The sequence below is a fragment of the Pinus tabuliformis genome, chromosome 5_1, assembly GCF_031772625.1.
Source record: "Pinus tabuliformis cultivar Carrire ecotype Pingquan chromosome 5_1, CPIR1, whole genome shotgun sequence".
NCBI classification, from domain to species: domain Eukaryota; kingdom Viridiplantae; phylum Streptophyta; class Pinopsida; order Pinales; family Pinaceae; genus Pinus; species Pinus tabuliformis.
Window position 1 is genome coordinate 297,841,269 of NC_142305.1, and position 72,089 is coordinate 297,913,357.

The window sequence follows — 72,089 nt, forward strand, 5'->3', positions numbered from 1 at the left end:
ACCCTAATTCAGTTATGGGCAAGAGATCGAAGTCTTTTGATGGCTAGAACATGAGATAAATGATGCCCTAGGTGACCTATGGAGGCTAGGCCTAGAAAGAGAAAGAGAGGTGAGAGAAATAAGCTTTGAAAGTGACCACCTATGGAAGGATTAGTGCCTTGTCCTTTGGGAGAGATGGAGTCAAGGAGAATTTATTATTTGGAAAGAATTCACCCAATCAAGGAGGCCTTCAAGCAACTTCGCATGGCATTAGGGCATGAGAGCAACTACTTCAAGGACTTTATACTTCGATTTGCAATAATTGATGACTTATCGAGATGTATTTAGCACAAATTATCTCTAGGAACATTCACCCATTCATACATGGCCCATGACATGATGCAATGCTATAAAAGATCAAAATTTCCACCAATTCGTATAGGAAAGCAGTAAATTTCATACTTGTATAGCGAAAATCCCAGCAACATTCATGTGACAAAGTAAATAACAAGAATAAGCATGAAAAAGAGCACTTACATGTACAAAAGAGTATATCCAATCATCAAATTATGCCAATAATGAAGCTCCAAGACAAGAGAGATAGATCCAAACATCAAAATTCATCCATATCATCCAAACTCGTCCTCCAAAAGGGATAGTGAAAATCTCACAAGAGCTAATAACCCAATCCAAGTGATGATGATCAAAATAAATCATCTCACTTCAATTTATACAATCACTAAGGAGTTCTATTTGCCTAATATAGCCTAATTGAACGCCAAATAATATAATAATGTGCAATAATAACATCCCTTGGTGACAAACCCAACGAGATAGCTCAATAATAAAATAATAAGCCTCTCAAGAGGGTTGAATGATCAATAAAGTCGTTGGGCCTTTAAGGAGGTCTAATGAAGTCCAAAGTGTGCCATGATGTGAGAATGGACCTCAAACATAGTGGACAAGGGATTGGCCCCTTGTTATCCAAGCAAATCTCTGTGGTGCCCCCAAATGCGTGTAGAAGGCACAAGGGCATCCTCGAGTCTCCAAGTGGATTGAAATGTGACTGTAAACATCTATAAAGGCTCAGATGATGACATAATCCCTCATTTGGACCCCGAATCATCTGCCAAGTGTGTGGTGCATGTGTTCAGCCAATTGGGCATGGTGAACCAGGTGCATCATCCTCATCCAAAAGGTGGAACACGAGCAATCAATGAGTGATACTGCGGATCCATGAAGTACTCATTGTTATGGTGGAGGCCCATGGCTCTCAATGCTCAATATTGGAAACAAAGTATTTGACCTCTCTGTTATGGCCCTCTGTTATGTAAAAACTTTGTTTCCAATATGAGTCAAGCCTTTGTTCATTGTTAAGGAGATCATCTCTGTAATTGTATTGAATGTGTTTGTAACAGGCGAGAACGTTATGGGGCTCATTGGAGGCAGCAAAGCTCAGGAGGAATTTGCATATGATAGGAATGTGTAAGGTTGCATAGAGATTGTAAAGGTCGGGAAGAATATATTTCTTCCTTGAACGTGACCAGAGTAGCACGAGGGAAGCATAGAGACTACAGAGGGCTGAAAGGAATCCATAGAGAGGAGCGTGGCAGAAGGCTAGATCAATTTCTTTGTAGAAGCAGTGCAACAGTGATCGAGAGTGTAACGAAGGGAGAGAGTGGAAGACCTATTTTTTTTAGGCGTCGACAAAAGTCCAACACTTGACAACGCTAGGAGACAGAACTTGAGTTGTGTCAGGGAAAAGTTGTTACTTGACAGCGCCAAGTCGGAGGTTCTATCTTGAAAGGACAAGAGAAGCGCACAATTGGGCTAACAAGGACCGAGCTGACGTGTGAGGTCAACCAATCAGAGGGGAGCCGGGCTAGTGTGGAGCACAAGTGGGATCGCAATGAAACGCTAACTCGTCCCAAAGGTTAAGCCATTGCACATTATTTGAAAGAGTTTCGCTGACGTAGAAGATCAACCAACGTCTCAAATGTCAAGATGATGCGGAGCACATTTATTGGAGGACGCAATTGACAAGTGGGCCTTGAGAGTGCTAACTTTGCCCGGAGGTTAGTGCAACGCACTTTGAAAATGTGGGGTCGACTTTAGATGAAATTCAAGTGTGGTAATAGACAAAAGAAACTCCATTACCTAGAGTTTGTCTCCCAGACAAATTTCTTGCGCACATCTTTGGACCAGTCGAGATGACGTCAAGCGAGGCTGAAGTGTAAAGGGAAACGACGTGGAGCAAGCACATTGGTTGACAAGATCAACAGTCGCAGTAGCAGCGAATCAACATGTCTCGGGCGATTGGAGCTTGCACATAACATAAAAGAGTTGGGGCCAAGGTCATAACCCTTGGTCGCTAGAGCATTGATAAGAGCTTAGAAAATAGAGGAAAGGCTACAAGCCAGGACTCGGCACTGCGCTATAGTAAGGTAAGAGCTTGCGTTGTAACACCTTTGCACCACAATCGTGATTGTAAGACCATATTTACTATCTTGGCCACCGTGGTTCTGCTTAAGTCTTGGGAATATACGTGTGCGCATATTATAAAAAAGCTTGGATCCGGTGGTTTTATAGAAAGGGATTTAACTATATCCTTGCCATTGCTCCCACTTGGAATTTAAATAAGGAAGGGATTTATTTCCCTTAAATTGGGATTGAAGGAAACGCTGGTTGGGACCAAGTTGGGCCTTGTGGGGATCTAAAGCCGACATAATAGCATAGCCAGTACTAGCCCCGCTTCATGATGGTTCTCTTCACAGGCGGTGGCCATTCTCTCTGAGGAAGCAGGCCACGGCTCAAACTACTTACATCATTTTTTGTATAATATAAATAGATCTCACTAATTTACAAACCAAAATAGAAATGACAAGTGGGATAACAACGAAGGGGAAAATTAGGAATGCCTTGCAGTTTTTATTCCGGTCATGAATCATTGAAACGATGTCTCTCCCTTTTTGAAACATTGAAGGGTGTCACACTTAGGTTTTTCTTTTTGGGTTTTTGTTTCGTTTGGAATCCAAGTCAACTGAAGGGCCCCAAGGCTGAAGCAGTCATCTACAGGACTGCAACATGTATATTCACTATCATAAATATAATGGCTTTTTTTCTCTTGAAAAAAACAATGAAGATGAAAAGATGACTATTTTGTTCAATATGACCTTAGACATTAATAATTTGTTCAAAGCTTTTAAGTCTCACCATATATCATATACATGTTGACAAGCATATGTGATAGTCAGCCACTACTTGAAAATAACCTCTCAAAAATTATCATTTAAAATAATAAAACTCATTTCAACCATAAAAAGCAAATATGCATACACTGACTCTGTTCACTCATTTGAGTGGACTTTATTCAATTCCTTACAAGAGAGCTAACAAGTCATTTCAGCCTCTATAAAATTAACGTATCAAGATACAAAACATCTATATTTGCTTAAACTGGAAAAGCCACGTTTAATAAAGAACAAGAAATAAAGTCTACAACTGCATTGTTTAAGGGAAGACACAAAGAGTTTGTATTACACATGATATCTATAGAAGTACAAAACAAGAATAATCTAAGCAAGGTCTGCTTTCTGGCAAATCCTTCAATCTTCTTCTCTTTCAGGGGGTAAAAACTACAATTACATTATATAAAAAGATACAAAGAGTTTGAATTCCAACTGAATTGTATAGAAGTACATAATAAGAAATATAACTAAGTACATAATCTAAGCAAAGTCTGTTTCTTGGCAAAATCTTCAATCTTCTTCTCTTTCAGGGGGCAGCCCGCAGGGTAGCAACATTTTCTGTGAGGACAATCATTAATATATCAGTTTCATGCAAAAGTTAAAATTAAAGTTTCTAACCTAAAAGATGTACAGAATGATGATAACCACAGAGAATAACTGGATAAAGCTTAGATTTACTCTCTCTACATAAATTCAAACCCTCCAACCAAGCTATTCTTCAATTACTAGGATAAACACAAGGGTTATTTTTAAGATAACAAAAAGGCACCATATGGAGTGACATTAGTGTGTGAAGGGTGGATCAGATTAGATTTAGTCTGAGAAGGAATCCTCATATCATATCTTTCAGAAAACACTATCAGAAGGTACATCATTTTCACCTTCAATGGTGCATAGGAAAGAAATTTTCATTTTTTTAGTTTTATATCACTTCATTATCAGCATGTTGCACAAGTTTTTGGAATTTGCATACATTGGTTACATGGATATTAGTATCCAGTATGGCTAGAAAATTCACCCAAATTTGCAGGAAAAAACACATTGGAAGTGGCCATACTATATATATATATATATATATATATCTGTGTGTGTGTGTGAAGTTCTCAAAAATTGAAACATTGATTAATTTCATAACTAGTTTAGCCTTTTAAGCCTTCTAGTGCTCAAACCCCCATGTCCATGTTCTGATACACGTAGGTTGAGCTTATGTGACATTAAATCAACTGTTTACTAACTATACATGGCTATATTGATTAATTTCATAACTAGTTTAGCCTTTTAAGCCTTCTAGTGCTCAAACCCCCATGTCCATGTTCTGATACACGTAGGTTGAGCTTATATGACATTAAATCAACTGTTTACTAACTATACATGGCTATATATAATATTATTTAGTGCCATGGTATGTTTTATGAATTTGACCTACAGCTTCATTCCACTTTATAAGTTTGTTAAAAACTAATTATTGCAAATAGTGCCAATGTATTATTGCTCTGAAGAGGGGTTAGTACTTTGGCTGCCTCTACCTTTTTTCAGATGATGGCAACAACTACTTATTTTCATGAGAATGAATTGGTTGTTTCAACTAACATCAAACTTTCAGAGTCTTTGTTATTGTGAGGTTGATGTGGGTTTATGATCCTAAATTGTTAGATCAATCAATAGGGAATAATGGGACCTAGCTATAAACATCTAAAACATGAATTAGATTTGTTCAATGTCTTAGTACTAGTGTAGAAAGTTCCATATTCACTGACACGAGCACATTGGTAGCCCATCTTTTGACTCTGAACAGATCTAAATAGCTAAGAGGTGCAAGGCAAGTCCCCTTAAATTCAAATAACCTTGAAAATTTTGAAAATGGCAAGATTGATAAATTAAAGTAATTTTTTAAATTTTTGGCGCCTTTTTTTGCATAACAACAATGGTTCAACTGATTTTTCGCACTGTTTCTTAGGATTTCAGGATCTAAATGGTTAGCCATTTCTCAAAGCTCCTTTGCCTATCAAGAAGATCCATAACAGATAGAAAGCTTCTACAAGGTCCCAAAAAAAGAAAGCACGCAAATCAAACCCCCAAAATGCTACTGACAAGTTCCCAAGCTCCCAACAAAAAGTATGTATTTCCAACAACCTCCAAAGCTCCCAGGAACAGGGATACATTGGGCATGGGCTAACCAATCGCCAACTCTCAAGAGTGGTACTCATACTACAATGATTATCAGGCAGATAATATCTTTGGAAAAACAAGACATTAGCCAAGAAACCATCATTTTTCTTAGATATATGCGCATTGTAACAATATGTTTAATTTTGGTCTCCATTCTTGACTGGTACAAACCAATAGCAACAGTCAGTCTTAAGACTAATTCAAGTGTTATGTTTGTGCCAAGAGGGCCTTGTAATCTACTGTTACATATGCCTAACGTGATGCATATTATTACTATAGAGAATTCCAGAATCAATTTGATATAAACATTTCTACCTTTCTTACGTTGTTAAGAATATAGACCAACTCATATTTTTTGCAACCTAGTCTTTGACACTTTTCTTAAAATGATTACTTACCAGTTAACAGATATCAGAAATTCACTGTGATTTAAGTTTACAAATACAGCGACCAACTCATATTTTTTGCAACCTAGTCTTTGACACTTTGCTTAAAATGATTACTTACCAGTTAACAGATATCAGAAATTCACTGTGATTTAAGTTTACAAATACAGCTCCCCATCTCCATATCCATATTCCAAATCTGAATCATCAATGCATATATCTATAGCACATGAATCATGAAATTCATTTCTATGATTTTACAATTGAGCGTCTTACTAGGAAAAATGAATGCAAATGCTGAGTGAAAAAGCAAGAATGTATATATTTCACACTTTACTATGAGTCTATAACATTAAAAAGGCTACGCCAATATGGCTGATAATATTGTCCCAGATTCCACATATTATCTCTCCTACTTATTAGGAGATTGGCTGACACTTTCTGCAATATGTCAACCACTTCCAAAGTCTGTGTACTCTAGACTTTAATTAGCTAAAGTACTGTAGACTTTAATTAGCTAGATATGGAGACTGGTTACGCCAAGGCACACTGTGTGATTGGGTAATCTGGAAATTATTTCAAATCATCGTATATACTCATTACCCTGTGACTTTCTGTGTATCTCCAACATGCCAACTTGGCTCCAATGTCTTTAAATTTCAGATCCTCATTTCAGTAAGGCTTAGCTCTTTGAGAATATAGAAGACATTAGAGATCACCGCTAATGTGTATGTGCATTATTTGAACCAGCAACTTTCTTGGAAAAACATTATGGGAACATAGGCTATTAGGCACCTTTAATTGTATTGAGAGAATAGACGAATTTTAATAACTACCAATCATAATCTTAAGTTCGTTTTCACAATCTTTGGCTTTGTACTACTAGAATGCCTTCCTAAAACCAATGTCTTCAAGACAACTCCCTCATACAATATGGCACCCAATCTAGGATTGTTCAAGTATTTTATTACCACCAGAGATGTCTCTCTCACTTGCCTAAGTTAATTGCAATGCTGTTGGAATTTTACCTTGACTGCTCGATCACTGTTCATCCTGTAGCAGAGTTTAGACACTGCAGCAAGTTAGAAAATGTAACTAGGTTTGGTCTTATTATTATTATTTTATTATATAAGCATGTTCTTCACGCTTCTAGGATTTGTTGAGTCAAAGAGTCAAATTCCTATTTGGACCAATTGTAAAGAAAAAGGAAAAAGAATTTTAATATATATAATTTGGGTCAAAAACCAGATGCCAAGTCGGCCCAGCCCCAAAAGACATCTCCATTCACACCCCTCTGGACAGTAGAAATAGAGGATGATTTGAGTTCATTTGGACACACACAATTCACTGGATTGGTTCTGAAATTTCACAGAAGAAGGAGGGCCGAAGTCTGAGATGGAAGAAGAGTTTCTCTTGAAGTCTGATTTGAGGAAGATCTGCCTCATCATCTCTATTGTTGAAGATTTGTTGCTGGTCTCTTGCTAATCGATTTTCTGTGCAGAAAGGAGGGTTTGACTTGACATCTAGAGGTTGAAGTCTTTCTGTGGTCATGGGTTTTGGATATCTCACTTTGATCTGATTCTATAAGAAAAGAATTTTTTTGGGTTTTCCCCTTGGAGGTGTTTTGCCTTGGCTTGAAGCCTATATGTTAAATTTGGCAACTAGGGCCAAACTCCACCTTGAGGCTTGGACAGCTCATATGATGGAGCTGATATTTTTATTGGATTCCTCTTTCCAAGAGGTGTAGGATTGATCTAAATATCATCTCATTCTGACATGTACAAATGTTATTATGAATTTATTTTGTTTATGGACAAATTGTCAAGGCGTCGGCTAGCAAACTAATGTAAGCTCAGAAGCCCAACAATCATGTCTATTCATCCTCAACGTTTGCATATAAATAGAGGGTGCCTTTGCCTCATTTGGACATCACTCATTTTCTCATACATCTGTCTCTCCTCACCTGATTGGGCACAGATTTCTGGGATCCTCTCTCTCCACACATACGAAGAAGAAGACAGATTTTCTGTTTCAGCGTTGACCGAATTTCAGGGAAGTTTGACCAGCGTTTGAGCAGCAGCGTTGACCTTGTTTGACTGCAATTTTGGTGGGACAATTTCTGTTTGGGCAGGCAGCATTTCTGGGCACAGAAATTGATGCAATCCGTACTGTTTGACCAGCGTTGACTGCAGAAGGCTTTGACTGCAGCATTGACCTGCGTTGACCAAGTTTGACTGAGTTTTTTCGGGACTATTTTGGGCTGATTCAGATGACTGTTGGAGGCCGAGTTGACTGGGTTTGACCAATCTGTTTTGGAAGTCAAATTCTGCCCTGTTGACTAGTGTTGACTTTCTGGTTAGATCTTTCTGTGGCTGCTGTTTGTTTGGACAGATTTCAGTTTGATTGTACAAGTGAATATTACATATTGTACTCTTTTTCTTTGCATAACTTCTGAAGAATAATAAGAAGAATTGATCAAAGCGTTTCCCCACATTGGGGTTTGTCTCTGGCTGGCGCCATATCTTGTGTCCTCTTGTCTTAGCTTGTCTTCCACTGTTTTATTTATGTTCTATCTGCATTTACTGTAAATTTAATGTGATTATTAATCTGGAAATTCATATTGGGCTAATAAGAAAATTGAAGTAAATTGCTCTTAAGCATAGAACATACCATTGTTATCTAAAATTAACACTATATCTTGAGTTTCTTGTGTACTGTGATTTTCATGTTCTACATTTGATAATTGTTTGATGAAGAAGAACATAATTAAATTTAAAAGAAGCCAACAAATTTCACAAGCAGTTATCACCGAATGACCTCAGCCAAGGGGCCTTCCATATAGTTGCTAGTCTCACTTCTTGAGGTATGAAATGAAGGTAAATTTTAAATTGTATATGATTTCAGATTTAAAATTTGATTTTTTCAAAACTTGTAAACTCTTGAAACTCATTTTGCCTCCCACACTTTAGACATAGATAAGGTTGTGGAGGTCAGAAAATGATTACAAAGGACGGTAATCCACCCTCATTGGGAATAACAGAGGGCTTCCACTTCTAATAGAGGACTGAAAGATCAAGTCTATCATTCAAAATGTTATATGCTAGGACAAGGTGCAATACCTTCTACAGTTTACAAGACAACCCTGACCATGATCAAGACATTTGACACAAATATTCTTTGCTTGGGGAATGTCTACATATATATAGATAGGATGCTAGAGAGGATAAGGGAAATTATGAAGACAAATGATTGTGACCCCTTGAAAATATTTTCAAATCAAGTGAAGGGCATAATACCAAAAAGTGGATCAAAATGATCCCATGATTACACCTTTTATCCTATGCACTGCACCCCAAATATTATCATCCTAGAAACGTGTCATTACCAAGAAGAACAACACCACACCAAACAAGGATTCTAAAGTCATACAAAGATATAAGATAGTGTTAAAGGAAAAATTATATGGATGTGGGAATTGCAATAGAAGTAGATGAGTAATTTGAAGCATTTGTACAATCTATTGGCATATTTTCAAATCCCATAGCCATGGATGATAAGGGGCCTTTTGATCGAGAGGGTTTCCATCATAAGAACAACATTCATCTCTCATCTCTAGCCACCAATTTGTTATAGTAAGTTGTTATTTCTCATATGCTAAGAGAAATTGAATAGATATGTTTCAATGTTTCATCCATTTGGTGAAAGCAAAACAAATTCGAACAACAGAGCCTAAGGATCTCACATACATTCATTTTAGTCTCCACCTTCTATCACACTCTAATCAAAAGTAGCATTAAGGGTCCAACTTGTGTACATTCATTCCAACCTCCACATATAGTTCAAATATAAAAAGGGTTCTAGAAGGATATGTTATGTGAAGCTTGAGATATTTGACTTAAACATGTCATTGAGTGTCATGTCTCACCTCAACCTACTTGAGGATATTACACGACCAATCAAGTTTCTTGTTGAAACTTCCAACATTCATACCCTGCAGCGTCTATTCATGATGTAGAGGTCAATATGCAGATGATGAGGATGTAGAACCTATTAGAATTTCTCGAACCCAACACCCAGTAATCAGTTCCCAACAATTATCAACTCAACAAATACACGACTAACTTCCTAACCAAACATATTTAGGAGATGCAAAATTACTTGATTTGAATCACACATACAAACAGATTTATGCCCAATCAACAATTCTTCACTAATAAATTAATCACAAAACTTACTTGGACTCCTGTCCTGGGATAATGGCCCAACTTAGAAAATATAAATTACAAAACTAATCACCAGCCTCTCTACACTCCCTTGTACCCAGCACACGCTCACTGAGAAACCTCACACACTCACTGAGAAACCTCTCTCAATCTTGTGATGTTGTTGTGTCGTAGCTCCTCACTTTAGGCTCAATATATAACTTTCCTAAGCGAATATTGAGGACCAAAATTAGCTCGTCAAATTAACTGAAGATAAGTGACTTTGCTTTAGTTAGCTATCCTATCTTTAGCTTTCTCTACTTTAATTCAAGTATAAGTCATAATTTTAGCTTGCTTTACATGCACATCTCATGCATGTCACATGTAACACACTTGCATGCGTGCAACTCACTTGCACACTCTGCATATCGCATGGAAGCTCCTAAAGAGGAAGGTACCTTCTGAGCCATAAAACTCAAAACTCCCTCTTAGCAAGGGAGTTACTTGTGGAAGAACCTCCTCCACCTGGGTTTGTCTCCAACACCACCACGTTATTCGTTGTTGCAACTCCTTCATCTGAACTAGAAGACTTCCCTGCTACTTGTTGCAAACTCTCATTCGAAGACCTATTCCTTCCAACCATGCTCCTAGGATCCTAACCCTGGGCATCTAACAATGTCATATCATACCAATTGAGGCTCCTAGCAATACCTGAAGAATCACTCTTCCTTGCCATCTGCTCCCTCTCAGCAACTTACACTGTCTTTGTATCCAAGATCCCCTCAAATATAATCACTCTTCCTTGCCACCTGCTCCCTCTCAGCAACTTACACTGTCTTTGTATCCAAGATCCCCTCAAATATACCCATAGGTTGTCCCAATAACCTGTATGACTGCTCCTGTCTAATGCCAAGCACTACAGCTGCATCCAAGGTCGCTCCCTCTAAATATAGAAGCACCTATCCATCTCAAAAAAAACTCTATATCCAACACCCTCCAAGGTTGTTATTGAGAACACTTGTACCAACAACCCTGGAACAAATAACACACATGTCACCTCCATAAATCTTCCTTCACTGCATGCATGGTACTAGTCCACTAAAAATATTGCAGTCCAAGCCGGTCTCTGAAATACTGCAAAACACTAACCTCATCCCCATCATGTGAGTAGACGCTATATTATCCACTAGCCATAACCCAATGTCCTCATACACAACATTACTATTGTCATAAACAAAAGCAACTAGAGAAATTTCCTTCTCAAAATTCTCCATAAAGTCGTCAATCTTAGTTGATGTTCATGCAACCACCTGATCCTCCTTCTTCTTGTATGGGCACTGGCTCACATAGTAGCCAGTTTTGTGACACGCAAAGCATTTCACTTTGCTCATGTCCTTCACAGAAGCATATCCCCCACTTCCCTTTACTTTACTTTAGCCCTTTTGCAGCAAGAGCAAAATTCTCCTCATCACCCTTACCATCATGTTGACCTGCAATTTTCGAACATCTCCTTGTCTCTTCCTATACAAAATCATCCCACAATCTATACCAACTAGGCAAATTCTCTCGTGTGACGATCATATCAACAAAGACATCCCATTTCGGAGGAAAGCCACTCAAGGCTGATCTTACCAACTCTTCACTATAAATAGTTTCCCCAACTGTTGCCAAGTCACCGTTAATCTGAGCGATCTTGGTTGTGTGCGATGCAACTACGTCAGTTTCAAACATCTTGGCATTTCTTAGTTTCTCCTTCAACAACATCTTTCAATTTTGGTTTGTACTCTCGTATAACTTGGTTAAAGATGCCCACATCTCAAAGGCAACTTCTTCCCTATCACATGATGTATAATATGGTCTTTAATGGAGTCTAGTATTATTCTCTTGGTAAACTCAGTCAACTGAGTAGGATTTGTGGGAATTTGGATGGCCTTCTCCACGATTTCCCACAACTCTTCTTCCTCAAATAATAAAACAATATGCTCATTCCATGGGCTATAATTTCTTGCGCCATCCAACCTATCGACTCAACATAAACCAGTAGTCATCACTGTCAAACTGACCAACAATTAAGTTTTCACCCTCTGCACGTTGCTCTTTATGTTGTCGTAATCCACGCCCAACCATCAATCTGTAGCTTTGTTGGCTCAGGCTTCCTACAGGTTGGCCACAACCTCAATCCCACCCGCAATCCAAACCAGTCAACATTGCTCTACCCCAGCCACTCTGCATTCCCAACTTCACCTGCACAATGTCGTTGCACTGACCCCTCTCGATGTTCAGCCGACTTCCTCACGTCTTCGTAGCCTCGACACATCGTTCACACTACTCTCTGCATCCTCATGACATCACAACCCACGATCTTGACCACACGTCACACGTTGTTCCACCACAGCCACGGGCTTGTCAACACCATGTGATATTGTTCACCACCACCACGACTCAACCAACGGTCCAGCACACCACCACCACGACTCAACCAACGGTCCAGCACACCACCACAAGCCTACCACCCTCTGCTCGATCTCCACAACGTTGGCTTCACCCTCCACAACTCCACAATCTTCGCATAGTCTTCACGGACTCGTCCTGTCTCAGCGTCGACCAAATTTATCGACTATCTTCCACTTTCCTCCATTATAAGTTAGTTATCACCCAACATCCTTTGCGGCCTACTGCCTCCAGCTCCACATCATTTGCTTTGTGTCTTCTTCAGCCATTGCCCGCTCACTATCATGCAAATCCCTCTTGCTAACTTATCACGCCAACCACGCAGTCTCTTTTGCCAGTTGTCGATTGCTTACTGTGATCCAATTGTTGTCAGTCGACCCTGCTATCCAATCCTCAGCTCTGCCTGTTCTCACCCTGTCGAGTGCTGCAATTTGCGATTGTGACAACCAGTCGAAAGCCCTGGCGATGGGTGTTGCAAGCGGCTAGCTGGCCTAGCTTGTCAACCACCACCACAATCAACCAAACTTTTTTCAAACCCTTTTTTTACTTTTTTCTTTAAAAACAATATTGGTCCCCTTTTTTCCTTTTCCACTTTTTATTTGAATAATATTTTTTTCTCTTCTCGACTAAAAAAAATTGCTCGTAAAAAAAATTCCTCTCAGCCCTTGAACAATCTTTAAAAAGGTTTCGTTCATATGATCTATGCCAACTTCCCTTCGACAATATGACACGAACCCAGCATATGTAATTCTGAGATCAGTTCAGAGTCGGGGCTCTCATACCATGTTAGAATTTCCAGAACCCAACACCTGGTAATCGATTCCCAACAATTATTGACTAAGCGAATACACAGCTAAGTTCCCAACAAAAAATATTTAGCAAAAGCAAAATTACTCTATTTGAATCACACAAAAACATATTTATGCCCAATCAACAATTCTTCATTAATAAATTAATCACATTACTTACTTGGGTTGTTGTCCTGTGATAAAGGCCCAAATGAGAAAATACAAATTACAAAACTGATCACCAATCTCTCTGCACTCCTTTGAACCCAGCACATGCTCACTGAGAAGCCTCTCCCAATCTTGTGTCGTTGTTGTGTCCTAACTCCTCACTTTAGGCTCAATTTATAACTTTCCTATTCTAAGATTGACAGCCAAATTAAGCTAACAAAAGATAAGTGATGATACTTTAGTTTACTGTCCTATCTTTAGCTTTCTCTAATTTAACTCAAGTACAAGTCATAAATTTATCTTACTTACATGCACACCTCATGCATGTCACATGTAACACATTTGCATGCATGCAACTCACTTACACAATCTACATGTCATAAGCAATTTCCTAAAGAGGCAAAGCAAGGTCCTTCGAGTCAAGACACAAGACTAGAAGTACCTTCCAAGCTACAAAACTTAATAGAACCATCACCACCAATCAAGCCTCTAGCTTAAACTTTCAACACTCGTATCACCCAATGTCTATTCATGATGTAGAGCTGCAATATGCAAATGATAAGGATGTAGACCCATTTCAAGATATGTAGGTACTAATTACCATATTAATAGAGTGATCATTGATGAAACACTTTTTTTTGTATTATCCTTTTTGTACGAGACATCTTGATTTCAATCTTCAAACTTATAAGTTATCAACTGTGGTTACCAGATTATTACTTATAACTTATAGTTGTAATGTTGTGATTAGTGAATGGTTTTGAATTAAATTTTCTTTTAAATTAACAAAATTATTTTGCTTTTCCCCAAGGTTTCATATAGAACTTGGTAACTTGGCATTCATTCCTATCAAGAAACATGGGGTGTCCTTTGAGAACAAGCCAAAATTCTTAAACATATTTTACGAGACTTCAAGCTCCAACATTCAATGGGCTACTAAGACCAACTGCTATAACCAGGGCTAACACAAGTTACCCAATTGGCTAGAGAATCTTGGATGGATATGAGTCCAAATAGTACAAATCTTCAAATTTCCAAGAAAGGCGCTCAACTTTCTAGGTCTCTATTGCTAACCTTTGGCAACAAGTTGTGCAAAGAGTAGAGAAGGTGGTCATTTGCTAGGTGGCCCAACAAATTTATTTCCTTGGTAGCCCATTCCCAAAAATGTACAAAGGAGTTCACATCCACAAATTTATATTATTCTTCATGTTAGGTCCCTTCAGCTACCACCTTTGTTAGTTGTCATAATTTCATCTTTTTTTGTATCAATATTTGATGCTAAGGAAAAATTCCATTCCAATCCAAGAAGTAGAGGAGGTTTGGACTTTTGTGTCAAGATTTGATGGTAAGAAAGGCTTCCACAAGATTCCCTGAAACATTTGTTGCAGTGCAAGGGATATAAGAAGTCTGGGACTTTGGGAAAGACGGGCATTTATACAAGAAGATGCTCTCTATGTTGAAAAGTAGTGTTGGATTGGATTCCTTGATTTGTGCCTTAATTCAAGGAATTGATTTGGAGATCTTCTTAGTCATGTACAAGTTCCAATGATGAGGACGAGTTCAAGAATCAGTTTGACTAGTGCGAGTTTGTGGAGGATGAGTTATTTGTCCTCTAGTGTGAGTTAAATTGGGAATTGAATGAACAAGTGGAAATAGCCTCCTAAATTTTAGGAGGATCCAGTCAACTAAGTGTGTTGACTTTTGTGAACTACAAAAGCTCCAGTTCAACTCCTAATTTAGAAAACTCACTAACAATAGGCTAATCGAAAAGCTTGTAAGGAGATCGAAGGCACGCAATTAATCAATCAATTCTTGAGCACGAGTTTGTAAGCAAGAGAGGCTTGTGGAGGAACGAGCCAAGTGTTCCTTGTTCGAATTATTGAGGGAAATTTCTCTTTGGAGTGCGCATAATAATAGGGGAAATCCCTATTTACTAGGAGCTCAGCCAGTGCTACGAATTAGGAGATTATTTCCTAAGGTTTTGTAATGGAAAATCAAAGCCTCTAGTGCATATAGGAGGAGGAAGCAGGCCATCTATCAAGCAGTGTTTCAGGCCTAGGACAGGCAGGAAAATTATTGTATTTTCAGATTGGAACGAGCTTGTATGTGTACCAGATATGTTGCTTAATTTACCTTAATAAAATTCTGAAGCAAGTGAGGGTTTTCCCTGCTGGGTTCCCTACAAAATTTGTGTTTTATTGTGTGAATTTTGTGAGATTATTTCTGTTCTATTCCGCTGCCATTTGGTAGAGAAATTTTGTCTGTGTGAAAAGAAAATTTGTTTTCAGATTGTTCATAACAGCAGATCAGAATTTCGTGGAAATCTACATGGTATCAAAGTTGTGAACAGAGATCAATCAGCACATAGTCTTCAAAGATGACAACTCACAATATTGGGATTGTGAGAACAGGATAGATTGGATGGCTCTTCAATTTTTGGTTTTCGGAAGGTCTGCATATTGTTCTTGTTGGGCAAATTTGGGCTGAACGAATTCGCTGAGAAAGGTGTTGCAGAACCTTCAGATCCAAACGAGTTGAGGCTCTTCCAAAGGTAGATGGCCAAGGCCAAGATAATGATCTTGGATGGACTTCGGGATCATATAGTTCCTCATGTTGCAGGTAAAGATACAGCTAAGGATATTTGGGATGCCTTAGTCAAGCTCTACCAGAACTCTTCATAGAACCGGAAGATGGTCCTCCAAGAGAAGTTGAGGACAATCAAGCTGCATCAGGGTGAGAGTGTCACTGCCTATCTCACCAAAGTTCAGGAAGTCCGTGATGAGCTAGCAGTTCTTGAAGAGCAACACTTTTCTTCAGAGTATTACTAGACAAGATAAGTTGTCGGATTGGGAACGCCTATGGAGTGACTTCATCTAGAAGGAGCTAAGGCTCAGGCTAGTTGAGACATCTAGCAGCAGTGGCAAGGGTTCCAAGGTTGAGGAGGAGGAGAATCTTGCTCTGGCAGGCAAAGGCAAAGGCAAGAAAGTCAAGGTGAAGAGAAAATTCAGTCAAAAGGGTAACAAGAAGAAGACACATTTGAGTAAAGATCAAATGCTTCCATTGCCATACTTTTGGACACTATGCTTCAAAATGTCCTAACCGAAAGAAGGGGTTGAATAAGGAGCATGTAGATGCATCAGTTGAGGTAGATGAGTTTGCCTCATAGTTTGAGAAGCACTTCTCATTGATAGTTTGCATGGCAAGCCCAGTAGGGAGCAGTACATGGTATATCGATTCAGGAGCCTCTTTCCATGTGACAAGAAATCGAGAGTATTTCAGCCAGCTGGATGAGAAGGATATGCAAGTGAATATCGAGCTTGGAGATAATGGCAAGTATGCTGCTACGAAGGGAGTTGGTACTGTCTGCTTTGAGAGGGGTTCAGGTAATACCCTTCATCTCAAAGATGTTCTCTATGTTCCAAGGTTGAAGAAGAACTTGGTTTCAGTAGATATCCTTGAAGGCTTACCTCCAGCACTTGGCTTCTGGATGTAAGAAGCAGATAGGTGTGAGGGTGAAAAACCTATACAAGTTGCATGTAGAGACTGATGCAGCCTTGAGAAGCAAGGCAGGATGTGTAGATATAGGTAAAATTTGGCACAGGCACATGGGACACTTACATCATGGGGTAGTGAAGATTCTTCAGCAGATTGCCACAGGATTACCAGCAAGAGGCCTTGACAAGAGTGGAGTGTGCAAGGGATGCTCTGATGCACACTTGGCAAGTATGCCAAGTCTTCCTTCGAGAGTCAATATAGCAAAGCCAAAGGTATTTTGGAGCTGGTGTATTCAAATGTGTGTCGGCCCTTCTCTTCTCCATCACTGATGAGGCACAGGTATTATATTACTTTCAATGATGATTTTTCTCAAAAAACTTGGATTTATTTTATGAAAAAGAAAGGTGAGGTCTTAGATAGGGTCATGGAGTTTAAGGCCTTGATAGAGAAGCAAACCAAGAAGAAAATCAAGGCAGTGAGAAGTGACAATGGTGGAGAATATATCTCTAATGCCTTCAAGGAGTTTTGTGCAAAGGAAGGCATCAAAAGAGAGTTAATAGCACCTCGTAACCCTCAACATAATGGGGTGGCTAAGAGGAGCATTGTTGGAGCAGCTAGAGCTATGTTGCATGATCAAGATCGGCCTAGGTTCTTGTGGGCAGAAGCATGCAACACTGCAGTATTTCTGCAAAACAGGAGTCCACACAGGGTACTTGGACAAGTCACACCAAAGGAGGTCTTCATAGGCAAGAAGCTTGATGTTTCACACTTTTCGATCTTTGACACAAAAGACTCTGTCATGTGTCCAAAGATAACAGGAAAAAGTTGAATGCCACAGCAGAGAAGGGTATCTTTGTGGGGTACAATGAGACATCTCATGCATGCAAGTTGTATCTTCCAGGACTCAAGAACACAGTTCTCAAGCGAGATGTGAGATTCCAGGAGGACCAGGCTCTGAGAGTTTCCTTAGAGTGTGAGCAAATTGCAATACCTGAGGAGGAGCTACTCTCTCCCAAACAGGAGTCACAGCTAGCACATCAGATTCAGCCACAGTCACAGTCCAGCAACAAGAGGGTAGTGCAACAGGATTTGCAGCAAGATGAGGAGGGCAAGCCAAGCCGAGAGCAGATAGAACAACCAAAGCCACCCAACACAAGGAGGAAGAAGGCCAAAGGGGCCGAGAGTTTGATCCAGGAGGCTTAGTAGCAGGTTGAGGCTCCTAGCACCATGTTTATGCAGAGTAAATAGCCACAGAGGTAGATAGGTTATATGGAACTGATGACAAAGTTGGTGGACATTAAGCCTTCTTCTTATGAGGAAGCAACTTCTCAGCAGGTTTGGTAGGATGTCATGGTGAAGGAGTATTCCTTTATCATGAAGAATAATGTCTGGGAGGTTGTTCCACGACCTAAGGGGAAATCAGTAGTTGGATCCAGATGGTGTACAAGTTGCAGCATGGAGCAAATGGGAGCGTGGAGAAGTTCAAGGCCAAGTTTGTGGCCAAGGGCTTCTAACAAATTGAGAGCATAGAATATGAGGAGACTTTTGCCCCAGTAGCATAATATTCATCCATCAAGACTATTTTGGCACTTGCAACATAGATGGGGTGGAAGATCCACCAGATGGATGTGAAGACAACCTTTCTCAATAGGGTTGTCGAGGAGGAGATCTATATAGAGTAGCGAGAGGGGTTCAGGCGATTCAGCAGAGACACACATGTGTGCAGGCTAAAGAGAGCTCTTTATGGGCTCAAGCAAGCTTCGAGAGCATGGTACACTCAGATTGATAGCTACCTTTGATAAAAGGCTTCACCGTCTTAGAGATTGTGTGTAGAAGGGGATAGTCAAGCTACCATACATTCCAACAGGGGAGCAGACAACAAACATTTTGACCAAGTCATTGGCAAGAAGTAGTTTTGTTCATCACAAAGATAAGTTGGGAGTTGTACATAATCCCTTCCTCGCTAAGAGGGAGTGTTAAAAAATAGCGTAGGAATGGATTCCTTGATTTGTGCCTTAATTCAAGGAATCGATTTGGAGATCTTCTTAGTCATATACAAGTTCCAGTGATGAGGACAAGTTCAAGAAGCAGTATGACTAGTGCAGGTTTGTGGAGGACCAGTTATCTGTCCTCTAGTGTGAGTTAAATTGGGAACTGAGTGAGCAAGCGGAGTTAGCCTCCTAAGTTTTAGGATGATTCAGTAACTAAGTGTGTTGACTTTTGTTAACTAGAAAAGCTCCAATTCAACTCCTAATTTAGAAAACTCACTAACAATAGCCTAATCGAAAAGCTTATAAGGAGATCGAAGGCACAATTAATCAATCAATTCTTGAGCATGAGTTTGTGAGCAAAAGAGCTTGTGGAGGAACAAGCCAAGTGTTCCTTGTGCGAATTATTAAGGAGGGCAATTTCTCTTTGGAGTGCGCATAGCAATAGGGGAAATCCCTAATTAATAGGGGCTCAGACAATAGATTATTTCTTAAGGTTTTGTGCTGGAAAATCAGAGCCTCTAGTGCATATAGGAGGAGGAAGCAGGTCAGCTATCAGGCAGAGGTTTCAGGCCTAGGACAGCCCGGAAAATTATTGTATTTTCAGATTGGAACCAGCTTGTATGTGTATGAGATATGTTACTTAATTTTCCTTAATGAAATTCTGAAGCAAGCGAGGGTTTTCCTTGTTGGGTTCCCTAGAAAAATTGTGTTTTATTGTGTGAATTTTGTGAAATTATTTCTGTTCTATTCCGCTGCTATTTGGTAGAGAAATTGTGTGTGTGTGAAAAGAAAATTTGTTTTCAGATTGTTCATAGCAGCAGATCAGAATTTCGTGGAAAATCTACACTCTATGTCAAATGAATCATTAGAGATATTGAAGGCCAAGAGGTTTGGAGAGTCAGTCCTGCATAACTATGTGCTAGGAGGAGTGGCTTGCAGAAAAGAATGCTCTCAAGATATCAGCTTTTAGGACTTGATCTACATGACAACAACCATGAAAATTAGAGGCTTTCTTTTGACTTAAAGTATTCAGAAATCCTTCAAGTTGATTGAACGGTATTTAAGATGGCAGCGAATCTTTGAATTCATGCTGTTGTTAAATTGTGTTAGCATGGGAAATGGAATTGCTCCAAGCTTGTTTATGCTCACAAACACTTGAAGCACACCTTATTCGTTGATATCAAACACAACAAAAGCCGTAACGGACATGCAAGTCCAAGTAAGTTTGAGGTAACTAGGTTCAATTTAAGAAAAGAGCAATACAAGATCTTTCCCATAAATGGCATCCTACATTTCTATCCACACCTATGCGTCTTTCCAATGACATTTGCTTGATGAAAATTTCATCACTTCAGTAGTTTTCATTAAATTAAGAATGCTAAATGGCTTATTAACAATTAACTAGTTCATTACATAAGAAAAAAAACACATAAATGACAGCCAACATTTCTATCCACACCTATGCGTCTTTCCAATGACATTTGCTTGATGAAAATTTCATCAGTTCAGTAGTTTTTATTTAAATTAAGAATGCTAAATGGCTTATTAAGAATTTAACTAAATCATTACATAAGAAAAAGACACGTAAACTTGAAGTTGGCAGTTATACAAAGGAAGAACGATTGACTCACCTGCATGAAGTTGTAGCGTTCTCTCCCAATGGACTCATTCTCTGCAACAGCAAAATAGGCCAAGAGGGGGTAGTGGCCCACATATGATGCATAACTATCCCGCTGGATGTTCACTGCCCACTCACTTCACATAAAAATCAAAACTCTTATCACTTTTCGGTTTTGAACACATAACACGCTAATTTAGACGTGTTTGAACAGGTAACACAAAACTTTATTAAATTGTTGGGGTTTAAACACATAATACGAAACCCCAATTAAATACAGGGATTTGAACATGTGGTACAAAACCCTAATTTAATACACGGCACTGAACAAGCAACAGAAAATCGTAATTATCAGCGTAACAACAGAACCGAAATAGGTACCAGGGTTTGAACGAGCAACACGGCCAAAAAATGAAAAATAAAATAAAACGTGGTTTACATGTCGAATCGATTGTATTGAAGAAGGGAATTGAAATGGCACCACAACTTAAACACTTACAATCTGTTGAGATCGGCATGTCCAGTGCCAACGTATTTTGCTTGCAGATGCTCGAGTTGTGAGTTGATGTTAAACCTATCGCTCGCCTGCCAATCCAATTTTTTTGAAAGAAAACGAAAGTTTTCAGTAATGGGAAGAAAAAAAGAGACCGGAATAATCATCATTTATATGATATGGAAGAACTTGAATTGTCTGGGAAGGAGAAAGAATTGTGACCTGCATTGTGATGGGCAGTAAATACTTGAGATTTCAAAAATGTAATCCTTTGTTTTCGCAGATTCTGAAATCCAAACAATGCTCAGAATCGTTTAAATGGAAGTCTCTGGCTGTTTAGACGTAAACCCGCTATCCGACAAACAAAACTGTTTAAAATTGTGAATGACCATGTACTTGCACAGAAAACAAACACATCGGGTAAATAGATAATGTCGGTTAATTACGCAGCGGCCTTTCAAATTAAATTTCGCTTTCAAGTTACATCTGGGTTTAAGTATTTCCAATAACGCCTTGTATTTGTACCTGTATGTCCATTGAAAAGTTTATTGTGGTTTGTTTGATGTGATGTCTAAAATCCGGAAAAAGAAAATGCAATTTTTTATTAAAAAATTGTAATATGTATTGAAATCCTTTTTAAGTGAAATAATTATGTTTTTTAAGTTAAATAATAATGTATTATAAAGTGGAGTAATGAAAGATATTTATATAAAGAGGTAGGTTTTTTTAATCAAATAAAAAGAAAATTAGTAGAGAATTGGCAATTGTTTTGATAGTGAGGAGTTATGTTCTTAAAGGTTTTAGGTTCAAACTTTATGAGTAAGTTAACAAACAAAAAATCAAAGAAAATTACTAAATTGTTAAAGAGTGTATAATAGATTTAGAAGTTGAACTTGGTATGTACTTATGTACAAATCTTGGTAATAGAGGAAGAAGAAGAATGATGGACTTTGTGTGAGATCTTTAGGACTTTGAGGGTGGAACCATGATATTCTCGTATTTATATGAAATTATTGCAACCTCGAAGGAAAAGAATAAGGTTGGAGCTAAGAAGTGGAGTATTAAAATGCGTTGTGGCAAAAAATTCTATAGATTTCCTTAAGATGTCTTCTAGACCAGTGATCCATAGTGGAACTTATAAGGAACTAGGTCAGAACTTTAGTGGAAACTTATGTTTCACGAGACTTGTTCACCTTGACCCCCAATCATTCCATAGTCTAGAGAAAGGGTATGTTGATTTGACAAAGATCCCCTTCCAATTAAAAATAGACCAATGAGTGATCAAATCTCCATAACATTGACCTGAACATCACAAAGGAATCATGGAGGGTTCCACCTACTCATCTTCATTCCAAATAATCACTTTCAATTACCTAGTTACAATATGGCTTAATAGGAATAACGAATGAATTATCTGTAACGTACCCAACTCCCTAAATCATCTTTAAAGAGGTGGGGTTCTAATTTTTCACTTTCTTTTACCCCCCTATAACTCCTTTTTGAGACCATCATCATCATCTGCTTGTTAAGAGCTTTACAATGTAAACTTCATTAAAAATCGAGCTCTATATGCGAAATTATGACCCCTTTAAGTTTTTCTCTCCTAATCACCATGGTAGCATCCATATATTTCCACGTGGCAATACTTGTCCATGTGTTAACATTGTTTAGAGTCACATCCTCGGAAGGGAAATACATCAACCCTCCACTCTTATTTGGATTCAAGATTTCCAAGAATCCCTCATTTCAGCACTTATCGAATCTTTGGTCTTTTGAATTCATTTAGTTCTTTTAGAAGTATTGTACCCACTTGGATCTAGAATTTACAAAAGTCCCAGTTTAAGAAAATTTTGAACCTCTAGATCCCCACTAGTTCAATCCTTTCACCCATCTATGTCACCCACCACTTAGTTGCCACCTAGCCTCCACCTCGACTCCACAAGGTTGCTCCAATCCTTATCGGCAATCACCACATCAGAGTGGTTCTACATGGTCAACTGCCACTCACTAGATATCTATCTCAACGGACTTTTTGAATCCTAGCTAGATGTGGAAAAATCCACGAGTGTTCATTTAACAAGCTCTGGCTTTTTGGAAATCTAAAATCCATGTCACTTGCCACGATAGGTGAGATGTCATCTCACTTACATTACCAAGCCACGTCGTGCCATCATGTCAACATGCCACATCACTTAGAACTTGCCTTCATGCCACATCATCTTTCCACATTGGCACCTACCTGCCAGTGGGGTCCAACAATATCCATGTGGGCTATACGTGGCATGTTGCATTGACATACGAATCTAAATTTTTCGTTACTCTCTCTCTCTCTCTCTCTCTCTAAGTTAGCAAATCACTAATAACTTCATCACTCTCTCTCTCTCTCTCTCTAAGTTAGCAAATCACTAATAACTTCATCACATCCATCTTGGTTTAGACCAACCTCGTTGATGGATTGTCAACTAACAGAGACCTAATTTTCCATTAGTTGACATATTTGTCAACCAGTCACTAGGCTATCGAAAGGTTTAAGGAATCCTTTGTGAGACTTGAGGTTGGTCCAATAGGGAGGGCCCACGCCTATGCCCTCAGTCACAACTCTTGTTGGCCATGTGACCAAGGCTGGGGTTATAGACCCCCAATCCTTAAATCTTCGAAACAACCCAAATCCAAGGAACAATTCTCAAGTTTCAAGTCTTTAGCTAAGCTTCTAAGTCAATTGCAAAGGACTAAAACTTACTTTCACAAGGCATAAAAGTTTACCAAACACTTTTGAAGGCTGAAAGACTTTCAACAACCTAAGAAGGCACTTCATTGCATTGCTAACATCAACTACTTCTTTAAAAAAAGACAAGGAGATGACCCATGGCCAACTCCATTACACAACCCAAGTGAGTGAGGTCCTTAAGATTGTAATAGCACACTGTCAATTCTAATATCTTACCAATGAGGACTAGAACTCTAGCTTACCTCTAAAGAGACCAAATCTCCTTCATAGGAAAACATTCAAGTCATGTACCACTAACAAGGGTATAACGGCAGTTGTTCCACTCTTTAGGTGACCTATTGAGAGCTAATTACATAATATAACACTTAAAGAACCTTGAAGCTCAACCCAACATATAAATTCCACTTCACAACATTTCTTATTTACCACAGTCAAAATAATTCAAGGAAATACTTCTATGTGCAAAGGTCATACACAAAGAAAATCACAGTTAAGAAACATGCATAATCACACATTGATCCTTCTCATCATTGCAACATGTACAATAGCCAACATAGCAATATTTATGAGACATTCGACATTAATTTTCATTTCATTAACAAATAATATAAATGCACTTATTTTTTCACTTAAGTTTGTTGGAAACTGAAGGAGGAACAATCACTCTCCACCCAACCATAAGCTTAGTTATATTGTAGGTTTTTCTTGCAATTGGCCACCCCAAAGCTAGATTTGATTCTTTGAGAGGAAGACTCTCTCCGGTAATGTTAAGGATTTATTGGGGTAGAGAACTTGAAAGATACTCTCCTTTGTATATAGAAATTCTATATTTTTCCTTATAGCCATTTAGCCAAGGCTTGTAATCTTTCACAATGTTGTCTCCTTGGGCCTACACAACACAAATTAAGCCATTCACTAAGCCAATAGTCCCTTGATACTTCATTATCTTGGTGTTTATCATGCATAGATCTAACAAAACTTTCTCAACAAATTCCTTCGAGCCCTATAGCTTTGACTAAAAGCTACAACACCGACTTCCCAAACAATCAGGAAACCTCAGCTCCACATGGTTGTTACATCTTAAAATGATTTTCCCTCACTTTCTACTCTGAGTCATACTCTTAGAATCCACATGCAATTTTTTAGTTCATTCCAAAGATCATTTGGGTTTCACACACTCTTCTTTACAATTCCTTTTGCTCACTCCACACACCCAATTGTTCTCTCATTATTGCCACCATGCATGCGAGTACGGCCCATTTGGAGAAATAGGGTCCTTCCAGGATTGTGTGGTCAATGTTAGGAAAAATACTAAGGGTGGGTGACTCAGTATTCCATCAGTATTTTTAATCCACTTTAAATTTTCATTTCATGTTATGAATTTTGTACATTATTGTTCTTTATGAAACTAGCGTGTGTACGCGACTTTAGTTAAGGAAAACAACATATATACAATTTACTTATTTTTCATAACTTTCATTAGTGAGTTAACTTAACCATTTCATTATTAATTCATTAACCATCCAGTATGCAGTAAAGAACAGATAAATCACATCACATAAGCAACATACATAAAACACTATGATTTCATGTGGAAACCCAATGTGGGAGAAAACCATCGTTGTCATCATCTTTGTCTTCTTTCTTATTATATAAAGAAAACCTTCATTACATCATGTACTGGTGCAGACTCTTACTACCATGTAGGTAGCCACTTGCAGGAGGCTACAACCTCCGCTCGTTCTCCAACACCCACTGGAAGGGAGCTACAACCCCCTAATCTCATTTACCGGCCCCTATCAGAAGGGAGCACCTAAACCCTAAACAAATTTACCATCTACCACTAGAAGGAATCTCTGATTCCCTTGGTGAAGGCTCCAACCCTCAACATCCACTCGTGGACCATGTTTCATAATATTTCATACTAGATCCACCTGACTCAAAAACATAAAAACCTGCATGCCACCTTTTAACATATTTTCACATTGGACCCACACCCAACATTATGCTAAATACTAATTAACCAATCTGAAACCAAATACTCAATCAAACCATCCAATCACTAAATAAACCAAGATACCATACTGAATCACCATAACTAGATCATATCACTACACAATCGCTAATCAATATACCAAGACATAAATCAATCTATTGAGTATTCAGTCATGGATAAATATAATTAGTCACTCTCTCATCAACGCAGTCAATGCAAACCCTGATCGGATTTACTTCAAAATGTATGCGTTATTGTTATGAAGAAATCTCGCGTATACACGCTTCCTTTGTATAGCACCTGCATACAAATCTCATATTATTGAACACTGAATCATTTAGCTAACTGAATCACTGTAACATTGAATCAAGTACTAAATCATTCACAGAGCATTGAACCATACCCAGTCATACTTTTGCAGCATTAAATCTAATTAATATTTCAATCCATAGCTAAATCAACCCAATCAATACTGTTAGACAAAGATCAACATGATCAAGACATCATTGACAGACAACAACAAATAAAATAGACATCATCAATAGTCAATATCATGTTGAAATATGTAATTAGGTTCGGTCTTCATAATGGCATATGTAATCGTGGTTTTATGTATTTAATGAAAAGAGAAAAATAAATTTATTATTTGTGTTCTTGAGGCATGGGTTTCATGCTTAAGGGAAATTTATTTTTAGGTTACACACCGATTGAGTGCTTCTAGGTTTGTCATAAAGTTAATTGAGTCATTGTCATGTATTGAAGACCCATTTGGGCATGTTACATATTGTAAAGAAAAAAGTATTGAGTCAAAATAGAGTTAAAAGACCCTCCAAGACCTCGTCATGGCACAAAGATCAAGTCGGCATGCATGAAGGGACGAGTCGGCCTCAAGATAGCAATTTGTACCCCTCACAAGCCTATAAATAAGAAGGAATTCGATGTCATTTGCACACTCACTCAAGCAAGTTCGATCTCCTTAAGATAGAAGTTGGAAAAGGATGAAGAAGAAGAAGAAAATCGAGATTGAAGTTTTTGGCTCTCTCTCTCTCTCTCTCTCTCTCGTTATGGTTTCTATAGTTTCTGGGCTAGACAAAATTATGAAGCTGCATCGAAGCTATGAAGCTACAAGATCGAAGCTTTGAAGTTGCAAGATTGAAGCTACAAAGTCAAAACTGTAAAGTTGCAAGAATGAAGCTATGAAGCTGCCTCTAGATCGAAGATGTGAAGCTACTAGGTTGAAATTGCTGAAGCTGCATCAAGGTCGAAGTTGTGAAGTTGTTAGGTCAAAGTTGTTGAAGTTGTTAGGTCGAAGTTGCAGAAATTGTTGCTGGGGTCGAACTTGCTCGAGAAGTTCCTGGAAGGTTGAAGTTTGTTGTTGGAAGTTGTGTAAGGAAAGCTCATCAAGAAGGAAGGATGACATGGTCTTGGAGGGTCTTGGTCAAGGGTCATAGGTATTGGAATTCGTCAATTGAAGTTTTATAAGAAGAGAAGGATCATGGTGGATTTTCCTCTCAGTTGGAAAGGTTTTGGCCTTGATTGATCACCTATATATTGTGTCTTATTGTCTCATTATTCTTTATGATTTGGTAGTTTTTTTATGATAAAGAACACTAATAACAATAAAGGAAAGAAGAATTTAATTAAGTAAAGTAAAAAATACATCACAAGTAGTTATCTAAGTAAGAGAAATCACCTACACTTATTGCCCCCTAGATTTCTCAACACATCAAGCAACAACTCAAACCCTAGTACATATACATGACTTCCACAAGACAAATCAGTGTATGTACGTGATTACCATGCACAACACCCGCGTATATATTTCAACACATTGAATAAATTATCACAAAATTTATACATGAAAATACTGAATCACATCTGCATATGTATGTGACTAACCAGAAGCGAACCAACGTACAGATCTTAAATTACTGAATCATACCTTCACTGCAAACACAACTCTCATTCCACATACCTTACTATCAAATTGGAGATCACTTCAGTCTCATTCAAATAGATCTTGCATCATTAGATACTTAAACATAGACAAGTCAGTCAAGTATAACCATTAGTATTCAATGCACTTTCATATCTCTCAGAGCTTAGTCTCCTCCATGCTCCCTGGTTCACACATGTTTCAGATTATATCACACATGAATAAATCATCTAATTGCACACTCGACACCTTGATCTCCATCTCCTTATATATCTTTTTCCTTAGCCAATACCTCGGGTAAATCCCTTGGTTACATCGTTAATATTCTTTGTCAAGATAAAATAAACGTTTTTGCCCGAAGTATTATGGGAAAATACCATGGTAATGACCCCTAGTATCCAGATTTCCATGGTTCGGATTATGTACACGATTTTTACTCACAAAACCTGCATATTTCGGTGACCTTTCTTCACAAGAACTGCGTATACTTTCTCAAACTTCACTTTTGTCATCCATCTGGAATTTAACTGCCATTTCTTTGTCCACATCATCTATAACATTTATACTTGTTATTTGCTTTAGTTCCATAATCATATTATCACATTGTTGACATCAAGTACATCTTTCTCGAGTAGGTTGCCATCAAGGACAACACATTAGCCATGATCTAGATGGATCTTCAGACACAGTGGCATGGGAAAAGCTCAAATTTCAGAGTGGCAGAAAGGCAATTATCTCGATATCAGATCGAAGTGCTCATCGCCTAATTCGAACGGTGTGAACGATGCTCCAATCTGAGTCTGAATGAAGGAGATAGAAGTAGTAAAATTTTTGGGTAGACTTGCAGGAAACAGAGGAAACTGAAAGTCCAAGGATGCTCCTGGAAATAGTCTCGTTGCGTAGATCTTTTCATTCTGAATCTACTGCAACTTGAATGGGCTAAAATGGACTTTGTATGATGAAGTTATAGCGAAAAGAGTTTGCCTTTGTTCCTTTGAAAAAGGAGGCATTCCCTCTAAAAATAGGCTTAAAGGCTTCTAAAGGAAAATCGCAATCGGAGGAGTCTAAAGGGCGGACTTAAGGTTGGGCAGACGGAATCCCCAATCAGCGATCTTCGACTAATCGCAATCGTGGGCAGGCTATGTGTGATGTTAGGCCCCTATACTACTAGTGTAACTCCTTATTGTTATTAGTACAACCCCCTTATTATATTGATGTACCCATGTAGTGCCCCTATTGTTATTATTGTGCCCTTACATTATTATTGTTATGTCGGCTCTAATTATATTATGACCCCTTAGACTCCTATATATAGAAAGGAGGTCTTTTCATTTGTATCATCAAAGAATTGTTCATTTATGTAATGTAAAGGAGGTTGCCCCCTCGAAGAGGCTGAATTCTAAGGCGTTGATCTATCTTTTCTATCTTTTTGTGAACTGGTTTCATAACATTTGGTATCAGAGCTTTGGATTCTAGGGTTTCGCTGCTCCAAAGAGGTCATTATGGCATTTTCACTATAACTTCTTTTTTTCTGCGACGTTTCAGAAGCTAAAAAAAAAACCATTTGAGACGAAGTCGCATTGAACCTCGAGTCTGAATTTCAGAGCTTTTCGCACTATATCTGTGGAGATATGATCTGAGGAAGTTGGTCTTTTTGTAGACTCCAGGATTACATTCCAAACAGGTGACCTAGGGAAAATCGTCATAACTTTCTCTCTGAGCATCGGATTGAAATTTTGTAAGAAGGTACAGAAAGAGGACAGACTGTAGTTTCTTATATATATATTTTAGAGCCAAAGGTCGAAATAGTGACACGTGGCACTTCATACAATTTCACTCTTCTAGAAAGGTCTATAATCAGGTGATCTTGGGAGATTGTGCATAACTCTTCTTTGGAGAATCCAATTTGGATCAGACTGGTGGCACTGGAAAGAGGACGCAGAGGGCTACTACAGGTCGCAATTTCAGAACTGGAAGAACTGAAATTACAGAGTTATAGTCATTTCAAGATCGAGCTCCTAGAATCAAGAAAAGACGATATGAGGAAGTTTAATGGAAAGGATCCGGTAAATTGGATACTTGAGATGGAGCAATATTTTGATCTACATGGTGTACCACTATTACAAAAGGTATGTATTACATCTTCATATTTAGAACCGGATCAATTTTTATGGTATAAAGGGCTTTGTTCTCGTAAAAAACTTGTTACATGGTCAATTCTCACGAAGGAAATGATAGCACATTATGAGGGTACAAAGAGAAACACCTTCTTTAGAGCAACACCACAATAATTGGAAAGAGTAAAAGGGCTTTTTGACATAGTGGAAAGTAAAATTATGGCAACAAGGAAGTCTACCCATCACAACTATAAAGATGGAAGTGTTTTTTCTCCTAGCCTTCCACAACCTACAAGGGTTACACCACAACAATTGGAAGAAAAAAGAGAAAAAGGGCTTTGTTACAATTGTGATAGCAAATGCACTAAAGGTCATAAGTGTGCTTAGAAGAAATTATTTTACATAGAGTATGAAGAGGAGGAAGAAGAGGATCAAGAAACAACAAAAGAAGAGGATATACGCCAGGACCCAACCCTAGAGAAAGAAGAAATGAATCAGACCATATCTTGTAAAGCATTGGCAAGAATTACCACTCCTCAAACTCTCAAGATAGAAGGACATATTAAGAAGAAAAAGGTGCAAGAATTGAAAGATCACATCAAGAAAGAAGAAATGAATCCAGCCATATCTTGTAATTCATTGGTCGGAATTACCACTCCTCAAACTATCAAGATAGAAGGACATATTAAAAAGAAAAATGTTCAAGAAGTGAAAGATCACATCGAGCATCAAGAAATGAATCCGACCATATATTGTAAAGGATTGGAAGAAATTACCACTCCTCAAACTCTAAAGATAGAAGGACATATCAAGAAGAAAAAGGTTCAAGCAGTGAAAGACATCGAGCATCAACAACAAGTTCGCCAACTTTTAAAGGATAGCGCCACTTTGGTGCAAAATTGAATGAAACAACAGGTAGATCAACATCGTAGTGAAAAATGTTTTGATGTAGATGATTGGGTATTTTTACTGCTACATGTCAAGCAAGATATTTATGAGAAGGAAATGTTGGCAATACTACATGCACTTAAAAAATGGCAACCTTACCGAATGGGAAGACACTTCAAGGTAAAAATGGATCATGATAGTCTTAAATACTTTTTAGAACAACTATTATCTTTAGAAGAACAGAAAAAATGTGTCACAAGTATGTTGGGTTATGACTTTGACATCGTCTATAGAAAATGGAAGCAAATTTTTTTTGCAGATGCACTCTCAAGAAAGGATGAGGATGTGGAAGCATTGTTTTGTGCTATTTCTATTATCCAACTAGATTGGATAAACGAAGCAAGGGATGAATTGAAGAAGGACGAAGAAGTATGGCCACTTATTCAAAAGTTGCAAAAGATCCCAATTCAAACAATATTGCCAGAAATTGAAGAGGAAGGAAAAATCATATTGGAACCTGGAGCAGTCACAAAAACAAGAACCCGACAGCTACGAATTCGATCAATTTCAGAGTATCTTATCAAGTGGAAGAACTTACCCGCTGAATATTCCACATGGGAGGACAATAATTTTATACAGAAGCATCAAGAACTACTCAAGCGTTGAGGAAAACACTTTTTGAAGGAGAGGGGCATGTTAGGCCCCTATACTACTAGTGTAACCCCTTATTGTTATTAGTACAACCCCCTTATTATATTGATGTACCCATGTAGTGCCCCTATTGTTATTATTGTGCCCTTACATTATTATTGTTATGTCGGCTCTAATTATATTATGACCCCTTAGACTCCTATATATGGAAAGGGGGTCTTTTTATTTGTATCATCCAAGAATTGTTCATTTATGTAATGTAAAGGAGGTTTCCTCCTCAAAGAGGCTGAATTCTAAGGCGTTGATCTATCTTTTTTATCTTTTTGTGAATTGGTTTCATAACATGTGATATCAGGACTTAAGGCAGGCGACATGTGATATCGGTGTTAGCGATCAGCATCGGCGATCGGAGGAGCAGAAGGCATAAACTCCGCTGATGCGATATGCAAGGTGCAATATCGGCGTATCGACAGTTGTCATTTCCAAAGGGAAGACCCCCAGGGCTGTTGCAATAGCGACATGAGATAAAGCGATGGGCCGATGTGCGATTGCGCTTGGACCATTGGATCGGGTGCGCAGATCAACGGTCAGGATCTAATCAAGGTGATCGAAAAATCCCGATATAAAGGGTCATTGATAGCGCGATATGCGGCTTGTGATAAAGGTCCAGACCCGATGGTTTATAGACTCGATTTCATGAAAATTGAAGTCCGGCTTTTAAGCTTTGCGGTTGGAATTTTCAATGTTTTTGTGTATTGTATGTTTAAGCGAAAAAGGTTATTTTCAGGGTTTTGTTGCACCCACCGATCCTTCCATTCAAACGGATGCTATTATAAACAAACAGATCTCCGATTGTAGCGGCCTGGTAACAAATAAATGCTTTAAAGTCGATGCACGAAGAAAAGTGCGGGGGGAGAGGAATTGGCATGCAGTTCGAGAAAGGAGCAAGCAGGAGGGGCGAAAGTCCATTTTGTCCAGATTTTGACAAATTTTATATGGTTTCAGTCCTTCTCGACGCCACGAACGCCATGGCACTATCCATTTCTCCATATGAGTTCTCCATTTCTCATCCATTTTCCATAATGGAGGTATAAGACTCATTTGTTGTAACTGATGATTGTATTCTTTTTTTTTCATGCCATTGAATGAAGGAAGGCCTCCCCATTGATCGAGCAGGGCTCGGAGACGTAGTTCAAGTTGGATGAACTTCGTTATCAAGTCTTGTTGTCTTCTTTCATGCTTTATGTGTTTCTTCTTCTTCTCTCATGTGCACATTAGATTTCTATGGTTAAGTTGTAATTTCTACATGTGATTCTTTAATACATCTATAAGCAAAAGATTCCTAGATCAAGTGGTATCAGAGCAGGTCTTTTTAGATGTGAATTGCATGTTTGTATGCTAACAAGAAACAGGCTCCGAAGAGGCAAAGGGGAACTAGAGCCTTTCGATCCCGAAGTGGGGCGTGCACATCGAAGGAGAAACATGGCAGATGATGAGGCTCATTATGAAGAGGAAGTAAACTTTGCAAGACTTTATGCACAATGGCAGATCGTGTTGAGAAGTTGTTCTCAAGACTTGAAAAACTTGAAAGTGCAGAGAAAGAAACTCCAGAAGGTCGAGGTTCAGTGCACAGAGATGATGGAGGAGATCCACCTCCTTCTCCTTCCACGAGTGAAAGTTCTTCTTCCTCCCATCACCATCATCATAGGAATTCAAGGGATGCACACAAGAAACCTTTCTTTAAATTAGATGTCAAATTTGATCTTCCCATGTTTAATGGTGAAAGTAATGCAGAAAATCTTAATAATTGGATTAGGCAGATTGAGATCTACTGCAGGATTCAGCAGATCGTGGAGGATGAGGCAAAGATTCAGCTGGCCTCTCTACAGTTGAGCAGCACCGCTCTCATCTGGTGGGAGAGCAGATTGCAAAGCAGTAAGAATGTGGGTAACCTTCTTTCCTCATGGCCTGATTTCATTTCTGCGTTAAAGGAACAATTTTATCCCTTGGGTTACAAGCAGAAAGCATTAATGAATTGGCAGTATTTAAGGCAAGGCAAAGGTCAGGATGTTCAAAGTTTTACAGAGGAGTTTAGAAAGCAAGCACTTAATTTAGGCATTTCACTTGACTCACCTGAAGTAGTAACCAAGTATATTGGATCATTACATAGCTACATTAGACATTCCTTATTATTGTTTGAACCTACTACCATTGACTCGGCCAGTGTAAAGGCCATCCATCTGGAAAACAGGGGAACACATGGACAAGATGACCACTCAAAGAGAATCGTGGCAGCCAAGAGAAGGGGAGCAAAGCCCTCTTGCACACATTGTGAGAAAGAGGGGCATGATGAAGAGAATTGCTGGAAGCTGCACCCTGAGCTGAGACCTGAGAGGAATGACAAAAAGGGGAAGCAGAAGGCCGTCGCCACCATGCAACAAAGCCCAGATTCCGAGTCAGAGGAAGACGAGAAGGTCACAACTACAGGATTTGCATGGGGTAGGCCCATTGACTTGGGGTCTGACTCTGGTGACGAGACGAAGTTTGCAGCCTTTGGGATCGCGGCAGGAGGACCCATAGATTTGGGGTCTGATTCTGGCAATGAATCAAGGATTTCAATCGACATAACGAAAAGGGAACTCCTCGCAACAGGATGCCAAGAACTTGAGGAGATAAACCACCACACTTAAATAGAGAATGCTAAGCTAAGGAGGCTTCTACAAGAGGCAAGGGAAGAAAACCAAAAATTACTACGCCAGTTGCAAGCCAAGGACGTGGCCTTGGAAAAGCTGCAACATAGCCATCTGGAGGTAAAAAGCGATTCTCTGATTTCATATGATTTTCATGATGATGAATTTGCTGCCTTTGAAAAACATACTAAAATGATTGGATCCAAACTAATGAAGGAAATGGGATATCAAGGAAAGGGCCTCGGCATCAAAGGCCAAGGCATCATAAACCCCATCAAAGTCAAGGAATTGTCGTGCCATGCAGGACTCGGATACACTAGAAAGGAGCTGGGGGAAAGCTCCAATATAGCCAGTAACCAACCAACGATAGACGACGAAATTCCTTCCTCACAGTCCAGTGATAACGAAGGCTCCATGAACACTTATCGAAGGAACACCAGGGGAAAGCGCCCCAAGGCAGCCCTGAAAGTCTGGAGGAGAAAGAATCATTGTAGTCATTGCAACCAAGAGGGGCACCAACAAACCTCGTGTCCGATACTCCACGCTCTGGAAACATCGCTAGAGGAGTCGAAAGGTGAACATGTTCAATAGATAAATCCACCCCATTCACGGTGGTCTGCTTTATTAAGTTGGTTTTTTTTGGGGTAGTAGCTTGTTATGGCCACCATTATAAATCATACATTGCAAGTAAATGTAAAAATGATGGTGTGTTTCCCATCACTTCAAAGATGCAACGATGATATTTTGGCCTTTCCTTATTAGTATTTGAGGCATTAATTACTTTTTATGTAATCCTTAGCCAATGAGTGTGTGTTATGAACTCTTGGCAAGGAGGGGTTGTTGAGTCATGTGTGGTGTGCATGATTGAAAGAATGTACCGGTTTCGCGTGCAGGTGATTGAAAGTGTGGATTGAGACAACGTGCTAATGCTTTTGGGGTCCAAAAGCTCTTTAGTGGGGAGGATTGATCCAGGTGGATCTTCAGACACAGTGGCATGGGAAAAGCTCAAAATTCAAAGTGGCAGAAAGGCAATTATCTTGATATCAGATCGAAGTGATCGTCGCTTGATTCCAACAATGCGAACGACGCTCCAATCCGAGTCTGAATGAAGGAGATAGAAGCAGTCAAAGTTCTGGGTAGACTTGCAGGAAACAGAGGAAAATGAAAGTCCAAGGATGCTCCTGGAAATAGTCCCGTTGCGTAGATATTTTCATTCTGAATCTACTGCAACTTGAATGGGCTAAAATGGACTTCGGATGATGAAGTTATCGCGAAAAGAGTTTGCCTTTGTTCCTTTGAAAAAGGAGGCATTTCTTCTAAAAATAGGCTTAAAGGCTTCTAAAGGAAAATTGCAATCAGAGGAGTCCAAAGGGTGGACTTAAGGCCAGGCGGACGGAACCCCCGATCAACGATCTCCGACTAATCGCAATCGGGGGCAGGCTATGTGCGATATCGGGACTTAAGGTAGGTGACATGCAATATCAGCGTCGACGATCGGCATCGGCGATCGGAGGAGCAGAAGGCATAGACTCCGCCGATGCGATACGCGAGGTGCGATATCGGCAATCGGCGGATCAGCGTATCGGCGGTCGGCATAACCAAAGGGAAGACCCCAGGGGCCGTTGCGATAGCGACATGCGATAAAGTGATGGTCTGATGTGCGATTATGCCTGGACCATTGGATAGGGTGCGCAGATCAACGGTCAGGATCTGATCGGCGATCAGCGGATCCCCGAATTAAAGGGCCATTGACAGCGCGATATGCGACTTGCGATAAAGGGCTAGACCCGATTTCATGAAATTGAAGTCTGACTTTTAAGCTTTGCGGTCGGAATTTTCAATGTTTCCGTGTATTGTCTATTTAAGCAAAAAAAAGAGGCTTTTTTAGGGTTTTTTTGCGCTCGCTGATCCTTCCATTCAAACCACTGCTATTATAAACAAGCAGACCTCCAATTGCAGTGGCCTAGTAACAAAGAAATGCTATAAAGTTGATGCATGTAGAAAAGTGCGGGGGGGAGAGGAATTGGCACACAGTTTAAGGCAGGAGCAAGCAGGAGGGGTGAAAGTCCATTTTGTCCATATTTTTACAAATTTTATATGGCTTCAGCCCTTCTCGATGCCACGAACGCCATGGCGCTATCCATTGCTCCATCTGAGTTCTCCATTTCTTAGCCATTTTCCAGAATGGAGGTATAAGACCCCTTTGTTGTAACTGATGATTATATTCTTCTTTTTCATGCCATTTAATGAATGAAGGCCTCCCCATTGATCGAGCAGGGCCCGGAGACATAGTCCCAGTTGGATGAACTTCGTTATCAGGTCTTGTTGTCTTCTTTCATGCTTTATGTGTTTCTTCTTCTTCTCTCATGTGCACATTAGATTTCTATGGTTAAGCTGCAATTTCTACATGTGATTCTTTAATACATCTATAAACAAAAGATTCCTGGATCAAGCCATAATTCCAACAGTCAATTCAAAAAGCTCCAAATTGTATGTTTCCTATACCTCTACGTAGCCTGGTACCACTCCCCATTCTCTTCTCATAATTATTGGCAGTTGATGATTCAACTACCAAAATTATAATTCTTGGAAAAAGGGGGAAAATAGGATAATAAATTCAGGTTACAATAGTTTCCTAAGCCCCCCCCCACAGCTTCCCTCTGGCATTGGGATCCATATTGGTTGTTCTCTTCTCCAATTTTGGTAATACATTAAGTAAAAATGCATATTACATCAATTAAAGTTTGTGAATATGTTCATGTTAGCCACTCCAACATTACAAGTCTTATTTACAATCACAACACTTTGGGGTTTAAAAGGTGGTGTTACATTACGCAATAAAATTATGAGAAGAAAAAAGGAGGACGCATTGGAGATTAGCAATGGATTCTAACAATGATAACCCCATGATTCTCCCTTACTTTAAGCATTAAATTTGTTGTATGGCAATCAACTATAAACCAATCCTACAAATATTTTTTATGGGTCTATCTTGAGATCATAGAAAATGTAGAATGTGTTGCAAAGTTTATGGGTGCTAAGGGGTACATTGTTCATCAAGAAAGTGATAACCCCGTCCCCACACCCCATTAATTGGTGAACATGATGTGTATAAAGATCTCTTAGCACTAATGATATGCCTTGGTGAGTCAACTCCTTTAACACCTCCTTAACTTGGGTTCTCTGGGGCAAGAGGAGCTCCTCGTATTTTCTATGAGTATGTTGGGGTCTTTTAGAATACTTCTCCTATTATAAACTCAGGGAAACTAGAAATTAATAAGGAAACCACTAAGGACATGGAGGTTTCATGAAGGAGGGTCATCTCTCGAGATGATAAAATCTAGGAAGTGGGAGACAAAAAATGGGAAGGATAGTAAATCTAGAGTAGAAGAGGGTGAAGGTTGAAACAAATGGAGAAATTATAAATGAAATGGCCTTTTTATATGCATATATAGCCTTGATATGATAATTTTTGCAAAGAAAATGGGAATATAAATCCCCAAAAAATAAATGGACAAGCACTAGAAGCCAAAGTTAAGATATAGGTACCAAAATTCCACATGATGGAATGAGGGCACCTTACTTTGTTTTCACGAAAAATACCAAATATGGAGCATTATTTGACTCTAAAAGAATTCACCTTTAAATCTTAATTTCTAAAAGCATGTATTTGGCCACTAAGGGTCGAATTAAATATGGCCATGATGTGGGTTAGAGTGCCCAATCTTCCCTTTGAATTATGGAATGAAGAATTTTTAAAGGCATAGGCAATGGGTTAGGGGTGTATGTAGCCTTAAGGGTTAGCTAAATTTGTTGGTGTTATTATTTCCAAGACATTGTCAGTAATCAAGTGTGTTATGAAAGTACATAATTCAAATCCCATGGGGTTGGGCACACTAAGTATATGTCGCTTGCTTTACACTAATTACCATCCTCAAAATAGTGGAAATTGCCTAAAGGTTTCACAAGGATTTATTTCCGAGGGGGGGAGAATTAGGGAAGTATGCCACAATGAATGATAATGAAAAATGCATGGAAAGTGTAGAGTCTCATGACTATGTTGTTTTTGACACCCTTTCCATCCATTTTTCCTCTTTTCATCATTGCTATCAACTCAAATAAAAAATAAACTATATATTTTGACATGGTAAGGTACTCAGATGTATTATGTTTCATATTTATTAATGTGCCTTATTATTAAGTTAAAAAGATTGCAATAGCTACATAATTAATGTGATTCTGCAGTTGTTTCATGATTTCGTGGTTATCTCCATGGTTTGTCGGATTCTAGTACGCCAGGCAACCAAAGAAGCACATGGGCAAATGGGGACCAATCTCCTCATGGATCTCCTCCTATTCATCAGAGCCAAATCATCGAGGAAATCGCCCAGTCAAAGAAGCAGGTCAATACGTGGAAGAACGGAGCAGCGAGAGTTCAGATAGATCACGACTCTCCTATTTTCTTTCCAAATAGCAAATCGTCAAGAAATGTTATTTTTTGTTATAGATTAGAATTCAGATTAGGATTGTTTTAAGTTTTATAAGGCATAAAAGTCTCAGTCTGTTGAGCACAAATCCTATATATATATATATATATATATATATATATATATATATATATATATATATATATATATATATATATAAACTCTGTAAATAGACAGCAGGGACGCATATGAAATCTTTAATTAACAGTGTGAAGTTTTCTAACTTTATTCTTTTTAATTGAAGAAGTGTTTTTGCCAATATCATGCGCAGTTAGCTGTTGAAATAAAGTTCTAAACCTGTTGTTTTGTGGAGGGCCCCTGCAAACAGTCGAGGTTCAATCTTTTATTTTTAGCTCAGTTCATTTTGTTTCCGTTATTTCCAGAATTGTTGATCTGATTTAGAATATTAGTTTGCGGTGCTAATATCTTCCTCAGATTATAAACAAAATGATTTCATTGTGTTTAAGGATTCATCAATTTTTACAAGAGAAATGAAGAGTTTTTATGTTAATTTTATGAGCAATTTAACATAAACGAGAAACTGAACAATAACATAAACATAAACATAACATCATCAAAAACACATTACAACAAGCACATGATAAAGGAATTCACCCCTCCTAGGCTACGTCTCCTTGGTCCAGCTTCCAATGGCCTGGGCCTCTCTATTATGCTTAAAAGTGTAAAACTTTATGTTTACAATGCTCAAATTCTTTTGAAACTTGCTCCAATCAGTCCAAAATACCCAAAAATGGCTATCTAGCCTCTTTTTGCATCCAATTTGGTGAAAATTTGCCTTAGTTATGACTTATGTCAGTCTTTCCACAATTTCCTCCTCCAAATCTGGCTAATTGCTAGTTAAATTCATTATCTAGAGCTAATTCTCACAGTTCTTCTGAAATTGGCGGTCCCGCCAACTTCCTCGCCTATCTTGCGGTTAAGGCCAAGTGGTCACATGGTGGTTAGGTCCGGCGGTTAAGGCGACGGTTTCGGCAGACTTCATCGCAAATCGCAATCGGCGAAGTCCATCGGCATACAAACCTTTTCAAGCGCTCTATGGACCCACGGGGATTATTAAATACAGTGTAAAAAATATCGGGTCCGAAACCCATTGCATTTCACAATCAGCGGAGTTTTGCGGGATTACGGACTGTGAATCAGGTGGGCGAGTGTGATTGCGATTCAGCGGACCTGACGGAACTCTTAACTGGAGTTGATAACTTATCGCATTTGGGATATCACAATCGGTGGTTACAGTCAAACCCGCTTTGTAAACACCAATCCATTTTGCGATTGCAACATGCGACATATCGCAACGCAACTAAGCTCTGTCGAGGGCAGATTCTTAACCATTTGTCCACCTCCGATATACGAAATCGCAATCGCAAATCGGCAATGTTGGGGGCCAATTCCTTAATCTGCTTCTTCCATTTGCTTCGATATGCGATATGAGGGACCCAATGGCCACCTGCTACTTAGCGTTTCCCCATTCGCTGAGACCTTTGCCACACTATCTCCTCCCTCCACCAGGACAAGTCAAACTTGAAATTTGACTTGCTCTAACTTTTGCATATGAGCTCAGATTTGAGTGTCATTCACACCGTTGGATTCAAAATGACGAGCCCTTCAATCTGAAGCTAAGTTTAACAAATTTCTGACAATTTGATTTTTGAGCATAATTTTAAGCACCTGATCACTCCTCCCCACTGGAAGTCTTTTGGACCCCAAAAGATCACTTTCAATTGACCAGTAGGTGAGGGTACAGTTCCATCACCTTTCCAATCTCGATCCATTGATCACTGAATTGGAACTTGTGATCTCCACAATACTTGGCTTTAACCTTTTCAAGTTGTTCTTACATTGTTTGATGTACCATTTGGAGTCGTTCAATGAACTGTTTGGCCTTGTCCATGTTACTATCAGTAGCAACATCCTTCTTACCAAGATGATACAACACATTATGATGCAAATGGGAAACAAATTCCTCCACTTGATTCGTTTGACTCAAGCTTGAATAAACATCTTGAAAGTATGTATTTTTTTGAACATAACTTTCATGTAAAATGAAATGATGCTTGAGGAAAATAGTTATACAAACTATATGCCTAGAAAGTACATCAACAAACTTGTCTCTTATACCTTTCTTATACCTTTTGACCGAGTGGAATAGTAGAAGAAAACCCATCCAATGGAAGTGCCTTTGTCGCTGCAACTTAAACACTTTATCATTGAAAATTTCTGAATGAAAAGAAATGGGCTTACCACATTGCAAATAGACTGCACCCATGGCATAGTCACATACAACAACCTGAAACTTAAATGATTGTCTCAAGTCTGGAAAAGCAAGTACTGGAGTTGTACTGATCTTTTGTTTTAAAGCATCAAATGCCTCTCGTTGTTTGCCTCCCCACTGGAAGACCTTTTGCACAACTTCCAATGAATGCAAATGAACTACAATAGAAGAAAAAATAACATTTTTCTCCTCCAACATTGGGCTGATCCCAATAAACCTCTTATCCAAATGACTATCTTGAGCCTACCTGCGTAAATTGTGAGCAAAGAAAAGGCATCTGCGGCTTCACGAGGATGTATGATTCTTTCACCTATGTCTGCTGGAATGGAGTCAATACCACCACAGATTGTTACGGCTTCAATCTTGGAGAGGTCTAACTTCAGCTTGCCTTCTCCTCATCCCATGTAGACTGCCAAAAAGCCTTTGGGAACTTGAACACGCTTGAAAGAACCAATTTCATGACTCAAGTACATCAAACAAGTCTTATCCAACATATACTTTGACATATTGAGAAACAAATGTTCTTGACATACGACATCAAGTATTTTTTTCTCATACATGACATGTTCATAATGAAATTTTCTGAAAATGAAAATGTCATCCAAGTAGACTATCCTGTCTAGAAATGGCTTCAACACATCTTTCTTCATATGCGTAAAAGTAGTAGGAGCATGGAAAAGCATAACAAGCCATTCAAACAAACCTTGCCTAGTTTTAAATGTCGTCTTCCCTATATCTCCTTCAACAACTCTACTTTGATGAAAACCACTTCTTGAATCCCATTGAAGAAATGCTTACCATTCTTATCGGGTGCCAAAACAAGAGGTGCACCACATGCTAAAGGAGTAGGTCGAATGATCCTTTTATTCAACAATCCCTAGATTCGCGTCTTAATTTTTGCGCTTTCCATCACTGGCATCCTGTACATGCCAATGTTAGGAAGAAGACACTTTTGCTGCAACTAAAACTCAGGTTGGATTCCCCTCTTAGGAAGTAATCCCTTTGATTCCTGAAACATTTCATCAGATTGGTTAACAACATCAACTAAATCAGTTTTCAAATTCGAATTACAACCATCAAACGCTTCGTAATCAATATCATTCTCGGGTTTGATCATAAGAAGCATAAAATTCTTGCTCGAATTCACGAGTCGTTTCATCTGCCCTGCATTAACAAACAAAAGATTTGTTTTCTTACTGTGAGCTCTCACAATATATTCTACTCCACCTTTGAATATGTGATATTTGTTTTCATGTTGATGGAAGATAACTTTTCTGTCATAAAGGTATGGGCTACCCAAAACGATGCCACATATATCTAACGGCACAACGTCAAGCTCCACTTCATCTATGAATTTTCCAGTGATTGCGAATTTCAGTTTACACTTTCTCGTAACCTGCAATTACTCATTGTCACATATCCATCCAAGTGGATACGATTTATGATGTGGAACAATTTCCATATTTAAACGCTTGACAATGTTTTCAGCGATAAGATTGGCTTGAGAACCGCTATTAAACAACATATCAATCTTGTTATGTTTCAATATCACCCTTATGTGAAACAATCCTATTCTCTTATTTTCATTTAGAGTTTCATTTTGTGAGCCTGAAGAACTAGTGTTGGGAATGGATTCCTTTCCTTGAAACTCCATGGCTGTGATTTTTGTTTCATCACCCGATTCGGATCCCAAATCCTCTTCTTGAGTGACAGCAATTGTCTTTTATTTTCCTTTGTTGTTGAATTTCTTTGGTTTCATTTCGGGATGAAGCTTCCAACAGTGAGTTTCATCGTGATCCTCTTTGGAACAATGTTTACATATTGTTTTCTCTCCTTCCTTTTTAATGGATGCATTTTTCTTTCCCCTAAAACCCTTTCCTTTCTCTTTACCCTCAAACTACTTTTTCCTACCTTATTCTGGGGTGTTTTTCCCTCTTGCCTCAAGATGAGTGGCTTGCACCCACACATCATCTAGATTACTGGGATTAAACATTAAGATAGTATGCCTAAGGTAAATGTGTAAACCCACTATGTACTTTAGCAAAGTGTCCTGTGACTGCAAATCTACACCTAACATCAAAGACTTTTTTTTTTTTTTTTTTGTCTGAATTCTTAGGTGTAATCTTGCACATTTTGACTTTTTAGCTGTCCAAAGTTATGCCAATTCATGATGGCTTTCTGCATATAAGCTAGAGGGTAGAATTGTCTTTTAATTGTAGTAATGAAATCATTCCAAGAAATTGAGATCTTACCGTGTTTTTTAATCTTCTCTTGGGTCTTTGATTCCCACCATACTAATGTTGCACCCTCCATTCTCAAGGAAGCTAACTGAATCTTTATGTCATCCTCCTGAAGGTTTTGAATCCTGCAATAGGCCTCCCACTGACGAATCCAATTATCAAGCTTCTCTGCATTCACTTCACCATTATACATGGGAAACTCAAATTTAACATCAATTTTTAAAAAAGGTGATTTACCAGTTCCTTTTGAAGAATGATGATGAGTATGAGTAAGGGTTGTATCACTGGAAGAGAGTGAGGATGCTTGTGAAGAACAAGATGAAGAAGATGGTGGAGAGGGTGGAGGTTTGTCTCCATTTCCACTACCTCCTCCTGAAGAGCCTTCTCCCTTGGGAGGTTTGGAACTTTTTCCTTGCAACCTGGTATTCCTCTCTTCATATAGGACCTTCACCGTCTCTGTCATATCAAAGAAAGCCTTTCTGAAGGTATTCTCATCTTCATGTCATGTTTGTAGGTTCTCCTTCATGAGACATGATCTTTGGAGTCTCAACTACAACTTGAGGTTGAACTGGTGTTGGAGATTTTGACAACCTTGCTCTTCTTCCCCTTGACCCAACTTCAAGGCTTCCAACCAGCTTTCCTTCACCTCTTTTGAGTTTTAACCTTGTAAGCATGATATAAACTTGCAAACAATTAAATCCTTCTTTCACAAATAAAACCTATGCTCTGATACCAAATTGATCTAATTTAGAATATTAGTTTGCAGTGCTAGGATCTTCCTCATATTATAAACAAAATGCTTTCATTGTGCTTAAGGATTCATCAATTTTTGCAAGAGAATTAAAGAGTTTTTATGTTAATTTTATGAGCAATTTAACATAAACCAGAAGGTGAACAACAACATAAACATATACAAAGCATCATCAAAATAACATTACCACAAGCACATGATAAAGGAGTTCACCCCTCTTAGGCTACATCTCCTCGGTCCAGCTTCCAATGGCTTGGGCCTCTCTATTATGCTCAAAAGTGTAAAAAATTGTGCTTACAATGCTCAAATGCTTCTGAAGCTTGCTCCAATTAGTCTAGAATACACAAAAATGCTATCTAGCCTTTATTTGCATCCAATTTGGTGAAGAATTGCCTTAGTTATGACTTTTATCAGTCTTTCCGCAATTTCCTCCTCCAAATCTGGCTAACTGCCAGTTAAATTCATTATCTCGAGCTAATTCTAGCAGTTCCATCGAAATTGGAGGTCCGCCCGCTTCCACACCTATCTCGTGGTTAAGGTCGAGTGGTCACACGGTAGTTAGGTCCGTCGGTTAAGGCGACGATTCCGGCAGACTCCATCGCAAATTGCAATCGACGAAGTCCATTAGCATACAGACCCTTACATCAGGTGCTCTATAGACCCACTGAGATTATTAAATACAATGTATAAAATATCGGGTCTGAAACCCATCGCATTTCGCAATCAACAGAGTTTTGTGGGCTTACGAATTGTGAATCTGGCGGGCGAGTGCGATTGTGATTTGGTGGACCTGACGAAACTCTTAACTGGAGTTGATAACTTACCGCATCCAGGATATCGCAATTGGCAGTTACAGCTGGGGCACTTTGTAAACACTAGCCCCTTTTGCAATTGCGATATGCGATATATCGCATCGCAACTAAGCTCTGCCAGGGGCCGATTCTTAACCATTTGTCCACCTCCGATTTGCGATATGTCGATTCCTTAAGCCGCTTCTTCCTTTTGCTCTGATATGTGATATGCGGGACCCATTGGCCACCTGCCACTTGGCGTTTCCCCCTTCATTGAGACCTTTGCCACGTGATCTCCTCCTGCCACTTGGCGTTTCCCCCTTCATTGAGACCTTTGCCACGTGATCTCCTCCTGCCACCTGGACAAGTCAAACTTGAACTTTGACTTGCTCTAACTTCTGCATATGAGCTCGGATTTGAGTGTCGTTCGTACCATTGGATTAAAATGGCGAGCTCTTAGATCTGAATCTAAGTTTAACAAAATTCTAACACTTCGATTTTTGAGCACCTGATTAATTGCATTATCGCAACTTCAATTTCTTTGTAGTTATTTTCTTACAGTCTTTCCTTTGTTGTCTACCAATTTCAATCGTTTATATGCTTTCTAAAATAGAAACCTGTATATAATCTTCTTCTTTTCATAGAAAATATTTTTGATTAGATTGCATTCCTTCTGTTTTGTTTTATTATTTCAAGTAGAATTGTCAACTACAGTATGGAGATCTCAACATAGGATGCTTTATAAATTCATTATAAAATAGAAGTGATTTTCTTTTAGAACATAAAAAAATTGTCTTTCTAGAACATAAGTAGTTTATTCATAGATTTTGTGATAACTTTCTTTTTAGTTTTTTTTCAAAAACACAATTTATCTTAAAGAAATTTTTGTAGAATTTACAAAATAATTTTGCTTTTCCATTACCTTGCATAGTAGTTCTTTTGAAACTAATGACAATCAGTTAAATGGGATCATGATAACTTGTTTTACTTTTCTTTTCATAATTGATCATAGAAATTTAATTGTAAATCTTCAATTTCATTAGGAACATAAGAATAAAGAAAATCCTTAAAACAAACACAATCATCATTCTAATAAACTCAAGAAGGCTTCTAGCATATATAGTGCACTTGCACTTCACAAGTTTACCAACTCCGGTCGATAATTTATGTAAGAAATTTAAGAACATTAAATTGACTAAACATTTTGGTGTTGTTGCCAGGGAAGTGTAAATAGAAGTCTTGATTTCTTCTCTCTCTCTCTCTCTATATATATATATATATATACATATATATATATATATATATATATACATATATATATATATATATATATATATATATACATATATATATATATATATATATATACATATATATATATATATATATATATATAAAAACAAACAATAAATAAATGAAGAACATTATATGCATAGGGAAAGAGACTATAGGGGTAGATTTGTAGGTGGAGGAAAGAACTTAATTCCAACAACATCACTTACCCCACCACGACCTCTTAGTGCCACACCACCCACACAAACTCGAATTCCATCCATAGCAGGAAAACATAAACTTCATGAGGTATTAAGATCCAAAATTCAACCTAGAGATTCACCAACTTCATCAACAAAAGCCATAATAGAAGAAGATAATGTATCCCCAACAACAAGTATAATTTTCCTATCTTCAACTAGAGAACAACTTCTAGCTCAAGAGTTGGAAGTTCCTACTGAAGAAGAGGAAGAAGAAACCTACTTCAAAGCATTGATAGAAGAACCAGAGGAACTAGAGGAAGTTGAAAACCCAATCTTAGAACCAGAACCAGAACCCTATATTAGTTCTAAAGAATCTACAATGACTGGAGAAGGGGAAGGAGAGGTACATAATTTGAATGGTGAACAACCTAGGATTGGAGGGGGAAGAGGAGATGGAAGACAAGGTGAAAGAGGAGGTGGTAGAGGTGGAGGAAGAGGAGAGGATATAAATCCATAACCCTTTGGATTTTCAATCCTCGATGAAGATACAACAGTAACAATAAAAAATATCTCACCCTCTGTCCTTCCAAACTTCATGGATTAAGGAGTTAATATTCTGAGACATTTCTCTTTGAATTTGAAGTCTTGTGTAGATCATATGATTATCTACATGATGCTCAAAAGTTGAAATTCCCTACAACCCTTAAAGATGCAGCATTAAAATGGTTTATGGGTTTAGGAATAAACTCCATAAGAACATGGGAACAAATGAAAACTACATTCTTAGAGAAATATAAGAATTATTGTATGCCCCATAACATTAAAGATGAAGTCTTTAAAATGATACAAAAAGAAGATGAAAATCTCGAAGATTTTGTCGAAAGATTTACTTACAATGTAAAAAGGGAAAAAATGAATAATCTAGATGAGGAAACTTTGAAAGCTCTCTTATTGAAATCAATTAGAGATGAGTGGATTTATCTTCTCAATCTAATGGGTAAGGGAGACATTCCTCAGTTGTCACTAGGATAAATTTGTGAGTTTTGCATACACATTTCAAGAGGCAAAGCAAGAATTTGGAAAAATCCAAGTGATCCTCTTCTATCAAGGATTAATAAATATGCAGTTGGGACAGTAAGTAGAGCAGAATTAGGAAATTTGCTTGATAATTTTAAAACAGATATTTTAGGGAGCCTTAGTGAACAAATTGACACCCTTAAAATACAAAACAAGCAAAAGGCTGAAAATGTTGTATTGTCCATTTTTTGCCCTAAGTGCAGAAAGAAACATGCCTTGAGAGAATGTCCTCTTGATTTAAAAAGTGTAGAAACTTGTGTTATTTGTGCGGAAAATCATGATACAAAAGAATGTCCCTCAATACCAGGTCTTAAAGTTGTTTATCAAGAAGAAGGAGTACCAAATCAGGTAGATCCTCTGTTTTATTGCTAAAATACCTTGGCAGAATCCACAGCCAAATACATGTCTCAAGGTTTTAATACTCAACCATTTGCACAATCTTCACAAAGTAATTGGACTGCTCGAGTGCCTTGGAAATATTGGCCACAACCTTGGTCACAAGGATGGAAAAATCCTTATGGAAAATTCCCTCAATATCCTCAATTTCCACAACTTCAACTATCATATCTTACTTTTCCTCCACAATATTATCCTCGACATGTTCAACAAACTCAACCTCACAATGTGAATCCACAACTTTCATTACCATTTCCTCAAAGACCAAACCAATTGCTTGCCCAACCACTTCCAAATCCAAATAATAATAAAAATTCACAACCTGTTTACAATATGGAAGGACAAAATTTTCAAACCTACATGATAACTCCACTAGATCTAAATAATGTTCAACTTAGATCTGGTAGAATATTAGAAAAGAAGCCCCCCTTAGTTGTTATTCAAGAAAGTGAAAAAGAAAAGATATCTGGAGAAGAAAAAGTCTCTTAATGAAAAAAGAAAAAAAGAAAAAACAAGTTACTCCAACACATTCAAATAAATCAACTCCTATTATGGAACAACCTTCAGTATCTATTTCAAAACCACCTTTCCCTGAAAGATTAAAAATTCATGAGGGGTAGAAAAACAAATTTTATTACCTCATTATGACATGTTAGATGAACTGAAGAATGTTGGCATAAAGATTTCTTTGCTTCAAGCCATTAAGGAAATACCAATTTTCACAAAAACAATTAGGGACTTGAGCATAAAAAGACCTGGAAGAAAAAGAAAGAAATCAAAAGAATCCAACTTGTTGGGAAAATTGTAGATATCATGATGGGAAAAACAACAATTTAGAAATATCTTAATCTAGGAAGTCCCATTGTGAAAACACACATCAATGGTGTGGAGATCCCAAATACATTGATTGATCTAGGAGCAGCCATAAATATCACGATTAAACAAAATGTGGATCAATTAAAACTTTCTAATCTTCAATATACAACTACACTATTACAATTGGCAGATAGATCTGTAATTAACTCTGATGGTGTATTAGAAGACATATATGTATCCTTAGATTCATGGGAACACCCTGTTGATTTTATGATTTTAACACCCAAGAATAACTTAGCATGACATTCATTGATTCTAGAAAGACCATGGCTAGCTACAACCGATGCTTTCATAAGTTGTAGATCCGGTGACATGTTCATTTCTGATGGGAGTACAACAAAGAAATTCACATTGTATCCACCAACAAAAACAACAATAGAGGTTGAAAATGAAGAATGGATAGATGATGACTTTGATATAAGACCAATCTTTGCTACTTCACAAATAGACGAAGAAGATCAAATTTTAAATTTAATGGAAAATAATGAATCTTCATCATATTTTGAATCTAGTCAGAATTTTCAAGAGCAATGCAATATTGAATATTTATCATCTCATCAACTATCCTTGCACTCTATGGAAAAATTTGGCAATTCTACAATTGAAATATTCCAAGGAAAAACTTTGAATATCAATAATAATTTGGAATAATTTCAAAAAAAAAAGAATTAATCAAGATGTTACAAGAGCATTCATATGCTTATGCATGAGAATATACTGACATGAAGGGAATTGATCCTAATACTTGTAAACATCATACCTACATTGAAGAAAATGCTAAACCAATTCGACAACCTCAAAGAATAATGAATCCAAATTTAAGGGAGATTGTTAAGGAAGAACTATAAAAACTGTTGAATGTCAATTTTATCTTTCCAATATGAGACAGTCAGTGGGTTTCACCTTTAGTAATTGTTCCTAAAAATAATGGAAAATGGAGAGTGTGTATTGACTATAGGAAATTGAATAAAGCCACTTTAAAAGAACACTTTCATAGATCAAGTTTTAGATACATTGGCAGGAAAGAAATATTTTTCATTTTTAGATGGTTTTAGTGGGTATAATGAAATCGAAGTAGCCCCAGAAAACCAAGACAAAACTACCTTTACCTTCCCATGGGGAACTTATGCTTACCGGGTACTTCCTTTTGGATTATGTAATGCTCCTGCAACATTCCAAAGAGTAGTATTAGGCATTTTTTCTGATCTAATTCATGATTGTGTGGAAGTGTATATGGACGATTTTACAGTTTATGGAATTTTTTTTGAAGAAGCTCTTAAAATTTTGGAAAAAGTTCTCACTAGATGTAAAAAGGAAAATCTCTCATTAAGCCATGAAAATGGTTTTATGATGTTTACTGAGGGAATTGTTTTAGGACACCATATTTCAGGAAATGGAATTAAAGTGGACACATTCAAAGTATAAGTTATTTCTAAATTATCAATTCCAACTTGTCAACGAGATGTTAGGAGTTTTCTTGGTTTCACTAGTTGTAATAGAAGATTCATAGAAAACTTTACGAAAATTGCATATCCACTTTTCAAACTACTCACAAAAAATTGTGAATTCAATTGGAATTCTGATTTCCAAAAGGCCTTGGAGTCATTAAAACATAAAATCTTTGAAGCACCCATTCTTAGATGACCAAATTGGAAATTACCTTTTCACATTTCAACTGATGCTTCAAATACAACTTTAGGAGCTGTACTAGGAAAAAAAAACTTAACTCCGTATGCCATTTATTACACCAGTAAAAAATTTACTCCTACAGAGCTAAATTATACTATTACAGAGAAGGATTTTTAGTTGTTGTTCATGCCATCAATAAATTTAGACATTATATTACTGGGTATGAAACTTTTGTACATACTGATAATTCTGCAATTAGATACTCAATGAATAAATCATTCACTAATGGCAAAATCACTAGATGGTTGTTGTTTTTGCAAGAGTTTAACATTACTATTTTGGATCGACCAGGCAAACAAAATACAGTGGTTGCCTTTTTATCAAGGATTCAAAATGATAGAAATGACATGCCTGTAGAAGATAATTTTCCTGATGAATATCTTTTTGCAATATCTACTAAATCTCCATGGTTTGCAGATATCGCTAACTATTTTGAGAAAAGAAAATTACCATCATACTTGTCTCCTCGAGAAAAAAGGAAGATAATTCAAATTAGTGCATCTTATTCATGGATAAATTAAGAATTGTATAAAACAGGTCCAGATCTGATCATCTGAAGGTGTGTTAAAGAAGATGAAGTACCAAAGATATTGAAAGCTTGTCATGATGAGCCATGTGGAGGACACTTCACTGACAAAAGAACTTCTTACAAAGTCCTTCTCTTAGGATGCTATTGGCCTTCCCTTTTTAAGGATGCCAGGGAGTATGTTAAGAGATGTGATAGTTGTGAAAGGATGGGGAAACATGTTCCTGCTGATGAGATGCCTCTATAACCTCAGGTACTTGTTGAGCCTTTTGAAAAATGGGCTATGGATTTTGTTGGTCCAATCAATCCACCTTCGAGACAAAAAAGGTACATTCTTGTTTGCACTGATTATGTTACAAAATGGGTAGAGGTTAAAACACTTCTTTCTGCTACTGAAAATGTTGTAGTTTCATTTCTTTTTGAGGATATATTTACTCGTTCTGGTGTCCCAAGAGAAATTGTAACAGATCAAGGTACTCAATTCACATCGAAGTTGGTACAAAATATAATGCAGGAATACAAAATCAAACATCATAAGTCTACTCCATATCATCCTCAAGAAAGTGGACATGTGGAGTCCACCAATGAAGTCATTGAAGCAATTCTCACCAAAAATATGCATTTGCATAGAAGAGATTGGGCAGAAAAGCTTCCAAAAGCTTTATGGGCATACTGTACCACATGGAGAAATACTACATGACATATTCCTTATGAGCTTGTCTATGGAAAACAAGTCATATTTCCTATTGAGTTTCAAGTCAAAACTTTCAAGACAATAATCACATTAGGTCTTGATCTTTCAGAGCCACAGAAAAAAAGAATGGAGCAACTGAATGAACTTGATGAGATAAGACAAGATGCAATCCAAAGAACCAATCTAGTTCAACAACGTAGATCCAAATGGCATGAAAAATATATCAAAAGGAGAAAATTCCATCCAGGAGATTGGGCATTACTGTTTGATTCAAAGTTCAAAGATTTCCAAGGGAAATTTCAAACTTATTGGCTTGGGCCTTATGAGATTGAAACAATCTTTGACAATGGTGCAGTTAGGATCAGAACTATTGATGAAGAAATGACCACTTTTCTTGTGAATGGTCAACGACTAGGAATCTATCATAAGCCATTAGCCAAGGTTAAATTTTCTTCACATCTGTTCTAAACCCATTTTCTTTATATCCCACTCTTTTCTTTTCAAGAATAAAATAACTACAAAATTATTGAGTTTTTGTAGCTCTAACAGATTTGTGCAGCCAATTTGATAGAAATTTTTGATGGAATAATTGAAAGAGTGATTGGATCCCTCCACTGTAAATCACCTGAAGACAATACAAAGGACAATAACCAAATGTTAGAAAACAATAATTCAAAGGTATGTAACTCTTTAATTTGGTAATAAGGATCACAAAAATTAAATGTATGAATTATATAGACATCGTACTACCAAAATTCAAAATAATTATTACTAAGAGTTGATAGCATCATGTCAATTCGGATCTAATCCACCATTCACTCCTCGTCATTATACTTACACTCCAACCCACATCCCGATTTTATTGATCTGATCACCCAAATCATGCTCATTCATGCTCTCAACGATTAGATTTTGCCGCACTTCTTTAAACTCTTACCACTTACATTCCCATCATTCACACTCTCTTCCTCATCACTCTGAAACCCTCATACCTTGTCAAACAAAACAATCTTGAAACAAAGTTGCTCAACCATGGGGGTTATAGTCAAAATGGAACCAGTAGGGAAATTTTTTTTAGAAGGATATCCATAGACAAGAGAATTATTGCAGACAGCGCAGTGGTTGGAGTTTGTAGAGAAATTCGATGGTTTCCACAAAGAAGTAACCAAATCCTCGACATAGCTTTTGATGGGGTGGAAGTTGAGATAGGAGACATAAAATTTATAGTCATAGAGTCCTTTGTTTCCAAAGCCATTGGATTGCTTCAAATTGGAGAAAAATGGTTTTAAAACAAAGGTATTGAGAGGGAGGACTGGAAGGTTTTCCTGAAGAACCCTAGCATGGACACCACCATTTTCAAGAAGGTCATTCCAAGCACAACATTGAAAAGTAAGTGGAGAAATTTACTTCTAATAATTCAAAAATTTGTTACTTGTGAAGGGAGGTTTGGATGTATGTTTTTATATCATATTTGTCTGCTGATGAATTTTATTGTGGATAATGAAATAAATCTTCCATATTTCTTACTTAATAGTCTAAGAAAAATGTCAGGGAATGTTCAAAAGAAAATTCAGTTTATAGAGAATACCATGCATCACCATGGTCTTGTTAAAATCCTCATTGAATTTCATCTTAAAAATGTGGGTGATAATTGGGAAAGATTTTTAATAAGGAATCATTTGAAGGAAGATACCCAAGAATAGCCTAGCAGCAACAAAGCCAAGAGAGGGAGAAAAAGAAAAATTGAAGAACCAGTGGAACAAGAACAACAACAGCCACAGAAGCCGTCAGAAGATGACATTCCTCTTGCATAAATTTTAGAGAATATAAACAAGAAAGATGTTAGAAAAAATAAAGTCAACAAAAATACAGAGAACACAGCCAAAACAGAAAAGCCTAAGATAGAAAGGAAGAACGCAAAATTCAAATGCCTCCTGTGACAAGCTTAAGAAGAAGTACCAGACTCAATCCAACAACAAAAGAATTGCCTTCAAAAAGTATGGAGCATATCGACTTAGAAGAAGAGGAAGATTCAAGGGTTTCTCCGCCAACTTTCATCACACCTCCTTAGAGCCCATGCCGAAGAACACTCGAAATGGATCTTGTACAACAAGAGATTTATGATTATATTGAGTCCTTGGAGAAAAGAGATGTGGCAAGAGCAATAGTTTTAAATCAAGAAGAAGTCCAGTTTAGTAAACCACAAGAACCTCCAGTAATAAATGTTTTAAAACAAGAATTTTTCGAGCTGGAGACACTAACAGGTATGTTTAGAAGGAGAATCAAACCCTAAAAGCGTAGAGTGAAATCTAACTACCTAAGAGTGACAATCTCATTTTATACTTAAGTCTGTGGTATAAGAAAAATAAGAAGCTGAAGCAGAAAAACAAAGCTCTACAAAGACGAGTCATAAACCTAAAGTACAAGATTCTCATGAAAAAGCCAAGGATGGCAGTGGTCGGAAAGAAAGGGAAAAAGATAAAGTTGGATGTACTTGCAAAGGTCTCAAAAGAAATGTAGTAATTAAACAGGAGACATTAGTTTTGTGTTTTGCTTGAGGACATGCAAATACCTCAGCATGGGCGAATGTAGATTCTCATGACTGTTTTGTTTTTGACACCATTTCCATCCATTTTTCCTCTTTTCATCATTGCTATTTAACTCAAATAAACAGTACACTATAGATTTTGACATGGTAAGGTACTCAAATGTCTTATTTTTCATATTTATTAATGTGCCTTATTTGAATTTTTGACCGGAGAATCCACAGTAATAGAATTTTTACACCAACGTTTCAAATCCCAAATGGGATCCATCATCAGGGAAAAGAGAAAGATGATAAAAGAAGAGCCAGATGGAGGAAATAAATACTCATGAGGGATGAATATTAAAGGAACAACACAGGTCGGCCAGAGAGATTTATAATGAAACCTAATTTTAATTTTAATTTTAAATTAATATCATTCATTTAATATCTATAAAACAAAAACTTTAAACTAAAATCTAAATTAATATTAATATTAAAAAACTAATATATATATTAATATTAATATCATAAAACATTATATAACCTAAAATCTATAATGATAATGATATCTAAAACTAATATATATATTAATATTAATATCATAAAGCCTAATATATAACATTAAAATTTTTATATAACTTAATATTTATGAAACATGATCACTATATAACTTAATAATTGTATAACCTAAAATCTATATAACTTAATATATATAATAGAATTAATATCAATAAAGCCTATTATCTATATCAATATCTAAAACTAATATATATATTAATATCATAATTCTTTATATATAACATAAAATCTATATTAATATTAATATCTAAAAAACTAATATATATATTAGTATTGATATCATAAATCCTAATATCTATATAATATTAATATTTATATAACCTAATGACTATATAACTTAATATTTTTATAAAACTTGATCCCTATATAACTAAAATTTATATAACCCAAAAATCTATATAACTTAATATATATAATAGTATTAATATCAATAAAACCTAATATCTATATCAATATCTAAATAAATTAATATTAATATAACCTAAATTCTATATTAAATTCTAAATTCATTCTATATTTAAAATCTAAACTATATTAAAACATACATTAATGTCTAAATTAAAATCCATGCTTGTAGTTATTTTAATAATTAGAGCTTTAATAGAATATAAATAACCTAATGACAAACTTAATATTAAAATCAAAACTATGCTAATATCTATAATAATATGTAAACTTATGTTAATATCTATATTAATAACTATCTTACCTGATCGACAACTTACCTGGGGCCGGGCTGACGTTTCTTGATTTCACTGATCAGGGGAAGCCAGCTTCCGCTAATCTCCAAACCGCTGTCTCTGTTCAGATTACAAGGATGCTTCAAGATTTCGAGGGCTTCTCTGATTTTCCGTTTCTGATGCTGCTCTTCTCTCGCGATAATTGATGCGTTTTCTAAGCAGATGTGGTGTTTAGTCTTCGAGGAGTGCTCTGCCAAGGCTGAGGTACGTGATCTTCCATTCCTGATGTCAGCGCCATGTTCTTTCAGTCTTGTCTGGAGGGAGCGACCAGTTTCACCTATGTAGCTTTTCCCACACGAACAGTCTATTTTATAGACTCCTTTAAGCTGCTGCTTGTCAATATCATCCTTAACAGATTTTAAACTTTGTCTGATGGTACCAGGAGCTGAGAATTGAGTTAGAATGTTTTTCTTTCTTAGGATCTTTGCCATTTTATCTGTGACCCCATGGATATAAGGTAGAAAAACCTTACCACCATGAGGTTGATCCTCCTCTTTAGGTTTGGGAGATGACAACCTCTTTTCAGCTTTCTTTATGGCTTTTTTAATCTCATGATCCTTGTAGCCTATATTTTTGAAAGTTGAAACTAAATGCCTCTTCTCTTCATTTATATGTTCTGAGTCAGAAACTCGGAGGGCTCTAATGGCAAGAGTGTTCAGAACGCCAAGCTTTTGGGCTGGGTGATGGTGGGAATCCGCATGAAGGTAGCTTTCCGTGTGAGTTGATTTCCTGAAAACCTTATGGCCCAAAGAGCCATCCTCTTTTCTGATGATAAGAATGTCCAAGAAAGGGATGCTCATATTTTCTTCAAGCTCCATAGTGAATTTTATATCAGGGGAAATGGAGTTAAGGTGATTGAAAAACCTGTCGAGTTCTGTTTTACCATGGGTCCATTTTATATTGGTGTCATCGACAAAACGCTTCCACCAAGCTGGTTTTAAAGGATAAGATTCCAAGGCCTTCTTCTCAAAATATTCCATGTATAAGTTGGCCACAATTGGCGAGAGGGGTGATCCCATTGCTACACCAGATGTCTGTTCATAAAATGTTCCTTGGAATGTGAATACAGTTATATATTAGGCTTTATGATATTAATATTAATATATATATTAGTTTTAGATATCATTATCATTATAGATTTTAGGTTATATAATGTTTTATGATATTAATATTAATATATATATTAGTTTTTTAATATTAATATTAATTTAGATTTTAGTTTAAAGTTTTTGTTTTATAGATATTAAATGAATGATATTATTTTAAAATTAAAATTAAAATTAGGTTTCATTATAAATCTCTCTGGCCGACCTGTGCTGTTCCTTTAATATTCATCCCTCATGAGTATTTATTTCCTCCATCTGGCTCTTCTTTTATCATCTTTCTCTTTTCCCTGATGATGGATCCCATTTGGGATTTGAAACGTTGGTGTAAAAATTCTATTACTGTGGATTCTCCGGTCAAAAATTCAAAAAGCACAAACCACAGATCTCTGAAATCCAATGTGCCTTATTATTAAGTTAAAAAGATTGCAATAGTTACATATTTAATGTGATTATGCAGTTGTTTCATGATTTCACAACTATCTCCATGGTTTGTCGGATTCCAGTATACCATCCAAGCAAAGAAGCACATGGGCAGATGAGGATTGATCTCCTCCTATTCTCCGAGCCAAATCATCAAGGAAATTTGGCATGTCCCTTCTCAAACACATTAGTAACAGGGTGCTGCTACACAATTTTGCACATTTTTTACTAAGGACGAGGGCCCCACACTTCCGACCTAGGGACTTAGGGGCCAAATCGACTTTATTTAGTTGTTAGTGGAATGTGGGGGCCACCCACATAGGAGTTCGATTAGCCATTCGATATGCTTGGAGGGAAAATCGAATGGGTGGTTGGAGGGGCCCACATGAAGCTAAGGGGGGCCAAGGAGTTATAAAGAGAGATCAACTCTCATTTTGTATTCATTCTGAATATTTGACTAGCAAACTCACTCTTGTACGCTCTGCTGCTTAGCGAGTCTACTGGCTATTTAGCCACGAGTCTTCCGTAGGGAAGATTCAACCGCTACTTCAGGGTACCATCCATGTTCGCCCTAGGGAGGTTGTTCCACAGAGATTGCAGGAATTTCCAGCAGCGATTCACAGCTCATCCAGCCACACAGAGGAAGGGACTACATGTTTTTTGGGCAGCCAAAAATACGCAAAGGTTGATTTAGTCACCCAAGAGACCAAAAATCCAAAGTTAAAGTTACAGAAATTCCCTTATGGGTTTAACTGGGTTTTGTCCAAGGAGTCTATGGCTAAAAAAGCAGAATTTTATGGGCAATTTTTTGGTACTTTCCAGCAGTCCGAAAGTCAACATATACAGTTGGAGAGCAGCTCCCAAGAGGCTGAAAATCCAAAGTCAAAATCAGAGAAATTCCCTTCTGGGTTTTGTCCAAGGAATCTAAGTCTAAAAGGGAAGAATTTTCTGGGCAATTTTTGGGTACTTTCCAGTAGGCCGAAAGTGAGTAGATGTAGCCGAAGAGCAACTCCCAAGAGGCCGAAAATCCAAAGTCAAAATCAGAGAAATTCCCTTCTGGGTTTTTATGGGTTTGTCCAAGGAGTCTAAGGCAAAAAGGGTAGAATTTTTTGAGCAGTTTTTGGGCACTTTCCAGCAGGCCGAAGTCAACAGATCAACAGTTTACTGGGACAATACAGAGAATAGTAGAGCAGCAACTGAACATCCATCTTTCAGCTATTCTAACACCTAGGTTTGGTCCAGCTTGTCCTTGAGACAAGCCCAGGTGCACCACTCCATTTACATATTGTACTCATGCTCTCATATTTCATAATATATGGCTCAACAATTCTAGTATTACAATGTTTCATTGGTGTTTGCTAAATGTTTTTAATTTTGCACTGTTTGTTTAATTGGTTTATCACTTAAATTTATGTTTAGGAACATTACAAAATTTCCCAGTGGCGCAGTCAAAGAAGTAGGTCAATACACGGATGAACGAAGCAATGAGAGTTCAGATAGATCACAGCTATCTGATTTGCTTTCCAAATAGCAAATCGTCGAGAAACGTTATTTCTCTGTTATAGATTAGAATTCAGATTAAGATTGTTTTAAGTTTTATAAGGCATAAAATTATCAATCTGTTGAGCATGAATCCTATATATATATATATATAGAAACTGAAAGCAGGGACACACATGTAATCTTTAATTAACAATTTGAAGTTTTATAACTCTGTTCCTTTTAATTGAAGGGCCCCTACAGACAGTCGAGGTTCAATCTTTTATTTTTAGCTCAACTCATTTCATTTCCATTATTTCTAGAATTGCATTATCGCAACTTCAATTTCTTTGTAGTTATTTGTTTACAATCTTTCATTTGTTGTCTCCCAATTTCAATCGTTTATATGCTTTCTAAAATACAAAACTTGTATATAATCTTATTCTTTTCAGAGCAAATACTTTTGATTAGATCACATTCCTTTTGTTTTTGTTTTATTATTTCAAGTAAAATTGTTAATAGCAGTATGGAGATCTCAACATAAGTTGCTTTATAAATTCATTCTAGAATAGAAGTGATTTTCTTTTAGAACATAAACAATTGTCTTTCTAGAACATAAGTAGTTTATTCATAGATTTTAGAATAACTTTCTTTTTATTTTTTTTCAAAAACAAAAGTTATCTTAAAGAAGTTTTCATAGAATTTACAAAATAGTTTTCCTTTTCCACTAACTTGCATAGTAGTTCTTTTGAAACTAACGATACTCAGTTAAATATGATTAGGATAGATTGTTTTACTTTTCTTTTTAGAATTGATCATAGAAATTTAATTGTAAATCTTCAATTTCATTAGGAACATAAGAATAAAGAAAATCCTTAAAACAAACACAATCATCATTATAATAAACTCAAAAAGGCTTCTAGCATATATAGTGCATTTGCACTTCACAAGTTTACCAACTCCGGTCGATAATTTATGTAAGCAATTTAAGAACATCAAATTGACTAAACAGAAAGCTTATCAGTAGCAGAGGCGGGGGGAATATGTAGAGATAGACCTTGTAAATGTCCTTGATGACACTGAGATTTTGTTAAGTGCAATGGAGTACAAACAACTCTTGAATTACGTTGTCACTCCTTTTAAGTGAAGTGTTTGTATAGGTTATGGTCATTATAATAATTATATTCAAAGAGTAGATAAATGACATGATATATTACATGAGCTAGATGTAAAGTTGTTCTAGGTATGGTAGCCAAACTTGAAGAAGCTTTGAGGTTCACCCAAAATATAGTCAAATACCTAGCCCTTGTAGCAAGGAAGAATATTTTTTCCCACGATCTATGTTTGACTCACTTGTAAAACAAGCAATAAGCAAAAACTAGTAAATATTGCAAGGAGATATATACAACTAAAAAATACAGGAAATCTATGTTAGTAGATGAAATCAATAGTATATACACTATTAGTTAGATATGGTACTTGGGCACAAACAAAGAGGGAAGGAGGTATTGGGCACTCAACATCCTTATATGTTGTCTTTTAAGGTGGGTTACCATGACATAGTAGTACTTGTCAATGAAGGGATAAAACATACAAAGAATTTTGAAATAATGAACGAGTAGGATCCATCCCAATGGAGTTTGCACATGAATGTTTAGCCCCAAAAGGCACAAGAATGGTGCAACAAGAAGAACAAAATAACACTAACACATGTATGAAAGGGAAGGCCATGTCAACCCCTTATATTGCCATTTTTAGTGTACTTCAACTTCAATAATGTAGGAGTTCTCTCTATTGATCAATAGTGAATTATGTTTGCTAATGTCAATGACATGGTGGATTCTAATATAAGAATACCACACAAAAGTGTTGTTGGAAGTCTCATATCCAATTGGCAACATAACAAGCAAGGGTTGAGGTTAATGGAAAAACACAAATATCCATAAAAAAAAAGGTCCTTGGAATAGGGTTGGCCTTGCTAAAACAAATGTAATTATTTCCTATCAATAAATATGAGGAGTTTAGGGATACCTTAGAAAACAAAATTCCTTGAAGAGAATGACCCATAAGTGTAACTTAATTGTTCCCTATGTATAAGGGACCATGTCAGACAATGTAGATGTAGTTGGTCCATTCTAGGCACGTTTGAGAGGGCAAAAAATTGTTATGACTAGTGATAGAAGTTATTCAAGAGGGTTGTCAATTAGGTGGAAGCTAATACTCATTAGGGGTGAGGTTTTTTCTTGTCAAAGGAATACATATACCATTATAATAATATATTGAAGATAAACAATAATTGCAAACAAAGAAAGTCTAACATGTTTTTTTATTCCCAAGAAAAAATTGCAATTTTTATTCATATAAAAAATGAAAATCATATTCTTTATGTGCATTTGGAACGATTAGAATTTTTTTGCTATAGGAATATCCCTCATGATAACCTAATGAGACATTTTTTTAAAAATCATAACAGAAAAGTTGATTTAAATCCAACACTCTTTTTATTTTCTTTATTTTTTGTAAGTAAAAGTTCATTTCATTATAGAAAAAATGAGGCATACAAGTAGGATTTTGATTCAGACTTATGAAAGAATGAAATAGAATATAGATATAAACATAGACACAAAGATGCAACAAAAATAAATCTTCATTTCATTAGTGTCAAAGAACTGAAAGATGCTTACGTACATAAGCAAATAGACTAACTCAGGTGATGGTAGCTTATCTTTGAGAAGAGATCTGACAGGCACATACCTCTAAACTATGTTACAATGAGGATTGAAGGCCTATTTATTATTGAGAAACAATGGACAACCCTAAATATCCAAAAACTAAACCCTAGGAGATGAAGCGCCTAAACTATAGGCCACGTTGGGGTAAATTGCTACATAAACTTCTTGGGGTCGTAACTTTGGCATACGATATTCGTTTGACACACACGATACCTCGTTAGAAAGATCTATCCGAGGACTAAAATTTTCGACTACAAATGTTATTAGACATTTTCCTGTTTTCCAAAAAGACATCGTTTAGGGCCTGTTGTAGTGAAAACACAACACCCCCATTTTTATTCTATCATAATATACATGGGGACCATTTTGGCATTGCATGTAGACTTTGAGTGTGATTACTTCATTGCAAGTCTAATTTGTTTTTTATTTACACTTATTTTATTTTTATAGTTTGCCTAGGTTTGATTATGTTTGTTAATAAACTTTGTAAAAAAGATTTTGTTTTAAACATCTTAATTAATTAGATTAATGAATAAAATAACCCCCAAGACCAAGATGTGTGCATAGGCTTTAAGCCTTAATCATTAAACAATGTGGCATATTGATTAAATATATATCAGAGATTTTGGGCATTAAGACTTTCATATCAGAATAATCCTTTTGGAAATCTTTGATACCCAAACTCTGACCCATCATATTAATGTGGCTCTTTTCAATAAATGTATATTATAAAGTGGCTAGGCCATAAAACATATGATAATCAATTATCAGAGTAAAGGACCCACGTTCCATGTCATTGTCTCCACTCCCGCATATCGGAGGTAATGCATATCGGGGATTTCCTTTTTAGACACATTTAAAAAACTCTGATAACATCATTCATTGATACTCCAATATGGTTCCTCGTCGATATTCCAATATGCCGACACATCTTGCCTCTTCGACTTCCGATAATCATATCCATCTGATCTCCGATATTATGATGGTCATGATCGTTGAAATTCTGATATCCTCATATCTTCGATCTTCGATATTCCCAATCCTTCGACTCTTTGATAAACCCCTCCTATCCATATCAGAACTTCCATATTGGAACTTCCTATCGGTTGTCACTATTTTCAACCCTCGATATCAAATGTTTGATACAAGACCTCTGATATAATGGACCCAATAAAACTATTAAAGGGAGTTGAATGTGATATCGAATCCACTCCATATTGGAGTTGCACAATATCGCAACTATTTTGTTTTGTCTCATTTTAAATGTTCTGATGAGATTACCTCTGATACCACTCATCTCTTGACACGTATAAGTAAAAGCTGCTTAATTAATTTAAAAAGGTCTCCTCGCAGAAGTATAGTTTAATGCATTTTTATACTTTAATCTATGTTTTCGCTATTTTAGTAAAAAACCAACTATTTACCATTAATTATGTTTTCTGTTTGACTTTAGATACAGGGCTGATTGCAAAAACATATCAATCACCAATGCAATTCCTCCCGGCGGCAAAAAGGATTTCCTAATTGGTAAAGAGGTTGTTGAAATAGTTGAATAGCGACTACATTGCCCGTGAATTATTCCTATCTATTAGAAACCAAATTCTTATCTATGCAAACCAAATTGGGCAATTCGTTCCACTGTATTCATCTAAGTTTGGACAAAGTTCCAATTAAAGTCATCTTTGTTGTAATTAACTCTGTTGTTGAAAGAAGTGGGGAAATTGTCATTATTTCTAAATCATGTATTAATACTAATAAGGAGATCCATGGGTAGAGGTCGCGGTCCACTTAAGGGGGATTGGGCATTTTTTTTAGAAGGATATCCACAGACAAGAGAATTATTGCAGACAGCGCAATGGTTGGATTTTGTAGAGAAATTCGATGGTTTCCACAAAGAACTAACCAAATCCTTCGCCATAGCTTTTGATGGGGTGGAAGTCGAGATAGGAGACATAAAATTTACAGTCATGGTGTCTTTTGTTCCCAAAGCCACTGGATTGCTTCGAATTGGAGAAAAATGGTTTTAAAACAAAGGTATTGAGAGGGAGGACTGGAAGGTTTTCCTGAAGAACCCTAGCATGGGCACCACCATTTTCAAGAAGGTCATTCAAAGTAAAACATTGAAAAGTAAGTAGAGAAATTTACTTCTGATAATTCAAAAATTTGTTACTTGCAAAGGGAGGTTTGGATGCATGTTTTTCTATCATATTCGACTGCTGATGAATTTTATTGAGGATAATGAAATAAATCTTCCATATTTCTTACTTAATAGTCTAAGAAAGATGTCAGGGAATGTTCAAAGGAAAATTTTAGTTTATAGAGAATACCATGTATCACCATGGTCTTGTTAAAATCCTCATTGAATTTCATCTTTAAAATATGGGTGATAATTGGGAAAGCTTTTTAATAAGGAATCATTTTAAGGAAGATACCCAAGAATAGCCAAGCAGCAGCAAAGCCAAGAGAGGGAGAAAAAGAAAAATTGAAGAACCAGTGGAACAAGAACAACAACAACCACAAAAGCCGTCAAAGGATGACATTCCTCTTGCAGAAATTTTAGAGAATATAAACAAGAAAGATGTTAGAAAAAGGAAAGCCAACAAAAAGACAGAGAACACACCCAAAACAGAAAAGCCTAAGATAGAAAGGAAGAAAGCAAAAATTCAAATGCCTCCTGTGACAAGCTTAAGAAGAAGTACCAAACTCAATCCAACAACAAAAGAACTGCCTTCAAAAAGTATGGAGCATATCGACTTAGAAGCAGAGGAAGATTCAAGGGTTTCTCCGCCAACTTTCATCACACTTCCTTAGAGCCCATGTCGTCGAAGAACACTTGAAATGGATCTTGTACAACAAGAGATTTATGATTATATTGAGTCCTTGGATAAAAGAGATGCGGCAAGAACATTTGTTTTAAATCAAGAAGAAGTCCAGTTTCGTAAACCACAAGAACCTCCAGTAATAAATGTTTTAAAACAATAATTTTTTGAGATGGAGACACTAAACAGGTACATTTAGAAGGAGAATCAAACCCTAAAAGCATAGAGTGAAATCCAAATAGCTAAGAGTGACAATCTCATTTTACACTTAAGTCTGTGGTATAAGAAAAATAAGAAGCTGAAGTAGAAAACAAAGCTCTACAAAGACAAGTCATAAACCTAAAGTACAAGATTCTCATGAAAAAGCCAAGGATGCCAGTGGTCAGAAAGAAAGGGAAAATGATAAAGTTGGATGTACTTGTAGAGGTCTCAAAAGAAATGTTGTAATTAAACAGGAGACATCAATTTTGTGTTTTGCTTGAGGACATGCAAATACCTCAGCATGGGCGAATGTAGATTCTCATGATTGTTTTGCTTTTGACACCCTTTCCATCCATTTTTCCTCTTTTCATCATTGCTATTAACTCAAATAAACAATACACTATAGATTTTGACATGGTAAGGTACTCAAATGTCTTATTTTTCATATTTATTAATGTGCCTTATTATTAAGTTAAAAATATTGCAATAGCTACATAATTAATTTAATTATGTAGTTGTTTCATGATTCTGCAACTATCTCCATGGTTTGTTGGATTCCAGTATGCCATCCAAGCAAAGAAGCACATGGGCAGATGAGGATTGATCTCCTCCTATTCTCCGAGCCAAATCATCAAGAAAATTTCGCATGTCCCTTGTCAAACACATTAGTAACAGGGTGCTGCTACACAATTTTGCACATTTTTGACTAAGGAAGAGGGCCATACACTTCCGACTTAGGGGCCAAATCGACTTTATTTAGCTGTTAGTGGAATGTGGGGGCCACCCACATAGAATTTTGATTAGCCATTCGATGTGCTTCGAGGGAAAATCGAATGGGTGGTTGGAGCGGCCCACATGAAGCTAAGGGGGCCCAAGGAGTTATAAAGAGAGATCAACTCTCATTTTGCATTCATTCGGAATATTTGACTAACAAACTCACTCTTGTATGCTCTGCTGCTTAGTGAGTCTACTGGCTGTTTAGCCATGAGTCTTCCGTAGGGAAGATTCAACCTCTACTTCGGGGGAACATCCGTGTCCACCCTAGAGAGGTTGTTCCACAGAGATTATAGGAGTTTCCAATAGCGATTCACAGCTCATCCAGCCACACAGAGGAAGGGACTGCATGGTTTCTGGGCAGCCAAAAATACGCAGAGGTTGATTTAGTCACCCAAGTGGCCAAAAATCCAAAGACAAAATCAGATAAATTCCGTTTGGATTTTTCTGGGTTTTGTCCAAGGAGTCTAAGGCTAAAAAAGTAGAATTTTTTGGGCAATTTTTGGGTACTTTCTAGCAAGCCGAAAGTCAGCATATAAAGTTGGAGAGTAGCTCCCAAGAGGCTGAAAATCCAAAGTCAAAATCAAAGAAATTCCCCTTTGGGTTTTGTCCAAGGAGTCTAAGTATAAAAGGGAAGAATTTTCTGGGCAGTTTTTGGGCACTTTCCAGTAGGCCGAAAGTGAGTAGATGTAGCCGAAGAGCAACCCCCAAGAGGCCGAATATCCAAAGTCAAAATCAGACAAATTCCCTTCTAGGTTTTTCTGGGTTTTGTCCAAGGATTTTAAGGCAAAAAGGGCAGAATTTTCTGACCAATTTTTGGGCACTTTCCAGTAGGCCGAAGTCAACATATCAGCAGTTTACTAGGACAACGTAGAGCATAGTAGAGCAGCAACTGAATATCCATCTTTCAACTATTCTACCACCTAGGTTTGGTCCAACTTGTCCTTGAGACAAGCCCAGATGCACTACTCCATTTACATATTGTACTCATGCTCTCATATTTCATAATATATGGCTTAACAGTTCTAGTATTACAGTGTTTCATCGGCGTTTGCTAAATGTTTTTATTTTTCCACTGTTGCATTGTTTGTTTAATTGGTTTATCACTTAAATTTCTGTTTAAGAACATTACAAAATTGCCCAATGGCGTAGTCAATGAAGCAGGTCAATACATGGATGAACAGAGCAGTGAGAGTTCAGATAGATCACGACTATCTGATTTTCTTTCCAAATAACAAATCGTCGAGAAACGTTATTTCTCCGTTATAGATTAGGATTGTTTTAAGTTTTAAAAGGCATAAAATTATCAATTTGTTGAGCATGAATCCTCTCTCTCTCTCTCTCTCTCTCTCTCTCTCTCTCTCTATATATATATATATATATATATATATATAAATAGAAAGCAAGGACACACATATAATCTTTAATTAACAGTTTGAAGTTTTATAACTTTGTTCCTTTTAATTGAAGAAGTATTCTCGTCAATCTCATGCAAAATTAGTTGTTGAATTAAAGTTCTAAAAATGTTGTTTTGTGAAGGGCCCCTGCAGACAGTTGAGGTTCAATCTTTTATTTTTAGCTCAGTTCATTTCGTTTCCATTATTTCCAGAATTGCATTATCACAGCTTCAATTTCTTTGTAGTTATTTGTTTACAGTCTTTCATTTGTTGTCTCCCAATTTCAATCGTTTATATGCTTTCTAAAATACAAAACTTGTATATAATCTTCTTCTTTTCATAGCAAATACTTTTGATTAGATCGCATTCCTTTTGTTTTTGTTTTATTATTTCAAGTAGAATTGTTAATAGCAATATGGAGATCTCAACATAAGTTGCTTTATAAATTCATTCTAGAATAGAAGTGATTTTCTTTTAGAACATAAACAATTGTCTTTCTAGAACATAAGTAGTTTATTCATAGATTTTAGAATAACTTTCTTTTTAGTTTCTTCTCAAAAGCAAAAGTTATCTTAAAGAAGTTTCCATGGAATTTACAAAATAGTTTTTCTTTTCCACTACCTTGCATAGTAGTTCTTTTGAAACTAATGAGAGTCAGTTAAATAGGATCATGATAGATTGTTTTACTTTTCTTTTTAGAATTGATCATATAAATTTAATTGTAAATCTTCAATTTCATTAGGAACATAAGAATAAAGAAAATCCTTAAAACAAACACAATTATCATTATAATAAACTCAAAAAGGCTTCTAGCATATATAGTGCACTTGCACTTCACAAGTTTACCAACTCGGGTCGATAATTTATGTAAGCAATTTAATAACATTAAATTGACTAAACAGAAAGCTTATCAGTAGTTGTGGGGGGATATGTAGAGATAGACCTTGTAAATGTCCTTGATGACACTGAGATTTTGTTGAGTGCAATGGAATACAAACAACTCTTAAATTACGTTGTCACTCCTTTTAAGTGAAGTGTTTGTATAGGTTATGGTCATTATAATAATTATATTCAAAGAGTAGATAAATGACATGATATATTACATGAGCTAGATGTAAAGTTGTTCTAGGTATGGTAGCCAAACCTGAAGAGGCTTTGAGGTTCACCAAAAATATAGTCAAATACCTAGCCCTTGTAGCAAGGAAGAATATTTTTTCCCGCGATCTCTGTTTGACTGACTTGTTGAACAAGGAATAAGCAAAAACTAGTAAATATTGCAAGGAGATATATACAACTAAAAAAAATAGGAAATCTATGTTAGTCAATGAAATCAATAGTATACACTATTAGTTAGATATGGTACTTGGGCACAAACAAAGAGGGGAGGAGGTATTTTGCACTCAACATCCTTATATGTTGTCTTTTAAGGTGGGTTACCATGACATAGTAGTACTTGTCAATGAAGCGATAAAACATACAAAGAATCTTGAAATAATGAATGAGTAGGATCCATCCCAATGGAGTTTGCACATGAATTTTTAGCCCCAAAAGGCACAAGAATGGTGCTACAAGAAGAACAAAATAACACTAACACACGTATGAAAGGGAAGGCCATGTCAACCCCTTATATTTCTATTTTTTAGAGTACTTCAACTTCAACAAAGGAGGAGTTCTCTCTATTGATCTATAGTGAATGGTGTTTGCTAATGTCAATGACATAGTGGATTCTAATGTAAGAATACCACACAAAAGTGTTTTTGGAAGTCTCATATCCAATTGGCAACATAACAAGCAAGGGTTGAGGTTAATGAAAAAACACAAATATCCATAAAAAAGGTCCTTGGAATAGGGTTGGCCTTGCTAAAACAAATGTAATTATTTATTTTCAATAAATATGAGGAGTTTAGGGGTACCTTAGAAACAAAATTCCTTGAAGAGAATGGCCCATAAGTGTAACTTAATTGTTCCCTATGTATAAGGGACCATGTCAGGCAATGTAGATGTAGTTGGTCCATTCTAGGCACAATTGAGAGGGCAAAAAATTGTTATGACTAGTGATAGAAGTTATTCAAGAGGGTTGTCAATTAGGTGGAAGCTAATACTCATTAGGGGTGAGGTTTTTCCTTGTCAAAGGAATACATATACCATTATGATAATATATTGAAGATAAACAAAAATAAATCTTCATTTCATTAGTATCAAAGAACTGAAAGATGCTTACATACATAAGCAAATAGACTAACTTAGGCGATGGTAGCTTATCTTTGAGAAGAGATGTGGTGAGCACATACCTCTAAATTGTGTTACAATGAGGATCGAAGGCCTATTTATTATTGAGAAGCAATGGAAAACCCTAAATATCCAAAAACTAAACTGATATTCCGATATGGCGACACATCTTGCCTCTCCGACTTCCGATAATCATATCCATCTGATCTACGATATTCTGATGGTCATGATCGTTGATATTATGATATCCTCATATCTTCGATCTTCGATATTCCCAATTCTTCGACTCTCTGATAAACCCCTCCTATCCATATCGGAACTTTCATATTGGAACTTCCTATCGGTTGTCACTATTTTCAACCCTTGATATCAATTGTTTGATACAAGACCTCTGATATAATGGACGCAATAAAAATATTAAAGGGAGTTGAATGTGATATCGAATCCACTCCATATCGAAGTCGCACAATATCGCAACTATTTTGTTTTGTCTCATTTTAAAAGTTCCGATGAGATTACCTCTGATACCACTCAACTCTTGACACGTATAAGTAAAAGCTGCTTAAATAATTTAAAAATGTCTCCTCGCAGAAGTATAGTTTAATGCATTTTTATACTTTAATCTATGTTTTCACTATTTGAATAAAAAAATCCAACTATTTACCGTTAATTATGTTTTCAGTTTGACTTCAGATACATGGCCGATTGCAAAAACATATCAATCACCAATGCAATTCCTCCCAATGGCAAAAATGATCTCTTAATTGGTAAAGAGGGTGTTGAATCAGTTGAATAATGACTACATTTCCCGTGAATTATTCCTATCCATTAGAAACCAAATTCTTATCTACGCAAACCAAATTGGGCAATTCGTTCTACTGTGTTCATTTAAGTTTGGACAAAGTTCCAATTAAAGTCATCTTTGTTGTAATTAATTCTGTTGTTGAGATATTTGGGGAAATTGTCATTATTTCTAAATCATGTATAAATACTCGTCAGGAGATCCATGGGTAGAGGTCGCGATCCACTTAAGGGGGATTCTCTGTAGTTGTTTGATTTTTGCAATAACACTACTGTTATGTACAGAAAGGTCGGTTATAGAGAAAACAAAGGGTTTCTGGCTCTGTTCTCATTGCTTAGCACTATTGAAGGCAATGTGATTATGGGTTTGAGCTATTCCAGGACTGCATATTTTGTAATAAGCTTTGGCACTACTTACTAAATTTCCATTCTTGTTTACTATTATCGGAATCATGAATTTTCATGTTTTTGTCAAAATATTATAGTTTGTTTTAATCTACATCCTAAGTAGTATGTTTCTTTGATCTCTAACACTATTGTTGAGTCATATTGTGATATGCTACTGAAGTCTCGTAGGAGCTATCTCCAAGAAGTAGAATGAGATCAAAATCGTACTTAATTCATTGAATTATACTTGTGGTGAATGATATCTATTCATTATTTATTTACAAGTGTATTTTGCTTTTATGTGTATTAATTGAAATGAACTATTTCTTTTGACTAATACAAATTTTATAATGAATTATGTTTAATATGAATTCAGGCTTGTAGGTGGACTTACCTTAATAACTATTTATTAAAGTAGATTCATTTACGTAGTTGTTTTAACCTTTTATGAGTTTACAAACTATTTTGGAATTCATAATCGAATATTAATTCTGGATTCATTCATAAACCGGTCCTTCCCCCTGTTTTATTTAATTTGCTCTTGGATTGGGAGAGGGTTATCCCATTCTAGTTCGAGATACGTTTTTCATGTTTTAGATTAGTTCTAAATTTACATCTTAGTTTCCATCAAGTCCTTTCTTAAAGAGGAAAATAATATGAATTCAGGCTTGTAGGTGGACTTACCTTAATAACTATTTATTAAAGTAGATTCATTTACGTAGTTGTTTTAACCTTTTATGAGTTTACAAACTATTTTGGAATTCATAATCGAATATTAATTCTGGATTCTTTCATAAACCGGTCCTTCCCCCTGTTTATTTAATTTGCTCTTGGATTGGGAGAAGGTTATCCCATTCTAGTTCGAGATACGTTTTTCATGTTTTAGATTAGTTCTAAATTTACATCTTAGTTTCCATCAAGTCCTTTCTTAAAGAGGAAAATAATATGAATTCAGGCTTGTAGGTGGACTTACCTTAATAACTATTTATTAAAGTAGATTCATTTACGTAGTTGTTTTAACCTTTTATGAGTTTACAAACTATTTTGGAATTCATAATCGAATATTAATTCTGGATTCTTTCATAAACCGGTCCTTCCCCCTATTTTATTTAATTTGCTCTTGGATTGGGAGAGAGTTATCCCATTCTAGTTGGAGATACGTTTTTCATGTTTTAGATTAGTTCTGAATTTACATCTTAGTTTCCATCAAGTCCTTTCTTAAAGAGGAAAATAAATCATTTACTTGTGATTTGATCAGCCTTTTTAAATTGATCAAACTTTTGTGTCGATATACTTCTTTAACCCACATCTAAAAAATCGATGCAAAGGAAATGTAACATGATGTAATATAGGCGCAAATAGATTAATTATTAGTTTAGGTTATATTAGTTTTAGATTAGATTAGATTTATGTTTAAGGGTAACTAGACCCTAACTAGTCGGAATCACTAGATTAAACAGATAAGGAGCTACTTTAAGTTCTTGACCGGGTGGTCTCCCCTGATGTTGACATAGGACAATTTTGTCGATCAACATTTTTGGCACTAGAAGGAGGGCTAAGGATTCATTTTCGGATTGGATATTTGTTCTAAAAAGCCTTTAACTAATCATGGATCCTTTATGCATTCTTACGTTGGGTCATGCTTTCAGCTCATGTAAACCTACTAGGGGCATGTCCAAGAAGCAAATTGAGTCCTTGTCTAATTTTAAGTATGATGGTGAGAGTAAAATTTATGCCTTGGATCATCTTTGTCATTTTGTAGATAAATGTGAGTCTTATAATATTATTAATGATAATGAGATTTGTAGGTTGTTTACTATGAATTTTCAAGGAAGTATTCGCAAATGGTTCAAAGTACATCCAACAAGATCAATTCATTCATGGAACCATTTCATGAAGGTATATCTAATCACTCATCAAAATTATAATTATGACAATTTGTGTTTTGAATTGGACAATTTGTACATGTATGAATATGAATCTTCAGACGAATTTTACAATAAATTTTGGGCACTTTGTTATAGATTCCATCTCAGTGATTTACCTTCAAGTGAAGATTTGATTAACTATTTTACTTATATTATTTCTTTTAATAATGGAGATACTCAATCTGGTAATGAAGCATAAGATACATCAAGTTCATTAGGTAATCTTGAATCTACAACTCTTGAGCCTATAAATAAACATGAAAATACTTTACAATGTTTGTCTTCACGACACTATTTTGATTTCTTTCCAATGTTTGAAATCGATTATACAAGAAAATGTGAGGTTTCAAACAAATAATTACCATAAACATCAAGAAGGCCCAATCGAAATTAATCAAGAACAAGATTTGAATAATGAACACGTAAATCTATCTTCTCTTAAGGTAAATTTGAACTAGTTTATACATCCACAACTGAAAGGGATTCATTTAGCCAAGATTATAATGCTGATAATAATGTTGTGAATTACCAAGATGAACATTTCTAGCCATCATTATATTCTGGCAATCATTATTTTCTATATCCAGATATATTTTCACATCAGATTACATTAAATAATGGCCTTCATAATCCTTCAGTTGAAACTAGATCCGTAACTAGTTCTGAACACCTCGAGATTGT

At 36.7% G+C, this 72,089-nt stretch overlaps 1 protein-coding gene across 1 annotated transcript; it reads right to left on the bottom strand.

Moving 5' to 3' along the window:
- Nucleotides 1–3,468: 3,468 nt before the first annotated feature.
- Nucleotides 3,469–21,399, bottom strand: LOC149164525 (uncharacterized protein At4g14342). The gene is made up of 4 exons (XM_089430933.1): nucleotides 21,211–21,399; nucleotides 20,995–21,080; nucleotides 20,509–20,632; nucleotides 3,469–3,785 (listed from the first exon to the last, which is right to left on the bottom strand). The coding sequence occupies exons 1-4, from the start codon at nucleotides 21,214–21,216 to the stop codon at nucleotides 3,738–3,740; spliced, it is 264 nt and encodes an 87-aa protein (XP_089287059.1). The 5' UTR covers nucleotides 21,217–21,399; the 3' UTR covers nucleotides 3,469–3,737.
- Between the last annotated feature and the right edge of the window lie 50,690 nt (nucleotides 21,400–72,089).

Excerpts from the sequence above, each read along its gene's own strand:
- LOC149164525 (XM_089430933.1), bottom strand. Across the intron at positions 20,633-20,994 it reads CATGCCGATCTCAACAGATT|TGAGTGGGCAGTGAACATCC; the intron begins GTAAGTGTTTAA and ends TTTTATGTGAAG. Across the intron at positions 3,786-20,508 it reads AACGCTACAACTTCATGCAG|AAAATGTTGCTACCCTGCGG; the intron begins GTGAGTCAATCG and ends TTGTCCTCACAG.